This window comes from Camellia sinensis, chromosome 11 (assembly GCF_055761805.1).
Source record: "Camellia sinensis isolate YWXY chromosome 11, ASM5576180v1, whole genome shotgun sequence".
NCBI classification, from domain to species: Eukaryota; Viridiplantae; Streptophyta; class Magnoliopsida; order Ericales; family Theaceae; genus Camellia; species Camellia sinensis.
Window position 1 is genome coordinate 141,216,853 of NC_138971.1, and position 72,089 is coordinate 141,288,941.

Here is a 72,089-nt window from a genome sequence, read left to right on the forward strand (position 1 = left end):
CTTTTTATTTTGTTGTTTGTTCTTTGAAGTTCTTTTTAGATTGTTTGTTTGGACCTTTGAAGTCTTATTGTTTCTCATTTTCTTGATCTGTTTATTATTTGCTTTTATTTTAATATAATTACTTTATGTATTCTAAAAAAATACAAAATAATTAAATTTACATTATTAAATAAACGTAATATTCATACCTTATTTTTGTATTTAAAATTGAGAGAGTAATTTGTATAGCCAAATTGGGCCGAGCTAGGAAGCATTGTTTCTGAATATTGGGTCGCATTGTGGGCCAAGTTACGAGCTCGGGATAGCTTGGTGTGGGAACAATGGTTGATAGGTCGGTCGGTGAGCTCTAGTTGCAGTCAGTGGGCGAGCCGACGTGCTATGTTGGCCACATATAAGAAGCCGAGCTAGAAGTAGCCCGACGAGAGGATTCAAAGCAATTGGTGATCGTGCAGCCCGGTCAGGGTATTTGCGCCAGGTAGCTCGGCTAGGCGTAGCGAGCCAAGTAAAGTGATAACCATCTCACTAAGTTGGCAGTGAGTAGGGTGTTATCAGAATATGCATTATTCTTGGGAATGTAATTCCTAGGAGGACTCTACTAAGGAGAGTAGAGTCCTACTAAGATTGTGCAAACCATCTCACTTTGTTGGTAGTGAGTAGAGTGTTATTAGGATAGACACTCTTCATTGAGAGTGTGATTCCTAGGAGGACTCGTATAAAGAGAGTTGGAATCTTACTAGGATTGTGCCAGGCAGAATCTATAAAAGCTCATAGCATGACCTATGTACAGGTATCCCAATTTTTACTTTAGAATACACAGAGCTTATTATCTATTGTCTAATTACTGACTTAGGCGTCAGAGAGGTTTCCGACACACACCCGCCGATGAGCTCACGTTTGTGTTTTCAGGTGGCTAAGCGACGACGTTTGGAGGAGTGCAAACTTGATCATCAGGATTATACGAAAAGATTATTTCTATGCTCATACAATTGGCGCCGTCTGTGGGAATTGCAATCACAAAGAACGAACCTCTTGATTAAGTTCTCTTTCAACTGATTTCAATGGCACACAATGAAGAATTACCACACACTGCCATTGATGGGCAAACCCCGAATGGGGGGCTGAAGGCGTGAAGGCTTACATTTTATCCCGCTCATGGCAGATTTAGATCCCCAGCAACGGAACCCGCAGAGGGATACCCGTGAAAGACAGGGCTCCAGTCCTCGTTGCTCCCAAAGCCTTAAAAGGCAGAGGCGAAGGTTGGATCCTCAAGTTCTAGAAGATCGGGTAAGGGAGCAAGACAAATTGATACAGAGGATGGCGACAGACATGGAGACTATGAAGCACCAAACAAAGGGCAAAGGGGTGGCGGAAGAAGAGGTGGGCAAGAGCAGGGCGTACCTTTGTCACTCAAAAAATCATGACAGATAAGTTACACCATCACAAGCTGAAAGTAGAAGCCTCAGGTCAGGCGATACACAATCGAGGACTTCCAAGACTCATTACTCCAGGTCTGAGAGAAGAAGGACTGAAAGGTCTTACACAGAAGGAAGCAACTATCGGCCAATACATACACACCAAATGACATCTAGGCACACAGAGTTGCCTAGGTCGGTGGACCTGCGGACAGTGCTTGAAGAAATGGCTCAAAAGAAAGAAGACACTCAGGCTCGAGACCCCCGCAGAGTCTCCGCATTACAACAGTTGGCTCCTAGAACACATGGGAGCGTCAAGGTTGGAATGCCAAAGCCTCGTCTTGCCTATGAATCGGCAGATAAAGAGTTAGCAAGGTTGTAGAGCTCGCCGTTCATTCTGATGATAGAGAGCGCACCATTACCCTCCAGCTTCTACCACTCTAAATTCACTATTTATGAGGGAAAATTGGACCCCTACATGTACTTGAGCCACTTTTGCCAGGTTATGGCGGTGTATCGGCGAAACGAGGCTCTAATGTGTATCATATTTCCTTCCAGCCTTGGTGACCTGGGTCTAACATGGTTTGAAAGGTTGTCAAAAGGTAGCATAGCTTCATGGGCGCAACTAGCAGAGGCATTTGTGACTAGATTCAGAACAAACACCAAGACACCTGTAGAGATTGACCAGCTTCTCTCCATAGATATGGACGAGAAGGAAACATTGAGGTCTTACAATAACCGGTATTGGGAGACTTTTAATCAGATTGGAGATTACCCCATAAACCTAGCTATCGCACAGTACAAACGAGGTTTGCCGGCTGGCAATAAGTTGAGGGATTCAATGACAATGACACCACCCCCTTACTATAAAAGCCCTGATGAAGAGAGTGCACCAACACATCCGGGTAGAGGAAGATGGGGCTCACACCAAGGAAGAGTCCGGCATAACAGCGATACCAGACAAAAAGCCTTTGGCGAGAGTTAACACAGTTGACAAGTAGGACCAACCGCGCAAAGTCTTTGCCCAACTGGGGGCAAAGTGGGTTGGCAGGTTTGACCAACACTTTCTAACAAATCTTTGCCTAACTGAGGGGCAATTAAGAAGGTTGGCCGATTTGACCAACACTTTTTTCTTCCTCAAGCCGAGATAAGGATCTAGGCTTAGGAAGGTTGGCATGTTTGACCAACACTTTTCTTCCTCTAGCCAAGATACGGATCTAGGCTCAGGAAGGTTGGCAGGTTTGACCAACACATTTTTTTTCCTCAAGCCGAGATAAGGATCTAGGCTCAGGAAGGTTGGCAGGTTTGACCAACACATTTTTTCTTCCTCAAGCCGAGATAAGGATCTAGGCTCAGGAAGGTTGGCAAGTTTGACCAACACATTTTTCTTCCTCAAGTCGAGATAAGGATCTAGGCTCAAGAAGGTTGGCAGGTTTAACCAACACATTTTTTCATTCTGCAGCCGAGATAAGGATCTAGGCTCAAGAAGGTTGGCAGATTTAACTAACACTTTCCTTTCTTCAGTTGAGATAAGGATCTAGGCTCAAGACGATTTTTCTTCAGCCAAGATAAGGATCTAGACTCAAGAAGGTTAGCAGGTTTGACCAACAAAATTTTTGCACCCTTTAGCCAAGATAAGGATCTAGGCCAACGTTGGTTGGCAGGTTTGACAAACAAATTTTTGACACTCTTTAACCGGGATGACAATTACCTCGGCCAAAGCAGGTTGACAGGTTTGATCAACAAAATTTTTTGCACTCTTTGGCTGGGATAATAGTTACCTCAGCCAAAACAGGTTGGCAGGTTTGACCAACAAATTTTTGAACTCCTGGGTCGAGATGGTTATCTCAGCCAAGAAAGGTTGGCAGGGTTAGTAAACTGAGTTAGTTTGCTCGGCGAGACACAAAAAGAATGACTCGCCGTACAATTGCGAACTCGAAAGTTATACACATTGAAGGCAAAAATGCGGGGCTATTCAAATTTTTGGGAAGTACATGACGGTTGTAACAGGAGAACGGGGCTAATAGGGGCACGCCACGTGTCCTAGGAATGACGTCGTATCAAACATGCCAGATTAGTGAAAAGACGTGCTAAGCAACTGACAAGACTTGTTGGGACTGAACGAGTTGTAAAACCGAGCAACTTCTCTAGTTCGGCAGAGTTGAGCATTTTTGGCTCGGCTAAAAGAAAGTAATTCCAATCCTGCTTCGCAGATGGAATTAAGAAGCAATTGAGAGGGTAATTTGTATAGCCAAATTAGGCCGAACTAGGAAGCATTGTTTCTGAATATTGGGTCGCATTGTTGGCCAAGTTACGAGCTAAGGATAGCTCGGTATGCGAACAATAGTTGATAGGCCGGTCGGTGAGCTCCAGTTGTGGTCAGTAGGTGAGCTGAAGTGCTATGTCGGCCACATATAGGAAGCCAAGCTAGAGGTAGCCCGGCGAGAGGATTCAAAGCAATTGGTGATCGTGCGACCCGGTCAAGGTATTTGCGCCAAGTAGCTCGGCTAGGCGTAGTGAGCCAATCAAGGTGATAACCATCTCACTTAGTTGGCAGTGAGTAGGGTGTTATTAGAATATGCATTATCCTTGGGAATATAATTCCTAGGAGGACTCTGCTAAGGAGAGTAGAGTCCTACTAGGATTGTGTAAACCATCTCACTTGGTTGGTAGTGAGTAGAGTGTTATCATGATAGACACTCTTCATTGGGAGTGTGATTCCTACGAGGACTCTTATAAGGAGAGTTAGAATCCTACTAGGATTGTGCCAGGCAGAATCTATAAAAGCTCATAGCAGGACCTATGTACATGTATCCCAATTCTTACTCTAGAATACACAGAGCTTATTGTCTATTGTTTAGTTGCTGACTTAGGCATCGGAAGGGGTTTCCGGCACACACCTGCCGGTTAGTTCACGTTTGTGTTTTCAGGTGGCTAAGAGATGACATTTGGAGGAGTGCAAATTTGATCAACAAGATTATACAAGAAGATTATTTCTATACTCGTACAAAAATCAATTAAAAAACTCATTTATGTATAAAACTTTACGTCCAATAAATTAGCTCAACACACCTTCTTGATACATACAATACACATTTATAGAAATCGTTGAAGAGGACTTTTGGGTATGAGAATGAAGCTGTGTTTTTTCATAACATTTGGGAGTCCAATAAATGAATAAAAAGGCTACTATATGTCCATTTCACAAAAAAAATTGACTTTGGCACTGGTTTTCCTTCAAATTTGAAGAAAAATACAATAAATATTACAATTTTAACATAATTATATCTTCTTTCCTTGTAAATTTTTAAGGAATCGAATTAATACAAATAATGTGAAGACACAAAGATAAACAATATAGAATATAGGGTGAATTACACTAATAATCCCTATAGTTTGGTCCTTGACTTTTCAATTGTAACACATTTGATCATGAATTTTGAATCTTGTTTCAAATAAGGACAATTGAAGATAACATTGTTTAATTTCAATGGCAAAATTGTCAATTTAAAAAAATATAAACTAATTTGATAAAAATAAATGTCAAACAAATATTTTTGAATTTTTAAAAATTATTTCTACCCACTAAAAATAAAATTATGTAAAATTGATAAATCTTTTAGACAATTTTTTTTTTTACCAAATTAATTTTTATTATGTGTTTGGAAGATGACCATGTAAAAATAATTTTAAAAAATTAATCATGTAATTTTTATTAATTTTTATCAATTTTACATAATTTTATCATTACTGGATAAAAATAATTTTTAAAAAATTAAAAATATTTTTTTGACATTTATTTTTGTCAAATTAGTTTATATTTTATTAAATTGATAATTTTGTCCTTGAAATTAAATAATAGTATCTTCAATTGTCCTTATTTGAAACAAGATTCAAATTCATGGTCAACTGTGTCACAATTGAAAAGTTAGGAATCAAAGTGACAGGAGCCCCAAACTATAGGGACAATTTGTGTAATTTGTCCTAAAATATATATTTAACTATAAAAAAATGACAATATCATTTATCAATTCATATAACTTATGAATTACTGATGAAAAGAGAGTTAAGTATTAAGGGCTTGATTGGGATGACCTAAATAAGTGCACTGATGTGCAGAAAAGTAGAGAGATAATGTAATGAAAAAAAGATAAAAAGTATATACTTATTTAAGATAACCAAACTTGACCTAAGTGAATTAAAAATTTAAAAGAATCCAATGTGATTATACCGAAATTATGATACGTCAAAATTTTATTTGGAATTATATGGTATCTAGGTAAACTCAATATGTACCGGGTCAGGCCCAATAAACTAAAAAAAAACTTTTCCAACCCGGATATTTGACGGGCCAAACCTTTCCTGACCTCCGAGCAACAGATACAACAAAACCCTAGTATATCAAATCACAAGCAGGATCCGCCCTGAGATTTATTTGGCCTTAGACGAATTTCGAAAGTGGGGCTTTCTACATTTATTTTTTGTATAAAAATTTTATGATAAAATAATAATTATTAACAAATTTTTTGTTGGTTAATAGCAACAAAAAATTTCCCTACACATATAATCATTAAATAATAAATTAAATTTTATTTTCATATATTAAGATACGAAGAAATCATTACAAAGACTTAACAAATATAAAATATGGTCATGTTTTTTATTTTATTATATATAGTTTAACAATAATCAACACAAATAATATAATCCACTAATATTTGATAACAAAATGATTATGCTGTTATAATTTGATATCTAATAACACAATCATAATTCACATAAATCACAATCTATTGTCTATTTGATAGCAAAACACAAATTATTGGGGAAAAAAATTAAGAAAAAATCATTTAATTAAGTTATGATAAAGAGAAAGGGCAAAAAAATTAAGACAAAGTTATTTATTTTATTAAAATATTAACATTAGACTCTATTTGGATTCATTATAAAATATATTTCAATTTGTTTGGGCTATATAATTTTTTAATTAGGCCTAACAATGATTCTATATATATATTTTTTCAATTGGGTCAGGATTTTTTTTAGGCCTCTTATACTGTGATTCAAACAATAAAAAAAGATTGGGCTTGAAATTTTAATATAAGGGGAACTTATTAGGGGTACTTATATGTAGATCTTAATAAGTGGACTTATTATCTAATAGGTCATATGGAAAAAATTTGTCACAAAAAAGTCACTAATTGTCAATTTTTAACGACGAATGTTAAAAATTGTCACAAAAAAATAATTTTTAGCGACAATTTTACCAAGACTTATTTTCAATAGGACTTGATGGAAATTAAGTTTAACTATTAGGACCTATTAATAGTTTACCCAACTTATATTAATAAGTCTCATATACAAAGTTTAAAACCCATCTAATTTCAAAATAAAACATTTGCATCAATTAGTCCTATATATTTTTAATTGTTACTAAAAAATTTCATTTTTTTTTTTAATTTACAAATGCTGCTACATTTCACTACTGTCAAACTTTTGTTAGAACGTTACCGGAGACTTGCCAAAATGTTCAACGATACCGGGAAGTCGCCAGAGTTCACTGGAGTGTTTTGAACGCCAATGGAAGTCGCCGGAATGTTTAGAACGTTTGCTGGACGTTAAGAATATCGTAAGAGACTCACCGAAATGTCTAGAATATTGCCAAAAAAATAATAATAAATGGAGAAATTATAGTGAAAAAAACATATCAAAATGTGCTAAATATTTGATAAACTAAAAGGAAAAAAAAATGTAACGACAAAAAAATAACAACAATGGATAAAAACATATGTTATTTTTTAATTTTTGTAGGGTTTAAGCAAATAATCTTCAATATTGATTAAACTAAAAAGCAAGCTTTGAAACTGTAAAATGTTACAGTTTCAAAGCAAAAATCTATTAAACATTTATCCTTATTAATTAAACTGAAAAACATGTTATGAAACTCCAAAATTTTTCAATTTTTAACTATGATTCATTCTAGTACCAAAAAAAATTGAAACTGCAAAATTTTATAATTTTTACCACCGTAATTAAAACTCGAAAACAACTTGTTTAGAACTTGAAATTTTTCTCCATTAAAACAGGAAAAGTGAAGTGTATAACAAAGAAAATGTAGAAAAATTAAGAGATCAAAGGAGAGAGGCAGATATAGAGAGAGGATTGTACTCCGGCAACTATTTTTTGTTTAGATCTAGTCGATTCTGATGTAGATTTACTCAGATCTGATGTAAATCTACATAAGATTTGATATAGATCTACTCATCTTCTTCGTCAGAAACACATCTTCTTCACTGTCAGCGAGGGTGAAATAAAGAGTCATCAGTCGGTGGTTGCTGGTAAACCCCAATCAATGGTAGTCATTGGTCGCTGGTGGCTATATATCAGAAAGAAAAAGAGAAAAAGTAAGATGTGGCCCATCGACGATTGTCGAAAATCAGAAAGAGGAAGAGGTAGAGAAAAACGAAGGCTGAGAAGAAGAAAAACGTTATAAGACTTTTGAGTGTAAACAAAAGGTTGTGGGACTAAATAGGTTACACTTTTTTCAAAGAAGACTTCGTAGTAATTTGCTCTTAATATAATATAGAACTAACAAATTTTGGGAAATCTACCTATAGGTCTCATATACAAAGTTCAAAACATGTCTAGTCTCAAAAGAAAAACACTTGCACAATTCTTCTTATATATTTTTAATTGTTACTTAAAAATCCCTTTTTAAAATAAAAAAATAATTTAAAGGCGCTACTACATCCAACCATCACCGGACTTCTATCATACGATTACCGAAGGCTCGCTGGAATGTTCAACATCATCGAGAAGTCATCGAAGTATTATGAACATCACTGGAAGTTGCTGAAAACGTTCGTTGGTCAATAAGAATATCATCAGAGACTCACCGGAATGTCTAAAAAATTGCCTAAAAAAAAGAATAAATGGAGAAATTAGAGCGAAAAAATATAGCAAAATGTACTAAATATTGATAAACTGAAAGGAAAAAAAAAATGTAACAATAACAAACAACAACAATGGGAACAAAATATGTTATTTTTTTAAAAAAAAAAAATTGTAAGTTTTTAATCAAATAATCTCCCATATTAACAAAACTGAAAAAGTAAGCTTTGAAACTGTAAAATTGTTACAGTTTCAAAATATAATTCTATTAAGCATTTATTTTTATTAATCAAATTAAAAAACATATTATGAAACTGCAAAATTTTACAATTTTAAAGCATGATTCATTTCAGCAAAAAAAAAATTAAAATTGTAAAATTTTACAGTTTTCACCACATGTTACTAAAACTCGAACACAACTTATTCAGAATTTGAAATTTTTTTCCATTAAAATAGGAAAAGAGAAATGTGTAGCAAAGAAAAAATAGAAAAACTGAGAGATCAAAGGAGAGAGAAATATATAGAGAGAGGATTATATTTCGACAACTATTTATAGTTTAGATTTAATTAGATTTGATATAGATCTACTAAAATCTGATACAGATTTGAGTAGATATACATCAAATTTGAGTAGATCTACTAACCTTGTTCGTTGAAAACTCATCTCTTTCGTCGTTGGTGAGGGTGGAGCAAGTCGGTGGTCGCCAGTGAATCCTAATTGATAGTGGACACCGGTGACTGTATATCAGAAAGAGAAAGAGAAAAAGGTAGGTGTAGTCGCCGGTCACCGAAAATCAAGAAGAGAAAGAGAAAGAGAAGGAGAAGAATGAAGGCGTGGAGAAAGAGAAGAAGAAAAACGCGCACAGAATTTTTGAGTATAAACAAAAGGTTTTGGGATTAAATAGAGTACACAACTTTCAAATATGACTCGCATGTAATTTTCCCAATAAATTTTGGAGTCCTATTTTGGGCCAAAATTTAGGCGCTCATGGCACAAGCCTTACTTGCCTTAACCCAGAGCGGCCCTGATCACGGGAGCATTTCACCAAGAAAATCTCTCCAATTTACAATCCCACTATGTAGAACCATTTTTTTTTCATCTACACTCAAAACCTAGTTCGGCAATTCTGTTCATCTCACCTATTGCATCAGAACTATTGGATAATTTTTAAAAGTTAATTAGCATTTAATTTGAATTAGGGATATCACTATTAGCATAATGGCTGTTTAGGATGTCATTCCCAGTTCCAAAGACAAAAAGCAAAAAAATAACACTGCCTGCAGGCTTTCCAAACACTGAACAAAGGGAACACGGGAAACAAAATGTGCACCTTTGTTGCCAATTGATCTTCAAAATTCCGTAAAACTATATCTTCTAATCATCTGCTCTTGAATTTAAAACAAACTTGATAATTTCATACTAATATTTTTGTGAAAATTGACTTTAAATGGTTCATTTTCCAGTGAATTAAAAGACATTATTAATTTTATAAATAAATAAAAAAACTCAACATTTTCTTAATAGAGGTCTGGTTATAATTTTAACAGTATGTGAATGCATTCTAGTCACTGAAGTCGCACACACTATTCAAACCTGTTTTTTAACTAATCCTTCCTCACAGACAAATTGCATGTTCCAAAAATAAAAAATAAAAAAAATCATTTTGATAGTTTAATTTGTTATAAAAATGTTATATTTGATTAGGTCATTGCTTATGTACGTAATTAGTCTTCTTGCCGCTCCATCACATCAAAAATTTTATTATTAACAAATGTAAGTCCAATTAGTATATCTATTGTCGAACTACAGTGTTAAAACATTTTCAATACGATGACTAAAATATGTGCACTAAAATGTGTATTAACTGATAAAAAGTAATAAAAATGGAACTCAAATTTTTTTTTTTTAATCTAAAATTATGTACTATCAAATAGCTCATTGGAGATACTCAATGTAGCATCAATTTTAAAGTTTTCTTTTAAATTTGTAAGCTCGAATGTTAATTATTAAGCTAGTGTTAAACATGATTAAAATAGCAAGTTAATGGTAATAAACATAAAATTTTAAAAAAAATAAAAATTAAGGTAGTAATAACTAAGAAACGACAGCGATTTTGGTGAGATACTACATATGTGTAATTCGTAATTTGATCAGATATTAAAGTATTTAAAGCAGTTAAAATCTAAATAATTATCTTGTTTTACGGGCATTTTTTAGAGAAAAAAGCATGATTGTCACACCAAGAGAGGTGTTGGCTTTACAGATAATATAGATGTAGTGTTGTTGATTGTGATTAAAAAAAAATGATTTTAATTCAATTTTCAACTAGAAGATTTTTATTTTTTTAGATATTCCAACAAGAAGAAATTACTTGTGCTTGATCTCATACTCTTGGACACCAATTTCATTTTGTCCTTGGACAGGGCAATTATTTCAATCCTGTTAAAATATTTCTGGGTTCAATAATAATAATAATAATTATTATTATTATTATTTATTTTGCATTAAGTCAATGATTATGATTTGTTTTATTTTGATCATTATGATTCATCATTATCAGGGTCTTAGTCCCTTTCAAGTCATCAAGTTCCAACTAAGTTAAATTATACAAACGAATTTTATATTATTGAACCCATATTTATATTCAATGTCATTGTTCCCTTAATCACCTTTGGGTCAATATTAAATTATATTGTGAATTACATATACTTTTATATGGCTCAAAGAAAATTCAAATATTTTACTCCTTTTAATTAAACTATGAATTACATATACTTTGATAACCAATTTTAATTTACTTAAGCAATGATATTTTCTATTAAAAAAAAAAAGTAAGCAAATTATATCAAACAAAAGTATAAATGATTGGATTAAAAATTTATGAATTAAAATTCAGCGTTTTCCATCCTATCACATCATGGGAAATATATTTGGCAAGCAAATTTTTTTAACAGTGGCGATACAGACTCCCTCAGATTCTCCACCCCCACCACCCCCACACACACGTGGGGGTTGGTGAGTGGGGGAGAAGGAAAAAAAAAAAAAATTTTTTTTTTTGACCAATGAAAGGCAGAGGGGGTTGTGGGGGTTGCTTCCAAAGGGGGTCTAAGTCTTTTTTGTTTTTTTAATATTCAGTCAAAAGAAACTACGAGAAATGATACAACAGTAAAATTATATATGTTTTAACATGTGAGACTATAGAAAATGGTAAATCTTATATCCATAAGGTTTTTGATTCAATTGTTTATGCTTTTATTGATTAGAATTTGCTTTATACTTAAAAATTGGAAAAATGATTTTTAAATAAATAAAAAATGGTTATAAAAATGTGATTCATAGTTTAATGAGAATGAGTAAATTTGGAATATATCTCAATGATAATTTTTATAAAAAATACTTCCTAGCAATTTTCTAATTTAAAAAAAAAAAAGAAAAAAAAGAAAAAGTGATCATGGAATGTGGCTTTCATTGGTATCTATGATTTCAAAAGAAAATTATCATAATTGTAATTTCCAGTTGAATTTATAACTACTGTCGCAACTATTTCACATTTGATTGTTGTATTTTTCTCAATCCCTGTTTGGTAATAGCTCTGTCAATTTTATTATTATTATTATTTTTTTTTCTCTGTTTGATAATGGTTGATTTAGCTGACAAAAGAGAGGGGAAAAAATCACTAACAAAAATACAAAATTTTAACATTTAGCAAATTCATCATTTTTAAAATAGTTATTAACAAAAATCAGCTAAAAAGGCATTTCTCATACCCCTCCCCTTATGTAATCCTTACTATAAAACCGAGAAATAATTATGTAATAGGTTAGACATACTCTAAATTCACATGGTAACGCTCAAATGTGTATTTCTAGAGGCTACATTTAAATTTTAAAAAAAAATTAAAAGATGAATTATCAATTAGTCTCTTTAATTTTGATTTACTTTTCAAAATGACCCTCAAAAATTTTAATTTTTCCATTAAAGCCATCCAACATTGCTTTCATTTTAATGTTACCTTTAAACTTTATAGTGGAAAACCTCAAAAAAATTCTAATTTAATCCCTCTAACTTCCAGGAAAAAAAGAAAAGAAAAAAAAAAGTCAATGTAATCCAATTTATTATTAGATATGTCATTTAATATAAAATAGATTAGACTAGAATCACTTAATTATTAAAATTGAATGACTTAAATATAAAAATTAGAAATTTAAGAGTCATATTGAAAATTAGATTAAAATGAGTGGGATTAATTGATTATTTATTCAATCACAAGAAATGGAAACGGCAGTGGCATTAGGTCATTTTCACGAAAAATTATTGGTTGCTCCAGGATACCACGTGGCTATGTTCTGACCAATTAGAAATTATCATATCTCTTCATATTCTCGAATCATCCAACACAAAATCGTGAGTCTCACCCCCTCCACCAATCATAATGCACATGGAACACCATGTATCGCTGCCCCTGGACCAACCTCTCCATTTTCATGGCTTGTCATCCCATTGCCACCTTCCCAAATAAACCCACAACTTGTTCATATTTTAGTCCAAAATTTTTGGGTCTATTCCTAATTTCTCAAGTTGTTTAATCTAACATCTTCAATATGGGTATAAATACACTGATCTACTGACATATACATAGAAATTATATACTGTATATATGTACATATGTATGTAGCTATGTATGAATGAAGTAAAATGTGTATGAAATAGGATAATTCTCATTTTGACTTTCAACATTTGAAAGATTCAAATTACTGTCCACTAAATTTAAAAGGGTTAGTCGAGTGACAAATTGAGCCGTGATAAGCGTAAATCTTGAGTTTTGAATCTTATAAAGGGCTTGAGCCTTTTAAGCCACTGTACCTGTAATTACTTAGTATATGTGAAACGGGTTTTCATTTGACTGAGGAAAAAGACATGCATGGTCTTTGGAATCTAAAGAAAATTTAGTGTTATTTGATTCCCTGACTTGATTTTTGTAAATTATGCCCACCATCTGGTTGTTAATAATTCAAGAACAGAAAAAAGAAAAGAGAAAGAAAATACACACAACAGTGCTGTATAATCATTGTACACATCATTTCTCCTTTGTATTCATATTGTAGTTTGGTTTGAAGTTCATGTCTTCAAACTTTGCCTTGCTTGCTAGTCTGAGTTTTGTTTATGGTGCTTGTCTCTGTACACAATCACCAATTGGGTACCCAGCAAATAGCCATATATATACTGCTGATCAAACAAAGAAGCGTTGCAAGTTTTATTCATTGAATGCGAAGTTCTCTTTTTTAAAGGCGTAGACAGTGATCCGTAATACCCTTCTGTGATTATCCAAGATATACTCATTCTCAAGTCTTATATTTGTGTAGAGTTTGAATTGTAAACACATTTTTTGGTCAGAAGCAGTTTGCCTGATTCGCTGTTTTAGAAGGATTCTTGTTATAACTAAGGTTTGTGACAGTTATATGGTCATAATTTTTTATATAATTCAGTGGCATATTTCTTTTCTTTCATGTCATTCAATCTATTGTGAATGTTCTGATTCAAAGTGGATTATTGGGTAATATGGTAAATGGCAGAAACAAGGGAAGCTCAGCCGATGTTTCTTTTGTGAAGCCGGGGACCAGCAGGCGGAACTTGAGTTCATTCCAATCTCAGGCAGTTCGGAGTGAGGCCGGAAAGAATTTCACGGAGATGGGAGGAAGGGGTTCTTCAGATTTTTATAGGAACACAAGTGAAGAGTTGTTCTTGAAATCCTTGATGGAGAGCTCAATTGGAATGCCTGTGCCAACCATGGAAATGTTGGGTTTTAAGAATCTTTCCCAAAATATTCGTACAGATAGCGAAGAACTCTTCAAAACTTGGCTCACAAATGGAGAGGCAAGCCATTGTACTATCTTGTTTTGTTGACTTTGTTTCTTAATCCATGTTTATAACTTCTTTGCTCAATCAAAGTCATATGCACGCATAGTGCAAGCCGATGCCATATTGGAGAATCGAGTGAACAGTGGTTGATCATTGTAACGTTGTTAAGTATTAACATGATGGTAGCTTGTTTGATCAAGGAGCTACAAGCATACTTTGAAGTTTAATAACCTTTGCATTTACCTGATTTTGTTTTATTCTAGATTATTATCGTCTAATATCTCAATGAACTTTATTTAATCGGAGGTTTCCTGTTTGGAGTTGAAAATTTCTGTCTAGTTTAGGCATCAGAAGTTCTATAATTTGAAACTGAGAAACAGTCAGCATTAACATGTTTCTTTGATCATTTAGTCTCATAAGTTTGTGACTTGTGGATTTATCTTACTTTCTACTTTTGGGTTGGAACAGAGAATTCTTATATTCATCTTTTGTGATAGAATCCAAAAGCATGAACTAGCCACAGTTCAAAGTCATAACTTATAGAAGTTAAAATTAACAATCATCTAATTGCTTCACATTTTATAAATCCCAGGAGCCAGTCATGATATAGATTGTCATATCATTTTTTTTTAACTGTTAATTTTATGCATAGCTGGAAAAACATTTTAATTTGACTATAATATAAGCAATTTGTTAATGAAAATCAAATAATTGAACCTACGGTTGACAATTGTCTTGCGAACAGTCCCTTGCTTAACAGAATGAAATATGAATGCTTCTGGTAACTTTTACCAATTCAGAAATCAGTGGAAATGATTGAAATGCCTATATTTATGTTTTGTCCTAGTTGGTTCTTTTTCTTTTGTGATATTGTGTTAAATTGTCTGATTGTTCTTTGCTACCCCCTGCTCAAATTGTTGTTTTTCTCAGTTGATATATTTTTTGTTTTCCAGAACCATGGCTATAATTCAACAAGCATAGTACATTGTACTCGACACACATCACAAAGGTTAGATGGTCACAGTACTAAAATTTCACATTTGTTCATAGGGTCTACTGATCTATTACCCACTGTAATTATTTATAAGACTGCTTCAAGAATTACATTGTACTTCGTTGTATGGACCTCTACTCACTGTATTTGTGATGCAGAATAGTGGCTCTTCCCACCCCTTCTTTTGCAAGATCTTCATGGCTTTTGCATGCAAATATTTGTAGTTGTAATAGTAGTGTTAGTGGCAGTGGTAGTAATTGAAGGGACGATGATGAGGATGCTTGCCTTTCTAGTATGCATAGCAACAAAAGTGCTTCAATCTCCATAATCTCTCTCTCTCTCTCATTTTTCATATTAGTCTGTATGTACTCTCATATACGTGAGACGATACCTTTTTACTGTACAATAATGGCATGTCTCGGAACTCCTTTTTAAACGGACTGATTGGTGGATATTCTGGGAGGAGATGAATAGTTGATCCAATTAGCAAGAACCAGATTTTGTTATACCACCAACTTCTTTTCACAAGTAAACAACATGTTAAATGCAGGATGCCCACAGAATTAGCCGGCTCATCTGGTCAGCAACTTGGGGGTGTACTTCAGAGGAAACAAAGCAACGACAATTTATTCCCACAAAATACCACTTTGGTTGATGAACAGTCAAGTGATATGAATCAAAATTCAATTAGGTGACTCCTGTAACTTTTTATACATGTGATTCTGAATCACATGTTTCTAGATACTTTTAATTTTTAAATCACCAATGCTTTCTAAGTTTATTCAGTTTCAATATGGTCCTTTTCTGCATTGGTTGCAGAGTAAGCATTTATGTCATAGATGATGATTGAATTTGCCTCTTTTTTTTTTTTTTGGGTCCATCAGGAATGTGGTTGAAAGAGGGTTGCAAGCTAGTAATCTCTATTTGGCTAAGGTCTGTATATATTGAGATTGTTGCAGAAACACAGTTCAATATGACATTCCAAGACAATCTCATATTTTTTGCATGCAGGCATGGTTTCATAGTTCTCAACCAATGACAAGAAGTCGGTCCTCTGAATTACGGTAGCATTCTTTTTGTTGTTTACTAATGTTCATAAAAATTATATTCATGAGATTTTCAGTTAGTTGCTAGCAGTTGCACTTTGCCAAACAAGTCATACACTGCATGTCATAGTAAGACATCGGCATTTGGAGGATAGCTGTTATTATTTCAATCGTAGGCTGAGCTAAATACTTGCAAAATGAGAAATTTGGGGCTTCATTAATCGAAGTTTCTATGATTTAATTTCTTTACAACAGAGAAAAAGTCGTTTTCTTGGATTCATCCTAGTAAACACTTCCTTTGCAGGAGGAGGTATGTTTCCATGCAGAACTCTCAAACATCACTCGGTGTGGAAGTCATGCATAATGTATCTGGGCACGGTGTCAACAATTTGAAACAGGAATTTGCGAATCCAAATGGATTTGGTGATGTTTCAAGGTGTGAAATTCCCAACTACTTTAACGCATTTATGTCTCCATCCAATTCAGCTTCATCTACTTTCAACGCCCCTCATACCGATAACATAGACAAAGTTTCCTCTGTTGTGAGCATGTTGAAGGGGACATTACAACACAAGAAGCTTAATAATGAGACTGTTGAAGACAGCTCCTTGGAACTTTATGGTGCTCAAGAATTTCTAGGTGACATGAGTTTGAATCAAGGACAAGGAAATCGTATCCATGAAACATCGAGAACAATTCAAGATGTGTCATCTGTTCAAGTTAATGATCATGGGGTTTTAGAAGCTGTTGAAGGATCATTGGATGTGGATTTAGACGGTTTTGTAAATCCTACAAATCCAATGCAGATGAGCATGGTATCTCGAGAACCTTCACACAGTGAATCTTCTGCTGCTGCACCGGCAGTCTCAACTGGCTTTGATGTGTGTGATGAGACCACCAACTTGGGTCAAACTATGAGCATTGGTGAGAGCTCCAAGAAACAAGTTGGAAATGGAAGGAGTTCAGAAAATGGCACCAGAGCCAAAGGTATGTATTATATGTACAAGATGACTTCAGCATTTAAGTTCATATGCATAGAGTGGATTATGCCATCGAGTTATATGCTAATCATTATCTCTATTATCAGAATCTTACAATTCGTTATTTGGTTCACGATTCAATTCGCAATTCATGCATAATCGATACAAATCTATTGGTAAATCTATTTTGGAAATGAATCTATAGTGAATCACACTATTCATAATAAGAATTATTTTATAAAATGTGCAAAAATCAATTTATTTCATTTTTGTTCCTATATATGATTGTTTAACTTCATTTTTTTATAGTCTGTATTGAATCTTAATGATTCTTGATTCAATTCACGATTTGCCAAATTAGGATTTTGATTTACGATGTGATTCTCGATTTGGTAACTATGATCATTATTGTTTAGCAATGCCTTGTTTGAATTATTTTCAGTTCCTAAGATATTCAGAGGTAGAACAACCATGGTTTCTGTTCTCATCACTGTGTCTGACCACCTGAAGCTCTTTTTTTTCACTTGCTGTTTTCTTCCCAAAAAGCAACTATATCTTTCTTTAGAAATACAGCATCGATAAGATCAATCATATGGAATCACCGTCTTATTTTTATACTTTTGAAAGATACAAAGCGTGCATCATTGGAACTTTTCGCTCTGTAATCTCAACCATGAGACAATTTCTTTACATTATTAGTAGTACTTGAATGCAGAGAAAATAAATACAAAGGTTTATTCATTCATTAATGGAAGATATTTGGATGTTTTATGTGAATGATATTTTTACTATTGTTTTTTATCAAAAAAATGTTTTGTTTGGAATGTAGCCATTGCAAAAAATGGGAAATTATTCCAAATTTGTGTCATTTCCAAGCATCCCATCCCAATGCCTTTTCTTTCATCTTTTTTCCATTTTCCGGAAATTTGTGTTCACTAAGAATGAGAATACCCTTGTTGAACTACAGACATAAAGGAACGTATAGATGACAACTTAAAAGATGATCAAAAGGTATGCTCTACCCAATCCCAGTTCTTTGATAATGAACACAAACTATTGACACTACAGTTAAAAGGCTTGAAGTGAACCCCACTAAATTTCAAAATTTTCTTCCTTGTTTATTTGTCTTCAGCCGAGAAGATGTCTTGGTCGTTATGGGTCTGTGACATCAGCTGGTTCGGGTAATCAAATTTCGTAGAACTTCACTAGTATGAGGCTTTCCATTCCTGTTCTTGACTAATTTCACCCAAAAACTTATACTAAAAAAGAAACATTTTCTTCTTAGATACTTTGGGCTCGTTTGGTTTGATTTTCTGAAAAAAATTTGGGAAATTTTCTCTACAAATAAGTTTTCAAAAATAACCAAACCAAACAAATTTTTCCAAAAAAATTTCCCAAAACTTGTAAACCAAACAAGTTTTCCAAACAAATCTCTCTCTCACACACATCAAATCAATCACTTTTTCCAAAACTCTATCTCAAAATAATTTTCCAAAACATCTTTTAAAAAAAACCAAACCAAACATGTTTTCGTACTTTTTATCTCTAAAACACATCTCTCAAACACAAACCAAACATACCCTTTATATGCTTTAGATCGTGGTGCAAACACAATGTGATAGTACCAAAATGGAAATAAGTGCAAGTAGGCAGTATCTAGATTCAACACTGAATGGAAGAACATTCATATGGAAAAGTATAACTCTACAAATTTGAATATTGTTTGTTTATTTTATTCTTACTTCATAAATCCATGTATTTTTGTGTGCAGTTTCTCCATCTCTACCCTTATTTTGATATAAGCACTGTTAAACATTTATTTATACTACTACAGATTTGTACTGTAGCATTTATCAATATAACTTACTCTAACCAAAAGAAGTACTGCAGTGGAAAAAGGGGATCCTACAAAGAAGCGTAGGGTGGAGCGATCACGGAAGTACGTATTACTATCTTGACAACTTGGAGGAGAGTGGCCTCTTCCTTTATAAATTCTTAATTTCCTTAAAACTTTTATAATCTTACTTTTTATACAGCCTTCTGAGTCAATTAGTTTCAATTTTTAGCCATTTTTAATTTTGAAAATTCCTAGCTTTTTCCTTTCTTAGCATATCTTTGTGAGTCATACTTGAAAATGGATAAATTCTAGATTATTGATTCTAAATTCTAGATTTTGTAAATTTTATTTATTTAGACATGTTATTAGATCATTAGATGTCACTCAACATGATAAAAATATGTTTACACATTAATTGTTAATTAACTCAATGCTGTTTCATTTTGTCTCAAATATGACAGAACTGAAAGGCATGAAATTGATGTGTATATTTGGACCTAATGTAGGTAAAAAAATATATCTACTTTATTAGACATAGAAAGAATTAGAGAACAAAAATCCTTTAACCTTAAGCAAAATTCAAAAATGAAAATAGAAACCTAGTACACTAACTTAGAAAATATGAGGAAGAAGAACTCCGAAAATATGAGGAAGAAGGAATATATTTCTGTTATATTCAAAACTTCTTATCTTACAAGACCAAATGACACTCCTTATATAGGAGATATTACAAACATCATTATAACCCATTATATGCCACTTACATATTATATATTACCACTATCTACCACTATCATATTATATACATGCCACTATCTACCACCAGCACCACTATCATATTCTATACATGCCACTATCTGCCACCAACACCACTATCATATTATATACATGCCACTATCTTATTATATACATTAACACAAATTTCCAGCACTCCCCCTCAAGCTGGTTTGAAGATATCGTCCATAGCCAGCTTGCTAGTCAGCTTATCAAATTGCTTCTTGTGTAGTCCCTTCGTTAGCACATCAGCTAATTGTTCACCTGTTGGAAGGTAGGCCATACAGATTATGCCAGCATTGATTTTCTCCTTGATGAAATGTTTATCCACTTCTATATGTTTTGTGCGATCATGTAGAACTGGATTATGAGCTATAGATATAGCTGCTTTGTTGTCACAATAGACCTTCATAGGTGTCGGGTGAGAAAGCTTTAATTCTTCAAGAATTCTTTTAATCCACATTACTTCACAGATTCCATGGGCAACAGCTCTGAACTCTGCTTCTGCACTACTTCTAGTTACCACATTCTGTTTTTTACTCCGCCATGTAACTAGGTTCCCACCTACAAAGGAGTAGTATTCGGATGTTGATCTCCTGTCTGTAACACTTCCTGCCCAGTCTGCATCTGTGTATACTTCAACTTGAAGATGTCCATGTTTCTTGAACAGTAAGCCTCTCCCTGGAGTTCCTTTCAAATATCTTAAGATCTTATAAACGGCCTCAAAGTGCTCTGCCCCTGGTGAGTGCATGAACTGACTTACTATGCTGACTGCAAAGGCAATATCAGGCCGCGTATGAGACAAGTAAATCAATTTCCCTACAAGTCGCTGATATTGTTCCCTCTCTTTGACTTCTTCAGCCTTAGCAGCTTGTAACTTCAAGTTAGGCTCGATCGGAGTCTCCACCATCTTACAACCAAGCATACCTGTTTCTCTAAGGAGATCAAGAACATATTTTCTCTGATTAACGAATATACCTTCCTTGGATCTTGCAAATTCCATTCCGAGGAAATACTTGAGGGCTCCCAGATCCTTAATGTGAAATTCTTTTGCGAGTTTCTCTTTGAGGGCTGCTAACTCTGCTTTATCATTACCAGTTAAAATGATGTCATCAACATAAATAATCAAAATTGCAATTTTACTGTCTTTTGAATGTTTATAAAATATTGTGTGATCTGCTTGACTCTGCGAGAAGCCACAACTGATAACTGCCTTCCCAAAGCGTTCAAACCACGCTCTTGGTGATTGTTTGAGTCCGTATAATGACTTGTTCAATCTGCATACTCTGTCGCTTCCAAGTCTCTGCTCAAATCCCGGCGGTAGGCTCATGAACACCTCCTCTTCAAGATCACCATTAAGAAATGCATTTTTAATGTCAAGTTGATGTAGAGGCCAATCTGAATTTACTGCAAGAGATAACAGTACTCTGATGGAATTTATTTTAGCAACAGGAGCAAACGTCTCCTGATAGTCGATCCCATAAGTTTGAGTGAAGCCTTTAGCCACCAGTCTGGCCTTGTATCTCTCAACGCTTCCATCTGCGTTACATTTTATCGTAAACACCCATTTACACCCAACTGTTTTCTTGTCTTTGGGTAGATCAACTATCTCCCAAGTACCACTTCTCCTTAAAGAATTCATCTCCTCCATGACTGCTAATTTCTAATTCGGATCATCCAATGCTTCTTGTATATTCCTTAGAACAAACAAGTGTGAAATCCTAGATGTGAAAGCTCTATGGTTTTTAGACAGTCTTTGATAGGAGAGGTAATTTGCAATAGGATGTTTAATGCAATTTCGGACACCTTTCCTAATTGCTATAGGAACATCAAGGTCGAAAATAGAAGGAATAGGATTACCTAAAATTTCGATGCCAGAACTCAGGTGGACATTCAGGTCATTAGGATGGACATTCGGGTCATTATTCCTCAGATGAAATCGCTTCCTAGTATAAACCTGAAGCTCAGAATTTAGATAATTTTGTAGTACTTCTCCCCCTAAACAAGAATCTTCTTGACTAGGCACCATAGAACTTGGTTCTCCTAAGTGATCATTATCAGACAGATGTGGTTTTTGTGTAGGATAAATGACATTGGGGAGCGGGATAGAAATATCCTAAAAATGGTCTTCTACTCCACTTGTCTCCCCCTGAAGAGAAGTGTTGGGGAAATAGGATTTTGTTTCCACAAATGACACATCCATACTCACATGAAATTTCTTGGTTTGAGGATCGAAACACTTATACCCCTTTTTGTTTGAGGAATAACCCAAAAAAACACATTTTATAGCACGGGGGTCAAGTTTTGAACGAAATTGACTGGGAACATGAACATAGGCAGTACATCCAAAAACTTTGGCGGGTAAATCAGAAAACAACCTCGTATCAGGAAAAAAAGTTTTGAGACAATCAAAAGGTGTATTGTATGTTAACACCTTTGTAGGCATCCTGTTTATCAAATAAGAGGCTGTTAAAATTGCTTCACCCCATAAATATTTAGGAACATGCATGTAAAACATTATAGCACGTGCTACTTCAAGTAAATGTTTATTTTTTCGTTCTGCAATGCCATTTTGTTGAGGGGTATCTCGACATGTAGATTGATGAAAAATCCCATTTTTTTCCAAAAACTCACCCAACTGCTCATTGAAATATTCTGTTCCATTATCAGAATGTAAAATACCAATTTTGGTTTGAAATTGGTTTTCAATCATATTGTAAAAATTTGTGAATAAATTTTTCACGTCAGATTTTTTATTCATCAAATAAATCCAACATAAGCGGGTATGGTCATCAATAAATGTAACAAACCATCTTTTACCAGAAAGAGTAGTGATTTTAGAAGGGCCCCAAACATCACTATGAATCAAATAAAAAGGTTTGGAAGCCTAGTAAGGTTTTGGCAAATAAGTAGAGCGATGAAATTTTACAAAAATGCAACTTTCACAATGAAAAGAAGAACAATCAATCCCTTTAAATAATTATGGAAATAAATGTTTCAGATAAAGAAAACTAGGATGTCCTAGCCTGTAGTGCCATAGCATTATTTTTTTCTCGAACAGAGATTGAACTAGTATTATTAAAGCTCTGAGCTTTTTTATTACTAACAGGTACTTCATCAAAGTAGTAAAGACCTTCAAGCATCCTAGCGCGCCCAATCATCATCCCCGAGTTCTGGTCATGAAATTCACAATGGGATTCAAAAAATGTAACACGACAATTAGAATCCTTAGATAGTTTACTGACAGACAAAAGGTTACAGGCTAAGTTGGGGACGTGAAGAACAGCATTGAGATTAATTTTCTCAGTTAGTTTAATAAATCCTTTTCCTGCAATAGGTGAAAAACTACCATCGGCTATTCTGATTTTGTCATGACCAGAACAAGGGAAATAGGTACTAAATAAATGGGAAAAACTAGTCATGTGATCGGAGGCACCGGAATCTATGATCCACGGAGAGAAGTTTAGGCAAGAGAAGGCTTTAAGATTTCTACCTGTTTGTGCCAACAAAACACTAGGAGTACCGGATGAGGAGTTGGATTTTATCAGCTTTAAGAGTTGATCAATCTGCTCTTTGTTGAAGGGACCTGAATCGGCTTCATTAGCGGTAGGAAAACCACGATTCTTCTCTCCTTGTTTACTGCTTTTCCAGTTGACAGGTTTGCCATGGATCTTCCAACACGTTTCGCGTGTATGGCGAGGCTTGTTGCAAAAATCACACCAGACCCGTGGCTTATCATCAAACCTGCGCTGGTAATTTGCAGCCTTGTTGGCCGCATCATCGCTAATTAAAGCAGAAATTTCAATTGATTCACCAGTATCTTTTTTCTTAAGCATGACGCTTCTTCGGCTCTCTTCCCTTCTGACTTCGGCAAATACTTCGCCAATGGATGGGAGAGGAGGTCTGCCAATAATTCTTCCTCGCACTTCATCGAACTCAATGTTGAGGCCGGCAAGAAACTTGTAAATACGGCTGTCTTCCATAGTTTTCTTGTGGTGGTTGCAGTCGTCAACCGATTTCCATTCGTATGTGTTGAAGATGTCAAGATCCTGCCACAACCTTTTCAACGAATTGAAATATTTGGTGACGGAATCATCTCCTTGACGAATCTCTCCCAACTTCAAAGTTAATTCGAAAACTTGAGATTGATTTCCTAGGTCAGAATACATCTAACTAACATTATCCCACAATTCTTGTGCAGTAGTATAGCACATGTAATTAGAGCTTATATCCTCCTCCATGGAATTGACCAACCATGTCATAACCATGGAGTTTTCAGCGTCCCAACTGTCGAACAGCGGATCATTAACAGCAGGAGCCTTCTTGTCACCAGTGATGTAACCGATCTTTCCTTGCCCACGGATATACATCCGGACAGATTGTGACCAGCGGAGAAAATTATCACCATTTAGGCGGATGGTGGTGATTTGGATAGAGTGAGAGTTGGACGTTTTCACCGGAATGGCAGCGGCAGGGGTTGAAGTGGTTTCGGACGTGACTTCCGACATGGCTATGACGGTTTTAGGGCTGCTGTGTTTTTTGTTGCTCTGATACCAACTTAGAAAATATGAGGAAGAAGAACTCCGAAAATATGAGGAAGAATGAATATATTTCTGTTATATTCAAAACTTCTTATCTTACAAGACCAAATGACACTCCTTATATAGGAGATATTACAAACATCATTATAACCCATTATATGCCACTTACATATTATATATTACCACTATCTACCACTATCATATTATATACATGCCACTATCTGCCACCAACACCACTATCATATTCTATACATGCCACTATCTGCCACCAACACCACTATCATATTATATACATGTCACTATCTTATTATATACATTAACACAAAGTTCCAGCTCTGATTGAATGGCAAGAGACTAACCTCTCTGAATGATTGGTTCCTGATCCAAACGTGCCATTTGGTTTTCTCTTTGCTTCATTGATTTCTATTTTCTCTTGCTTCTGTAATTAGTTTCATGAAGATGAACATAATCGATCCACATCCTATATGCTTTTCAGTGGCTAGTCTGCACTTTTCAAACATTGAATTGATCCTTTTCTTCTACCACTCAATTGCTTTATACATTTTTTTATGAAGCTGAAGAGGCATTACTCTCTAGAGTTCTATAATTAAAAAACTTTGTAGTAATTTAAGACAAATACACTCTTTTAAGTATGCTACACGAAGATGAAAGCTATCTTCTAATGCTACTAATAACATTTATTAGCAACTTGCTTTATGTTGAATTTTCTGGTTGATGTAGAATGGCAGAGGCCAAGGAAAGGAATCTGACACCGCCAATTCCATCAGACATGCAGTCCATTTTGAAGCGGTGTGAAAATCTTGAAAAGGAAGTGCGATCGCTCAAACTTAACTTGTCTTTCATGAATAGGTACTGGCAGAATTTTTATTCTTTATTTTTTAATTTACTTACAATATGGGTATCATACACATTTAATTTTAAGTTTTCAATTTTGCTGGCCCTGTTTTCACTTATTAAGAAGGGTTATATACAGAAATAGTCCCAAAGGCGTGTCATTTTGGTTCCCGATGTTCAAATGTGTTAATTTGATCCCCAACCTGTTGATTTTGTCACTAAATTGTCCCTACCTCCATTTCCATCTACAATTGATAATGGAAGTAAGGATATTTTAAATCACATTTACACATCAAAAGAACAAGGGAAAAAACAGTCCCCAAAGTATGTGATTTGTTTAAATTTGGTTCCCGATGTTTCAATTGTGCAAATTTAAATGCCCGTACACCAATGATGATGCATTGGTTGGGTTCTGAATTTGGGTTACCCAAAAATCTATTATCATGGAATTAGTAGTACATCCCTAAGAACTTACAAGAAATATATTACAACACAATTTAGAATCATGATTGATGCTTTGGTACAGATTGGACCTCTGATCATGAGTATCTTTTTTTTTATCAGACCTACAACATAGGCATTTGGCTGCCATTAAGTAGTTTTCCTCTATAAAACGATCCAAAATTTTTCTTCTGCTGTTAACCCACTTGAGATGTCTTTTAAATTTTCAGGAAGGATTCCGAACAGACAAAGCAGATAGAAGAGCTTCAAAAACAGAATGAAGAGTTGACAGAAGACAAGGAGCATCTTCTAGAAGAGATTGAGAGGATTATTGCGGAGCCAGGAAAGATGTGAGACCTCCATCATTCTTTCCTTCCACCTTCACTATTCTATCCACCTCGAGCACAAGGATTCATTACCGCTACAAACCCTTCAAGAATCTAAGCCTTTGTAACAGCACCGGAAAAGTCCCCAAAATGTCAAAAATTCTAGTTGATGTTCTAGAGTGAACTTCAATCCCAAGCACAAAAATTAAAACCGTGTAAAAGCAATGGATTGCTAGTTTGCTAATGTTTTTAAAAATCCCATAAATCTCTTGTATCCATTACTGTGAATACAGGTGATTTAAAAAAAATTCTGTAAGAAGTTAGACCATTTGGATTTTTTATGGATTTGAACAGCCAAGATGAGCTTTGGAAGTGTTTTCGTTGCTGTGAATAACAGGTTTTCATTTCTTACTGGCAGGTGGTGAACTAGTTTGCCTGCTAAATCTGTGGAAATCAAAATTTTGCTTCACATTAGTGGAAAACATGTTTAATCTGAAAAACATACAGTCGCTTGTTTTAGGGTTGAAAAGCTTTTCTTTGCAGGTGAAGTGAAGGTTACATGTTCTTGCCCCCTGCATGGTCATGCAGAAAATAAGAGCACATATGGAGGCTTTTGAGAGCAATTCCACCAAATACATTTTTACTGTGTAGTTTTCATTTCTAATGTTTTTGATAATAGAAAACAGTTTTCAAGAATGATATCAAACAGTTGGTCATTACTTCTAACTTTGTGTTGCCGCTCCAAGCAGAGCTACGATTGCAAATGAACTGAATTGCTTATAATTTAACTATTATATATAAATGAATTCCAATTAAAATTTTAAACTCATTTAGTTTGAGCTAGAATATACTCAAGTTTTAAGCTCGGTTTGTACAGCTCAACTAGTTTATTATTTATTTAAATAATAAGATAAATATATTATTTACATATTAAGTAATGTAAAATGTGTTATATTTATGAAAAAAATAATATTTAATGAGAAATAATAAGATAAATATATTATTAATATATTAAGTAATATGAAATGTGTTATATTATGCATATTTATGAAAAAACTAATATATAATGAGCTGATTGAGCTTGATTATTGAGCTCAACTTTTACTTTCAAAACGAGTTTGAGCATAACAAGTATAACCGAGCTTGAGCATAACTAATATGAACGAGCCTAGTTGAGCTTGAATTAGAACTGAATTAATTTTTGAGCAAAGCTCGCGTTTGAATTTTGAGCTCAATAAATAAACAAGTCAAGCTTCAACCTTACAAAGTTTGGCTCGATTCGACTCGTTTATAGTCTTAAATGGAGACTAGGGCTTAAAGTAGCAGGTCTGCAGCCGAAGGTCCCAGAAAACAAATTGTGCAAAAACGCCACATGTCAACAGATTCCGAAGCATTTTCAAATCGAAGTGAGCCAAAAACAAGATCTTCGACATTATTCTATTTTCACACATACGCCAGCTAAAGTGCTGACAATGCATCTCAAGCCCAACATTCGCCAAACTGCAACAATTCTATTTCACAAGTTACCTTTACACAAACAGTTTTCCTACTTACTTGGCCAGATATATTACATGTATGATAAACTACAACAGGCCACAGCTACTCGGGAACACTCTGCACAAAATAAAGTTACATTTATTTCTCATTTGTAAAAAAAAGTTGCCGAAATGAGTGCTGTCTTGTATTAGATTACTCTGAAAATGTCTGGGAGGCCGAGCTTTCTCCCATATTGGATGGACAACCAACCCACAACTGAGAAGTATGCTATAAACAAACAAGCCCGCTTACAGATTTGAGGCAAACAAGACTTCACTTGTTGGAGAATTCTAAACATGGTAATGGAGATCAAGGAAGTCGAAAAACCAGTTATAAGACCGGCCATTGCTTCCCACTTCCAGTACCAGGCTCTACCTCGGTTGGTATACCAGGATTCTAATATCCTCAAGGACCTGTCAATAAGCGAGGAAAAAGTTACGGAAAGAGAAAAAACACAGCCATGTGCAGGTGTACATGGCCTCCTAAACCATTTCCGGAATATTTGATGCAATATGTCAATTATAAGAAGGGTTATTGATAACCAGATTTCAGATCAAAACTACAAACAATTCTTTCCAATTAAAAGGAGAGAACAACATGAGTTTTGTATCCATATTCTAGATGAGCATTGTTAATGAGTTTAACTAAAGGTATCGGGATACATATTGGTATCGGCTGATATCAGACAATATCGGTGAGTATATCATTCAATATTGATATCGAAAGTCCAAAATTCCAATACGTACGTATCAGTCGATATTTAAAACCTACCCAAATCCCACCTGTAATTATCGATACATGTGCACTACAGTCACACACTATGATTATGTGCTGTTTAATTGGGGAGGGGAAAAAAAAAACAGAAAAAAAAAAAGCCTGGTATAAAAACTTCACACTTGACTATTTGTCCCATAAATTCAATGAATTTTATTTTTTATTTTTTGTGGAACAATGTAGCTACCCTCAGACTTGACCCTTATCCTATGCATGTGCTTGAGCTTATGGTTACACCAAGCCATGACCCTTTTGTAAGCCAAAAAAATTGAAAGTTGCTAAAATGTCCTTTTTTGGGGGGGTTAAGTATTGCTAAAATCTTAACACTACATTATTCTAATACTAATATCGAGGTTCAGTTTAATCCAAATCATCTTTGATATGAGCTATTTGATTGAATCCATATTATATGAAATTGAATCCAAATGAGCAGACTGCAATTCGGTAGTCCTTCAAGCCCGAAGGCCAAAAAAATTCTCCCTTCGTCATCTTTTGTTTGTTTTCTTTTTTCCCTCCAAATACACTTCTCATAGCCCTTTTAAGGGATAAGCATTAAAATACATTGTTATTTGCGTCTATGGGAGGCTTCCCTCCAAATACTCTTCAGGGGTTTTTCACCCTTTCAATAAAGCTTATGAGTTACAAGTAGAGAGGAAAAAACAAGAAGCTTTAAGTGGAATCCTCTTGATTTTGAAGGATAAGATTTTTGACTATTGTCATCCAAACTATTCACAAGAAGCAATTGTGTCTATCCAACTATTCACAATTTTCTCTCCCAACCTTGTTTATGGAGATTGTAAAGGAGTTAAGAGCTAACAGTTTGTTACTTGCGAGTTTAATTTTAATTAGGATTTTGTTAAGAGTTTTCTTAATGTAGGATTTATTAATCTTTTATTTATTTCCTTTTTCAGGAAAAGAGGAATTTAATTCTAATTAAAATTTGATGATGAGCTTTCTTAATTTAGGATTTATTAATCTTTTTATTTAATTTTCATGACAATCCTATATACATGTAAGGGCTTGGGTGTATTCGATTATCAGGGTTCAGAGTTTTTCGCATAATTGAGAATTAAAAAAAAATTCATACCTCCTCTCTCAATATATGCTGTCTCTCACTCGATCCCTTCTTCTTCTTCATCTCCTTTCCCTTCTCTCTCTCACATTTCTTTACCTTCTCTCTTTTTCTAAACGAGTACTAACTTCTAATTTTGGCATTAAATTCTCACATTTCTTTACCTTTTCTCTCTCACATTTTTTGCCACATCTGAAATGCATTAAATAATAAGATGTAGAAAAAAACTTTATTATACTCACAGGATGAAATATCGTCTGAGCATCTCAATGGCAGATGGATCTTTAGCTTGGCAATTAAAGAAATTGTCGTGATAAATGTTTACTTTTGACAGACCAAATGTGTACCAGCAGTCGTAAGTTTCATTCACCTAAGAAATACCAGCACAAATGTAAGAACATCATAAACTCATAATCATTATCAAACTTAAAAAAGAATGAATCAGGAATGGTTTGGCTATAACCATGTTACAAATCCTAAAGCATCAACACTTATTTAGATCAATACTCGAGGTTTAGCGTTTAATTAACATGGTAGTTTAAGTTTGTTCCATGCTATGAAGCACGTGTATGGGTATTGGTCTGATGGAGTAAATTTTTTAAAAAGTAGGGTATATCATATATGCTCAAAAAAATATTTTTTTTTAATGCAAAAAATTAGTTAAATGATCTAGTCAGTTAAGATCCAACCATTATATTAAAAAAACTTACACAACAAAGCTTAATTTTAAAACCATGCTAAGCATTAAAAAAAATCCAATTAAACTAACTTTACCTTAGTACATAAGTTGAGGTACAACTTGGGTATAGGTAATTCTAGGGTACGGAAAAAATTGAGATAAAAAAATTTAGCTATGTGTTTCTTGTACCCGGTTTGTATGCAAAAGTATCATGCAAAGTACTAGTACCCGATCTGAGTACGGCATGTTTGTCAAAGTACCCATGCTTCATAGGTTCCGCATAATGTAACTACACAGTTTGCAACACCTACCTTGAACTTATTTTTGGTCAACCATGCAACACCAAAATTAGGCCTGCAATCAAGGGGAAGGGCCTCATTTGGAGCCTCTGCAAGTGCAAGCTGTGTCTGGCCCAAATGATCATTGTATTCAACCTGAAATTTGTGGGAAAAAATAATAATAATATTAAAATATAAACGATATGTAGCTAAATCCAACCAAATAACACTGATACAGTAAGAATGATTTAATTTCTTAATCCTGTTGGAATCATTTGTTAAAAAGATAAAATATGAATATGTTACTTGGCGCCACAGAAGAACAAGTATATCTTTACGTTGCATCAACAAGAAAAAGTGACATATGACAACAAGAACAACTCAAAAGACATGACTTTAACATGGTTCATCAGTCATTTTAGAAAATGAGATTACAAAAAACAATGACATTACAAAAAAAAGAAAAGAAAATGAGATTACAAAAAACAATAACATAGTTTAAGAAATAGTAACAATCACCTTGAATATAGAAGCCCAATAGTAATCATAACGACATCGAAATTTCTTTCTTTCAAAGGGGTAGAAGACATGCTTTGCTTTATAATTTAACAGCCCAAGCTCACAGACCTTAGATGACCTAAGATCCACACCTGCAGGCAAAAAAAAAAAATTGAGATCACCCAAATCATGCTTGACAATACACAATGAACCTATAAATAGATTTTGTTTTGGAATGAACAAACAAATAAATGCACACCCAATAAAAAAGCATATGTAAAACCCATAGATCAGACTGCATGCATTAAACTAAGTCAGAGTTCAATTTATTTTTCAGTTGCTCATTGATTATAGACATTTTATCATATTACATGAAATTCTTTTTGTGTGCCCTGGAAGTTAAGGTTCTTTAAAGCAAAGAATTCTAAAGTGTTAATGAAATTAATATCACAAAACAAAACGCTAACCAAGCCTATAAATCCTAAAGTATGCTTTCTATATTATTATTCAACAATAAGAGAAGTGGGCAAGAGGGGGAGGAATACTAGTCAGAAGTACAAAGTCATGTTGCAGGGGAATACATATAATCAAAAGAGAAACAATTTCTATGAAGCATTAACATTTTCTTAAGGGCTCAAACTAAATAGAGAAGATTGTTCCTAATATGTCAGTCTTGATGTAGAAAAGCTTTCATTCGACAAGCCACTTGATATAGAGAGAGAACCTTTATAGATAATTTCAAGGATGAAAACTTTCTTGGTTTCAATCAGTAGATGTTGCTCAAATAATCCAAAAGATGATATTACTCAGCCATTAGTGAGTCTAAAACTAAAAGCAAGCTGTGACTAGAGCTTAACCGATACTTGTGATTTATGGGGTGATTGCAGGTATCCAAAGTTTATTCAAAAAGAGTGGGTCCAAGGGTCTTGGGGAGGTTCCTCATCATTGAAAAGAAGCATCTAAGAGCCTTCCAAGTTATTTCAAAAATATTTCACATCTCCAAAATGAGGAATCACAGCTTCATTAGATTGATAAATTAGTAGAATACCTCTCTTATAAATCAGATGGGTTTCTTCACAAATATGCTCCCTTCACTAATTGTGAAAATGAGGTAAAAAAAGATTTAGGAGCACATAACTAAAGCTTTCAAATCAGCAACCAAGGTAGCAAATAAAGGTTGCAAATTGAGATGGCCATAAGAAGATGCCATCACTTGATAACCAAGGTTTCACAGTAAGACCGACTCTTTCTCTCCTCTCTCTCCAAAGGATTTTTTGTAGGTGATTTTATATTTTCAGAGGGTTAAAAAGTGTTAAAAGTTCACAAATTTTTATCGAATGATAACTATTTTCATAATAAAAAATTATGAATGTCTACAACATTTTTCATAGGCTCATTTTTGCAATTTAAGTGTAAAAACGTGTAAATGTTCTAACTTTCTGTTGAATGATTTAAAGATGTCATAGTGTTTTAGTGAGTTTATCGATTGAAAGTGAAGATTTTATACTTAACACCTTGTCTGTCACAATTTTAAGTGTGAATATTCACACAACCTAAAATTTACATTATTTTATTCATTAAAAGTATGAATATTCACACTTGCAATTTTCCACACACGTGTATGTATATACACAAATGTATTGAGGAGTCCCATTGGGCAAGTACTCCTAACTGTCATGATTGCTTTCCTAAAATATAGAGTTGGGTTTGAATAGGGACATTTGTGATTTTCTCCTAAAAAATAGGTTTCGCTACCATTTTTAGTGCTACATTTAAAATTTGGGTTTTTTTTGGTCTTTTGCATAGCTATAGGACCTTTCAGGTTTATAGAATATTTTTAAGACTTAATATGGTACGGGTTCTAGAAATAGCACTTTATGTTAAAAAGCCCCTCTCGTTAATACTTATAGACTTTATAATGTTATGTTGTGTTTCAAATTTGCAGGTTACAAATATTCAATAAATAAATGTTAATATCATTCTTATTATTTTATTAAAAACTAAAATAATATGATTCATATCTTCAAATTATACAAGTAACACAATATAAAACTTACAAATTAGAACTACGTATGAAAATTATGTTAAATATTTAATGTTGAGTGAATAAATAAAAACCAAAATTGAAAGAGGAGAAAATGAGCAAAAATTTGGTTTTCAAATGTAACAAACTCCACCACTGTTATGTAATGGCCGTAACGGTGGTGCCTGATACACCTACAAAATTCAATCACACCATTATAGTGGCTGTAACGGGTGGCAGTGACTAACCATATGGTCACGGTACAACATCATGTAATATGGTTGTGGCCCATTTTTGAAACCATGTTGATGACAAAAATCTCAACATTGTTACGGGAACAAAAAAAAATATTGACATTTTTATTTTTGGCATATCCTCGTTTTTACACAATATCCAAAAATCCTATTTCATGTTATGGGGAACGACAAAATGTCATTATTAGAAAGCAAGACGATAAAGCAAGGTATAGATACAACACCACAAAGACACCATTTATGAAAAAAAAAACTGAGACTACGAAGAAGGTGGGTCACTATTAATAGTGGAGCCAAATTGTGAAGGCCAACTTACCACTAGTGCCAAGGGCACATCATCGGGGACAAGTGACTAGCTTTGCCTAGCATAAGACCATGTTAGTGAGAACCTTTACTAGTAGTGAAGCTGAAATTCTCAGATGTCTCAAGTCGCAGAGGTAGTCAAATGTGCTCCTAAGTTAAAGGTTGTGGATTACAATGCACACCACATGCCTTTATTTTTGTTTGGAATTGTCTTCATTTGGAGGTCTCTCCTTCTAAGACCAGCTAAGCCACCGAGATAAAAGTCTCTCTAGGGAGAGTGATAAAAGCACCTTGAGGTTCTCAACTCTAGCTACAAAACCAAATGATGCCATAGATGCCACACATAGGTCCATGGTAGCACTTGGGTGCCCCATGACTGCAACACCAATTCACTCATTGCTCGTGACCTAGGCTAAGATGAGAGCATTAGGATGCCATTGAAGATTATAGACTACACAGCATACGAGGGACACACTTGAACAGAGAGCTGCTAGGGAAAACTAGAGAAGCTGCCAAGTGAAGGGAGGAAGGAGCTCTCAGATGGAGACTCATAAAACTGAATTGAGCAAGAAACCAAGAGCATCAAGGCAAGCATACCAAGGATGCTTCTTGAAGATTGTCCTTGAACGCCTTTCTAGGCTAAGGTACCTTGTACATAACCCTCAATTAGCGTGACTTTATCTTAAAAGGGAGCTACGAAGACACCACATATCACCTCATGAGACATATATAGAACCAAAGCACATGATAGGATGGTATGACATTGGTGTGGGAAGCCACATGGCATACGATAAACGGGGAAAACCCCTATAGAAAAATGGTATAGTTCTCCTCATGTTTGTTCACTACCGCCTAATTTTTCAAACTAGTACTGGCATTAGTCTACCCATTAACATTATGCTATTTTTTGTGCATTTCCCCCAATATTTAGGCTGATATCAATATTCAACAACGTGCAAGACTAAAGCATAGTCTCTTGCATTCTCAAGGGTCGTCACAATTACCATTTTCAACCTATCTGCAACCAAAAAAAACCTAACCCTAACAAATAAATTCCACCACTACATTCAAACGCAAAAAGACTTTGAACAAGTCAGAGAAAAAAACGAAAGATAACAAAATGCAAAGCATTTAAATGATTGAAATTAGGCTTAGTTAAGATTTACAGTTCTTTTCACTTTTGTCACATTTTCTCAGCAAATTTCAAAAACTTACTGCTGGAGACTATCTTGCACTGGGAGGGAACAGAGATCGGATCGGAAATTGATGAATTACCGACCAAAGCAGCGAAAACCCCTATCAAAAATGATATGACCAAGAGGGCGATGAGAGAGAAGAGAAGGGCAACAGAGCGACGCAACCACACGTTGCGATGAGCCTTTGTCTTCTTCTCGGTGGTCTTCGGGGAATCCATGCCTGTGAGTTTGCTAGGTTTTTATATTGAAAATGTTTTTTCCGTCACCGGGAATTTTTCCGGTGATCGGAGTTTGTATGAAAAGAGATAGAAACTAGGGTTTTATATATATGGTTCACTTTTCTAATGTGCCATGTGAGGACGAGTTCAGAAGACAGAGAGATATATACATGGATTCTGTCCACGTGGTTGTTCAATCTTTCCTTTTTCGCCACAGTTTCTCCCGTGTGCGAAATCGGATTAAACGGTGCTGTTAGATGGTGGTGGATCCGATTCTAGATAATTCAAATTATTTAATCAATAATGTTAGGCATACTTACAATCTTACTAACACTTATATTAACACACTCACAAGTAGGGGTGTTCGCGGATTGGTTTTGTGCTGTTTGCGGTTCGATTTTGACCCGCCCGCATCTATGCGGTTTAGGAAAAAGTCAACCCGCAACCGCCCGCAGTGCGGTTTGCGGTTTGTGCGGATAGGGTTTGTAAATGTGCGGGCGGTTGCGGGTGGTTTGCGGTTTACACTTTTTTCTTTAAAAATTAATTTTTAAGTTTTTTTTTTCCACCGAATTTAAGCATTAGATTCATTTTATATATTTGTGATCAATTGATAACAATTTTCTGATGAGTTTACAAATAAAAATTGAATATCACTAGTATTTTTGTCATAAAAAAATGTATATCAATGCATTAAAAGTTGTACTCAATTAGAATTGTCAATTCAGTAATCAATAATCAAACTAGAAGCTTCATCGATCACCAGAAGAAAATTTTTATTAGAAAAAAGTGGATGAGACATCAATGAAAATCATATAAGAAACCAAGTTTAGGACTTGATAATTCTACGACATTAAGAAAGTTGAGAAATACTTAAAAATAAGGATCCTAGTGTCATAGAGAATATAATGGTGCTCCTGTTAAAGTTACAAAGTTGGTATATAAAAAATAATATTAATAATACTAATTAAAGTGCTGGCGGTTTTTGCGGGTTGCGGTTTTAACCCGCGACCCGCCCGCAACCCGCAAATTTTTCATATTTCAAACCGCATCCGCCCGCATTATGTTTGCGAAATCACCCATTTATATGCGGGTTGGGCGGTTTGAGCGGTTCGGATAAACCGTTGCCCACCCCTACTCACAAGGTACACAAGTTTCGATAAGATCAATCACTTGTTATGAGACCCACATTAACTTATGAGTGTGCTAGTAAGATTGTAAGTATTCCTAACATTTTTCTTATTTAATATGTAAAGTTTGTTGAGTAAATTATTATTATAAAAAATTATGTTGATCAAATATTGATAATTATTTAATTAAATTATATTTGTTTTATCTTAATTATAATTTTAAAAATAAATTACAGACACAAATATAAATTAATTAAATAATTATTGATATTCAATTAATATAATTTATTTTTTTATAAAAATAATGTACTAGATGAACCCCACACAATAATTTGTGGAAGTAATGTTAAGTTGGGTGGGTTAGTTTGGTAATTTGATTATGTAATTATTACGTTGGATCATCCCTATCCTTACCTAAATAATTTGTTTAGTGTTTGTTATAAAATGAATCAGTAATGATTTAGACCTCTAAATATTGAGTTTTAAATCCACCACTAGTGAGGTAGAAATAAAAAATAAAAATACAGCACACACTGTGACAGTGAATGGGATCCACTACCACATCACTAATGACACCTCTAATTAGGAGTCTCAAGTTTTATTGAAGATGAATAGTATATAATTCTCCTTAAAACATTTCCTACTCTTAAATACATAGGACACTTCGAAAGAGTGTTCTGAAAATGGCACTTTAAAATAATAGAAAATTTTACGCAAACTCATTTTTTAGCTTTCTGTGCGGGGGTGATTTTCGCACTATGAAGAAGGGTTGAATTTCGTGGATGAACAGTGTGCTTTGAGAATTGAAGATCTGCGCAGAATAACAAATGGTGAGGCTGCCTGACCGGAGTTAGGTCGGAAACCCCTCCGATGGTAAACTCAGGGACTCAGGGAAAAAAAGAGAGAATACAAAGAGTGTATATATGTTAAGTGTGTGGATTTTCGAATCCCTTGAGAGTGAATAGTGTTCACCTTTTATAGGAGAATGTTGTTTGTCGTTCAAGTCCTTCTCTCTCCGCCATCTGTCCAATGTGTCTTATTCGTGGTCGTCTCCCATTGGAGGAGGGGCACTCCGCCTGACACTCGGGTGCAGGTCTGTTTTATTTGTCTCATTAGCGAACATCTCTTATTGGAGGAGGACGACCACTCCGCCTGTCATTCAGATGCAGGTCTGTCATATATGCACCTTGTCCCTCTGCACCTCCATGTCTCCACGTTCTGTTCATACAGAGGAAGAGGAGTAGAGTTGTTTGTCTCTTATGGGCCCAAGAAAGATCTTCAGTGAATTGACCTTCTTTGAGTTAGCCTACTCTAGAATGGTTGTTCAACCAGGAGGTCCAGCATGTTGCTCAGCCTACTTCGGAGTGGTTGTCTGTCCATCCAGGAGGTTCAACATGTTACTCAACCTACTTCGGAGGGGTTGGCTGCCCGTCTAGGAGGTCCACCATGTTGCTCGGCCCACTTTGGAGTGACATTCGTACATTGGGCCGAGCTCCTATGATTGTCTTGCTTCAGAGCAAGTGTTGGCCATAGAGCCGAGGTCCAACCTAGCTCAACCTCGGAGTGAGCATTGCATTGGGCCTAGCACTAAGATTTGATTAATTGTTACCCACTTCACTTTTCAATTATGGTCTAGCTTCTTTTCAGTCCGATTTAGTTCATAATCGAATTGGAAGATGTTATTGGGCCTGTTGGGGTTCACTACAAGTCCCATTTCGATAATCTGAATCGTTCAATGTGTAAAATTCGTTGAGTACTATATACTTGTAAAAAATCACGTTGATCGAATATCGATAGCTATCTCATCGAATAATATTTCTGTCAATCGTTTATTTTTTCACCGGTCATTTTTTTTTACAAAACTAATTTGATCATGTAACTATCGATATCCGATCAATGTAATTTTTCACAAATATATAATACTCGACGAGTTTTATACATTAACGGTTCGGATTATCGAAACGAAACTCGTGATGAGCCTCTATAAGTCTAACAACACCCTCCAATCCGATCACAAACTAGAGGGAAGCTAGACCCTTCCAATTGTCATCTTTGTTTCAATAATACTCCAATGCTTCTAATCTTTCTCGACTAGTTTCTTGGTTCTACACTGATGGCAAATCGCTAATTACTAAAAGGGATCAAAACCACGAAAACGATTCCACCTAATGAGACAATTTTTAATAGTATCTTGGCTCGAAAATCATTGATAGACCTATATCAATACCATAGTCCTTTTTTGAGTATTGAACTGATCAAGTCCTCTCTATGAACCTCTTCTTGTTTTGACTCGGAGAATTCCAACTTTCTTTCAAACAACTAATAATGGAAGATTTCAAAAACGATTTTTAAACTCTTGTTTAAAAATGCTTCTCTTTAGATTTTTCCATTCCATGTTATTGCATTTAGGCCATGTTTGTTTGGGTGGACATGAGCTTGGGATTGGACTAATAGTCCAATAAAATTATTAATCCGATGTTTGGTTAAACAATTGAAGTAGGGACTAATTATTTTAAACTTGATTATTAGTTAAGATAGAATACATAATCCAACGGATTCATAGTTCTAGGACTATTAGTCATGGAATGCTAATCCAGTCCGCCCAAACAAACATGGCCTTAGTGTATTAAAACAAATAAACAAATCAATTGTCAAATTCTTGGTTATGGTCCAAAATGTTGCCACTCTTTTGCTTTTGCATAAATGTGTTCGAATGTTTTATTTGTCAAGAAATTTGAAAAGAAAAATAATTTAAATAAAATAAAAACAAAAATAGCTTCTTCTTTTTTCTTCATAAATAAAAAATTTAAACAAAATCTAAAAGTATTTATATTTTTTGTACTAGAAATTTTATGATATAAATCCAATCTGCAGTTTTCAACTTCTAAAAACTTTTCTAAATAATTTTTCTGGATACTTAGCAGTGAGACCGCATAACCAAACAAAGGGAAAGATTAAAGCAACCTCTTCCTTCTATTTGGTTCATGATTATCTAACCAAACAAGAATATGGATACCTCCCCTTCTTTCCCTTCTTGATTCCCTTTCTCTTGTTCCAATCCCTTACTTTCAATCAAATTCTCTCCCCAATAATGCCCCTAAAGCATGACCATGAAACCACCATTCTTTGATATTCCTTGAATACACATGAGAAAGGAATACTGGTCATATGAAATAATCATATTTCAAAAGCAAAGCAATTCTCTAGATAGCATAATCCCAAATACTGGTGTTGAAAGAGTCTTTATAACACTATTATTTTGACACCAACAAACTAAGCACGGCCTTGAATTAGCTCTTCAATTTTGGGTTAAGGGCCTTAGCCCCCATTTGCCCCGGCTCAAACTCGGGATTTTTGTAAGATGCAGCAGTTCTCACCTGCAAACAGGAACCCAGGAGCAGAATATCCAATATTAATTGAGAGCATAATCACTTACCTGATCTTTGAAATGATGATAAAAATGAGACTCCCTGCTAACGCGAGAGACAAAATGTACTCAACCTTACTCCCATTTCAAGAGAGGTTTCTGTGATTCCATATGAAATGATGATATAGTGAAAAATAATGCAGAGTCTGCAAAGCTAAGACATCTATATTCCAACATTACATCTTGCTTTCAATTCAAGAGCTAAACTTCAGCAGAAAACTCATGCAACATGTTCTGCATAAAAAATTTTAGACACAGAAAAGTTTTTCCACTTGAGAAGTGTTTTCATTAACACCATTACCAAATGGCTGTATTACAGTTTTTGTCACAAAAAAAGTAAAAGAAACATAATTTGAAGTACTAAAGCTGAAAGTCTCAGTTTGTAATACCCCTAGGCATTATTCTTGCCATTCTTTTATTCTTACTAGTTCACAGACTCAGAAGCACACGTTGGCAGATGAAGATGTGGGCCCAGAAGCCTTAACTGGAAGTGGGTCCCACATCATTCCTTCCGTACCACAATGAGTAGCACCCGTAATGCCATCACCTGAGCCTGAACTAAACCCTGTAATGGCACCTGAATGAGTGGCCTTTTCTCTTTCAGCCACAGCTTTCAGACGGAATCTCTCAGCCCTAGAGCCAATGACCTGTCCAAGGATAGAAGCTCCGATTGTCAACACCATAGCATTCTTGGGCATCAATACAGACTTCCTAAGCATCGCTATGAAGGGCACGGAAGCGTGCACCGCTGTAAACCACGAAAGTGAGAATTTCCGAGTGTGTTCCCTCCATATGCCGAGAGGAATGTTAGCTGCCATGCCCAAGACTCCAATTATGAGGATTTTTTCAGGGAGAGGTTGGGGGCGAAGCGACTTGACGAGGGCAGTCCGGGCAAGGGCAGCTCGGGCAGCAACTACAGCAGGAGGACATTTAATCTTCATGCCAGGTGGCGGCTGAAGAGCTGTTGCAACAAGGGGAAGAACGTGGCTAACAGCTCTGTAAGACTTGGCAATCGGACAGTTCCCAGTTTCTAGCCACTCATTTCCCAGTGCCTCGTGTTTTGATGAATCTCCTCCCTGAAGGATTTACAACATGACGAAATGTAAGTTTTGTGAATATATAGTAAATACTTCCAATAATACTTTCTTTGATGGAACAGACATTATTCAAGGGGTAATTGGGAAGGTCTGAAGTAATTACTCACCTGATTGAAAAAATTACTAAACATGTAGCTCATGAGCAGGCTTATATGGTAGCAGGATCATAGCTTAATTACAAACGCTAACAACACACTGTAATTACTACTCTTCTTGTTATTCTTAAATCTGAACCCGTTCATGTTTATTATAAAAATAAAATAAAAAATCAATCACTGCCATTTTCAGAAACAAATTGTACATTCAGTTCAACACGTGTACCTGAGAAGATTGCTTTCTCTTTTTGGATGACTCAGATTTCTTTTTCTGATTATTCCAATTCTTGGAGAAGAAATCAAAGCCAAATGGGCCCCCAGATCCAAATCCCGACAAACTGATGGAAGCAGCTTTTGCAGCCAAAGGGTTAAACTGAGGCACAGGCTTTGTTTCCAAGCTTTTGTCATGAAAAAAAGGCCTCTCTGAGAGTGGGACTACTCCATCCTTCCCATGAAAAAGCTTAAAAGCTGTATCAAAATTGGGGCCATCTTCAAAGATTGGACCGTTGGCTCCCCTTACCTGAAGAAATGGAAGAAATAAGTCATCTTATAGCATTGTAGCAATATCAGTAGATGAAAGCTGTGGTAATCGGTAAGTAAATAAACAAATTTAACTATGACACTATCAAATATGGTTTAATATTACAAAAAATTAAGGGCGTTGGTTAAGAGTCAAAATACATACAAAAAATTTGAAACTTGAATCCACATTTCAGTTTTTCTTATATACTTTTTACAAATTCCAATACACTTTTTACACATTTTTCAACTTTAACCAACGACCTAACAGTGGTGGTTAGCATTCTCCAAGGATTAATATATAACTGCATTAATCTCGTAGGCAAAAGGCAACTTACGGGAGTTGGGATGTTCAGACAAGAGAAAGAGAAGCTGGTGGGCTTGCTAATGTTCCTCAAAAAAGGACATCTTTGGATGTCTTGCTCATTGAAGGGGCACTCAGATGTCTCATTCATTCCTTTGAAGAAAAAATCCATTGCTTCCTTTTTCCTGTGAAGTTTTACTACAAATAGAGAATTGAAGTGAACTTTTTAAATGGTGCATAAAACTAAATAGAAAATTTTAATGCTCCACAATAATCCCCACTCTATACATATTGACAATTTTTTCTTTAAAAGAGAAAAATAAAAAGAAAACATAAATTAAATTCTACCATCAGTTGAGCACGACATATAACATGACAGAAGTCATGTTACAGAAAAAGCAAAGGAAACACACAAACAACAACAACAACAATAATAATAAATTAATAAACAAATAAATGGAAAGTCTTCGCTAGACTTGTCAACTGCCTAAGCCTCCCATGTGTTTGCAGTTTGATTATCAAAGAAAGAAAACTACTATAGTGGGTCATTTCGCCATTACAGCAATAAATATTTTATCTTCACTAGCTTCTTGTTTTAGCTATTACTTTTAGTATTAAGGGAATGGTATCAGTATCCCCCAAAAATTGTGGCAACATGTGTGTTCAAATATATTTTATTGAAGAAATAATGAGAGAATTGAGTCAGTTCACTACAGAAATCCTATAGTTGTATAGAGATCAACCTTTCATTCCTTTGTGAAGCAAAGTCTCACACCGCTTGGCTACAAAAATAATATTATAAAAGCATATGGGCACCCTCACCTCTTGAGCTAGCTTTTGGGGTGAGTTCTATCCAAAACCGTGTAACATCCTTCTCAAGAATAAAGGGAAGTCACATGTACCTATTAAAAAGTATATCTTTATCTTCTTCTGCCAACATTGCTATAGATATTGCCGAAGCAGAATTAACTCTCAAGTATCATACAGTCTATTGAGAGATAGATTCTGTTATGTACATATTATTTGTACCTAGGTAACCTAATCCGCATGGGAAGGTAGCCGAACTGCGCCTAGCGCAAATTGGCAAATTAATTACTAATTCAGGTCAAATCACAGATTCAAACGGTCAAATCTGTGTATGCGGAAGGAATTTAGATATAACCAATACTTTGCGCCATGTGTACACGATAGTCAAGGTTGTTAAAATCGGGATCCTAGGTAGAATCGGTGAGAGGGTCTCATGGATCAGATCGAGGATCGTAAAATCTTACTTTCTATTAAAAAAAAAGATAAAAATACAAATTAGAATGATCCATATTAAAAATAAGGTGAAAAATCACAAAATCTACAGTCCTACTTACTATTCTACCTACGATCCTATTACGATCCTATACGATCCTATACAATCCTACATGATCCCGTACGATCCTACTTGCGACCCTGTTATAACATCGATCCTACAACGATCTAGATCGTTTTAGCAATGTAGGACGATCCTACAATTCAAATCGCGATTTTAATAACCATGACGTTAGTATAGGCTAAGTTACACTAGGTGTTTATCCCATGTAAAAAGTGCACGTTGGGGCATGAACACGAGACCAACCACATACTAGTACTACACTTTGACCACTAACCACCATGGCAGTCTATGTTACATGGACTCTTCAAAATAAATCAAATACCCGTGTCGGACACCCGACACTCGGACAAGAGTATGAGATATGTGTCGGATACTTTTCAACGGATACTTCTTATATAATTGTATATAACACTATTATTATATGTACATATTGTTATATAATTGCTATAAATGTCATTTTGACACTATAAGTTAAATATAATACCATTTTATCTCACACATTAGATTAAAAATATAAAAATATGACATTTTTTTGCCGAGTCCGCGTATCCTTAAATTTATGATTTGATGAGTCCGACCTCTAGATACATACCCGCACCCGACACCCGTACCCGAGTCCATGTAACATAGATGGCAGTTGTTATTAATATGGTAAATAAATATATATATATATATATATATATATATAATTTATTAAAAAGCATGTATTTTCCTTACAAAATCAAGATTATTTATTACAAGAAATCTATGCATAAAAATAGAAACAATTTACAAATAGAGATATTAATGTAATTATATATTATAAATATATATATGGTATTTTCACAAAAGGTGCTCTTGCACTCTTGCTCTTGCTCCTGCTAGTCGCGTTTAGCAAATTGGCTACTTAGATTTGTACATATTTATTTTGTAACATACTGATTCCAGTTCTTTAAAAACATTGTTCCTGACACAATGATGGTATATTACTATTGGCTACGATTACGACTTGCAATAACATGCCCTTGAATTGCAATAAGGAGCTATAGAACTCTAGATAGAAGATCCACAACCACAAGGTCCTGTGCAATGAAAACAGGTGCTTAAGCTTTTAAAAGGCGATCTGTTATTGTAAGAAATAATGTATAGAGAAAGAGAGAGAGAATAAATTGTATGTATTATTGATTGATTGTATTTTTGTAGATATTACAATTACAAGGATTCCTATTATATAGGAGTGTGTTTGGGAGTAGGTGGAGAGTAGGTGAAGTGGAGGTGGTAGTGGTGTAGTGGGTTAGGTTTAGTGGAGTAGGTGAGGTGGTAGTGGTGTAGTGGGTTAGGTTTAGTGGAGTAGGTGAGGTGGTAGTGGTGGTAGGTTTATGGTAAATTCTAACAGCCCCCCGCAAACTCAAGGAGGATAGAAACTAACCAACTTGAGTTTGAAGAGAGGAACAAAACAAGAAAATACATAAAAATAAAAAAAGATAGGAGACACTGTATGGTCGTGTCAGACCGTTGTAGCAGACAGTTTATGGGGTCATGTCGGACCGTTGTAGCAGACAGTTTACAGGGTCATGTCGGACCGTTGTAGCAGACACTGTGTGGTTGTGTCAGACCGATGTAGAAGACAGTTTATGGGGTCATGTCGGACCGTTGTAGAAGACAGTTTATGGGGTCATGTCGGACCGTTGTAAAAGACAGTTTACGGAGTCTTGTCGGACCCTTGTAGAAACTAACCGGAATCTATGTCGGGACAGTTTACAGAGTCTTGTCGGACCCATAAAGGAGCTAACCGGAATCAATGTCGGGACAGTTTACAGAGTCTTGTCGGACCTATAAGGGAGCTAACCGGAATCAATGTCGGGACAGTTTACAGAGTCTTGTCGGACCCTTGATGGAGCTAACCGGAATCAATGTCGGGACAGTTTACAGAGTCTTGTCGGACCCTTGTAGAAACTAACCGGAATCTATGTCGGGACAGTTTACAGAGTCTTGTCGGACCCATAAAGGAGCTAACTGGAATCAATGTCGGGACAGTTTACAGAGTCTTGTCGGACCCTTAAAAAGTCGCACCCTCAAAAGGTGTGCCCAATTTTTCAAAAGGCGTGCCATCAAAAGGCGTGCCCAATTCATCAAAAGGCGTGTCCACTTTATCAAAAGATGTGCCATGAAAAGGCGTGCCAGTTTGTCGGGCGTCTTGGCTTGCGCGCCCGTTTTGTCGTCTGGTGGCAAGAAGCGCGCGATGCGCGTGGCTACCTCGGCTATTAAACCAAGACGGAGGCTGAGGCTTGAAAGCATAACTAACCAGTGGAAACCTCTTCGTTCTCTGAGAGAGATTTCTGAGAGAGATACTCTGTAATACTCTGGTGTCTCTGTTTTCTGAGAGAGATTTCTGAGAGAGATACGCTGTAACACTCTGTTTTCTGAGAGAGATTTCTGAGAGAGACACTCTGTAACACTCTGTTGCCTAGAAAATGGCTTCATCGTCTTCCCGCGGGCTGCTCACCCTCTTTCCCGACCTCAACGAGTCAACGAGAGAGAGAACTGGTGCGGCGGCACTGGAAACTCAACCAAGCGCCCCGGAGTTTGCTCCGTTGAACTTTCCGATGCGGTCGGTGGAGCAAAGAATGGCAGTGCAGTCGGATGTGGAGGCCAATCAGTATACTTTGAAGGCATGTGTGGAAAGCATGACGGCGGTCACAAACCTGTCGAACCGGCTGCAGAGTAGGACAAATGAAGTGCAACAGTTAAACTCTCAGCTGGCTCTGCTCCAACGCATGTATAAGGATGCGCGAGCAGAGATAAGCGTGCTAAAGACGGAAAACAAGGAGCTGAAGCGAAAGGCCACCGTGATGTTCCGTTTTGGAGGTCCACCATATGCTGCAGTGGAGGAGTATGGGGGAGTGAACGTACTCGGTGGACAAGGAAACACGGAGGCAACACCGGCAAGGGCCGTCCAAGACGGAGGCAAGAAGAAGAGACCGGCGGAATAGGCGAGAAGAAAAATCCCACTGTTCCGATTTGTGTTGGTTGTGTTTTGTTTTGTTGTGTGTTTTTTTATTTTTATTTTATTTTTATTTTATTTTTTTTTTATAGTGTAAAATGCTGATCGGGGTTGATCCCCGGCATGAAGAAATGACAAGTTTGTAAAATGTTGTTTTTTTTTGTTTTTGTTTTTGTTTTGGGAGTGTTTTGTTGAAAAAATAAAAATAAAATGAAAGAAAACAAGGGAGAAAGAAAATAGATAAAAAATATTTATAGATGGATTATATGAAAAACATCAGTGCGATTGTTTCAAAATAAAGTGGGGTATTTAAAAAAGAGGAAAAGTGATTTGGAAAAAAATAAATAAAAATAAGTGATTTTTGAAATCAAATGGAGGAGAGAGAGGGACAAACCCATGTGATAAAGTGGAGAGAGAGTCGGTGAGTGGGGTGCAAAAGGTGAAGGAGAAATGATGGATTGAAAATGGTTTGGGTCAAAAGTGGACACTGTTAGTGGGGAACATAAGTGCATTGATTATTTGATATAATAATAATAATAATAAAAATAAAAAGTTAGAACAGTTGGAGAGAATGAGTGGAGTATGGTAAGGGTTTCATCCAAAGCCAAAATTCCTGCAGCGAATCACTTCGCAAATCCTAGCATGAGCTTTTTCTCTTTCCAGACTTATTCATGAATTTCCTGGTGATTTCAAGAGCCTCTGGTGGCATTGTGGCAGAGAACACCCCAACCTGGATTTTGGGTGGCAGCAACTGAGAACACCCCAACCTGGATTTTGGGTGGCAGCAACTGGAAAATATCATAGATCTGATTTTTAAAAACCTCGTGACAGCATTTCATCAGCTTCATCCAAGACAAACATTTTGATGCAAACAGGGCGAAGTGATTGTCTCCGCAACATGTCAAACACACGACCAGGAGTACCAACAACAACATGAACCCCACTGGAGAGAATGCGCTGATCTTCGCGCACACTAGTCCCTCCAACACAAGCATGAACCTTCACACTTTGCTGGGCAAGTTCAAGAGTGGGTGGAAGAACCAAAGCTTGGCACTTAACCAAGCTATAATCTAGCTGCTGCAGAATTCTAGAGCAGAATGTTGCAGTGTTTCCAGTTCCAGACTGTCTCGTCATATGAGGTGAAGAATTCTTCTCCATCAGCCTCACACATGACTACAGTTGCACAAATCTTTGTTGATTTTATTAGCGGAATAGGTTGAGGTCCGGCGGGCGGCTAAGGTGAGGTTGCCGCCCGCCGGGGAAGCGAAAATACTAGGTTTTAAACCAGCTCTGATACCATGTAAGAAATAATGTATAGAGAAAGAGAGAGAGAATAAATTGTATGTATTATTGATTGATTGTATTTTTGTAGATATTACAATTACAAGGATTCCTATTATATAGGAGTGTGTTTGGGAGTAGGTGGAGAGTAGGTGAAGTGGAGGTGGTAGTGGTGTAGTGGGTTAGGTTTAGTGGAGTAGGTGAGGTGGTAGTGGTGTAGTGGGTTAGGTTTAGTGGAGTAGGTGAGGTGGTAGTGGTGGTAGGTTTATGGTAAATTCTAACAGTTATTATAGGCAGGACATAAGAATTTTTGTAGGTCACAATCAATTGTTTATCACTCTTTTAAATAAGACCTTACACATGAGAATTTAAACCCATGCTCCAAATATACTTAGAAACAATGCTAGAAAGTGAAATCAAGCAAGGCAATGGCTCTAATTGCACAGAGAGAGAGAGAGAGAGAGAGAGAGAGAGAGAACAAAAAACTGAAAGGGATCAAGGGGGAAAGAAAAAACACAACGCAAAGTTTGGAGAAACAATTAATGTATGATGATAAACCTTTTAGAAAAATGATTTATGGCTTGTCTGGTGGATTAAAAAAAAACTCTTTTAACTTACAAGCTAATCTTAAAACCAATTTAAAAACTGGGAAACTCACATATTGATCTAAAACCCAGCCATACACCCCTAAGCAGATTTAAAATTCATCATAGCTACAATTTGTTCCTCAGCATTCTGTGCACAAGTAACAAGATATAAAGATCACATATAATGGGAAAAAGATTTCATGAATGTAGTGCTATTTTAGAATGAAAAATTAAATAGATGATGAGACATTTCAAATGTATTACTATTAAATAGGCTATGTAATTACCAAATAAGCACAGTGAAGTTGAACACTATTTGTCAGTGTTCAAAATTTCAGTTGAGATAGCCAAGAAAATTGAAAATTTGATGAGAGACTGACTTTGGGAAGGATGGAGTGAAGGGAGAAAACATCGCTGGGTGAATTGGGAAACTGTTTCTCTCCCTAGAGATAAAAGGGGCCTTGCCATTGGATACATAGTGGCAAGGAATATTGCATTGCGAGGGAAGTGGTTATGAAGATTTCCCTTGGACGGTAATTCATAATGGCACTCCATCATTAAGAGTAAATGTGGGATTCAAGCCAATGGTGGCGATCTTTCTGTGGTTAATAGGGATAACTATCAACTACATAATATGGACTCTTCAAAATAAATCAAACACCCATGTCGGACACTCGACACTTGGACAAGGATGTGGGATACGTGTCCGATACTTTTCATCGGACCCTTATATGTTTGTATTTAACATTATCATTAGATGTATATATTGTTGTAGAATTTCTATAAAATGAGTAAAATACCTTTTTGACATTGTACATTACATATAACACCATTTCATCTAACATAATAGATTTTATTTGACACCATTTTTTAAGACAAATTCGAGAATATTGAGTCATTATAGGATAGAATAGAAGCTTCTTTTGGGGCTTCCATTTCCTCTCCGTTTAAAGTGACTCCTTTCTTTTTGATTTATTCATATTAGAGAACAATGTGTGAGTAGTTTCGAGGTTTTGTTTTCCTTTGTTCTTGTGGTTTGTATTGACTCCTTGTCCTCTTGATTGTACCTTTTTTGTCCTTTTAAAAATTTCCTTTTCATTGTCGATCTAAAAAAAAGGAGGAAGGGAAGAAGAACACAATGGCCACAGTCGTAATCACAACCACCACAACCTAAACACAATATACTATTAGTCCCAAAGCTAAATAATATAAAGTAAAACCCTAATATTTATAGGTAAAAGCCTAATTCAAAATAGGAACTAAATCTTAATATTATTTTGGAAACTAAAATCCTTAAAAATAAGAAACCAAATACAAATAAGATCCTCCTAATTCAATTATAATAGAAATAAAAATATTAATGACATCAAATTATACAATTGTAGATAAAATATTCATGCCAAAATCTGTGCCCATACGTTCCGCATCATTTGCCTTGACTGAAAAAAGAACTCATCCTTAAGTTCTTGTTGAAATATTGAACTCATCCATGCCAACAAATCAAGTATTTTGAATATGCTAGTTACTTGATCTTTTTTTTCATTCTAACTTATTCTTTCTGGTCAGCCTGTTGACGAGATCCACCAAATATGGTTTGAACATGCAAATGAGATCTTCTTCAGCTCATAAAATCAACCATTTCGAACTTGATTAAGTAATCTGTTCATGACGGATCAATAGGAAACTCTTGCCTTCCAAATACCATTTCTTGGATTTTGAATCAATTTTCTCATGCTTTGGAATCTCTTGATCAACAATTTCCACGAGATCATCACAGTACTTTTGGCAATTTTAAAGTACATCATAAAACACAAGTCAACAATTTGTCCAAAATTGCTTTGATCTAAATCATCTGTTCTAGCATCCACTCTTGACGTTTGTGCATTTCTTGTTGGCCTTGAGAAAAAACTTTCAAACTGTAAACACAACTCTTGCTGGTCTTGAGAAAATGCGTCAAGCCTTGAATATAACTTTAAATTGGCTACCATTGGTAATATATATATATATATATATATATATTTATGGGAAAGAGCAAAAAAAAATTTGTTCAGATCAAATCTTCAAGGTTGTATGGAGGCAACCACGATGATCTGCTCCAGGTGACAGTGATGACGGTTCAAAGCAACGAAGGCGTGGCAAGAAGGCAACCATGTTGATCAAACAAAAGAGGTGGTTTTTGGCTCTATACCAAATTGATGTAGAACATTGCAGGGAAAGAAAAGAGAGATGAAATGGAATGGAAGAGCACAAGGCCCAAAGGGCTAATCACAGTAGCCAGAGTCTTAATACTCAATATTATTAGTACTGTAAAAATTTATGTATTATTGATTGATGTTTTTTTTGATAGATTACAAGATGCATTAATTACAATTCCTATACAATCTATATATAGAAGAAAATGTGGTAGTAGGTGTAGTGGAGGTGATAGTGGGTTAGGTGAAGTGGAGTGTGTAGTGGAGTAGAGGTAGGTGAAGTGGAGTGTGTAGTGGAGTAGGTGAAGGTAAAGATGGGAAATTCTAACAGCCCCCCGCAAACTCAAGGAGGAGAGAAACTAACCAACTTGAGTTTGGAGAGAGTAACAAAACAAGAAAATACATAAAAATAAAAAAGGATAGGAGACACTGTATGGTCGTGTCAGACCGTTGGTGAAGACACTGTATGGGGTGTCATAACGTTGTAGAGGACACTGTATGGTGGTGTCAGACCGATGTAGAAGACAGTTTATGGGGTCATGTCGGACCGTTGTAGAAGACAATGTTGTGACAGTTTACGGAGTCTTGCTGGACCCTTGTAGAAACTAACCGGAATCAATGTCGGGACAGTTTACAGAGTCTTGTCGGACCCATAAAGGAGCTAACCGGAATCAATGTCGGGACAGTTTACAGAGTCTTGTCGGACCCATAAAGGAGCTAACCGGAATCAATGTCGGGACAGTTTACAGAGTCTTGTCGGACACTTGTAAAAACTAACCGGAATCAATGTCGGGACAGTTTACAGAGTCTTGTCGGACTCTTAAAAAGTTGCACCCTCAAAAGGTGTGCCCAATTTTGTCAAAAGGCGTGCCATCAAAAGGCGTGCCCAATTCATCAAAAGGCGTGCCATCAAAAGGCGTGTCCACTTTGTCAAAAGATGTGCCATGAAAAGGCGTGCCAGTTTGTCGGGCGGCAAGAGGCGCGCGATACGCGTGGCTGCCTCGGCTATTTAACCAAGACGAAGGCTGAGGCTGAGGCATACCATTCTGAAACCTCTGAAACCAACCCTTCGCTGAAAAAACTCTGCCTCTGCGGAGAGAGAAACTGTGGAACACTTTGTTGCCATTCTGTCACCAACCCTTCCGAACATTACCAGTCTGAAATTGCTATTTCGCTGAAACACTTAGCAACCCAAAAACATGGCCTCTTCTTCCCGTCCAGCTACCCAGAACCTGCTCACGCTCTTTCCAGAACTGAACGAGCCCACAAGAGAAATAACTGGTGCGGTTGCCAGTGAACCTCAACCAAACACCTCTGGTTTTGCTCCATTGAACTTTCCTATGCGGTCGGTGGAGCAAAGAATGGCAGTGCAGTCGGATGTGGAGGCCAATCAGTATACATTGAAGTCATGTGTGGAAACCATGACTGCGGTTACAAATTTGTCGAACCGGCTGCAGAGTAGGACAAATGAGGTGCAGCAGTTAAACGCCCAACTGGCTCTGCTCCAACGCATGTATAAGGATGCGCGAGCAGAGATAAGTGTGCTAAAGGCGGAAAACAAGGAGCTGAAACGGAAGGCCACCGTGATGTTCCGATTTGGAGGGACGCCATATGCTGCAGTGGAGGAGCAGGGAGGAGGCAACTTGCTTGGTGGTCTAGGAAGCACGGAGGCAACACCGGCAAGGACCACCCAGGACGGAGGCAAGAAGAAAAGACCGGCGGCTGAGTAGAGAAGAAAAATCCCACTGTGGGTGTGGTAGTTTTGTTTTTGTTTGTGTGGGTTTTTTTTTTTTTTTTTTTTTGATGTAAAAGTGTGATCGGGGTTGATCCCCTGATATGAATAAAATGACAAGGTTGTGGAATGTTGTTGGTGTTATTTTGTGGTGTTGTTTTGTTTAATAAGAAAAATAAAATAAAAGAAAATAATGGATAAAGAAAATAGAGAAAAATATTTGTTGATGAAATAAATTAAGAGAAATGAGAGATATGATTAAAGTGGGTTTGAAAGTGGGAAAAGATGAGAGAGAGGGAGATAGAGTGGGTGCATGATGATGATGTTGGGTCCATGGAGAGAGAGAGAGAGGGATGTCCAAGAAGCTTGTGCTTTTGATAGTTACGCATTACCCAAGCTGTATGTGAAGATGCATGTTACTGTCTTACACTTCTGCAGGCTTGGTATTCTTTGTGGGGCACTTGCAACACGTGACATTGAAAATTGTATTCGAAAATGATGACATCTCCAACATGAAACGTCTTGGAAGCAGCCCAGGCCTTGTAATCAATATTCCCAATGATGGTTCAACCAGCGGAGTCCCCAACCTTGTACACTGCTGCCATTGAAACCTTCAAGCCAGCAAACATGGCTACCAACAACAGAGCCACAGCTCTACACCCCACACCCAAATCCATGGCTACGAGAGAGAGAGCAAATCGGGAAAAAAAACAGCAGTGACAAGCAGAAAAGCAGCGCCAGAAACGCCAACGACGACGACGAGTAAGAGTACAACCACGGATATGTGAGAGGCGAGGTAAACGACGATAGAGGCTAGACAATGATGCGGGTGCCGCCGCCGACATAGCGGAGGAGGGGTGTAAGAAAATGTTGAAGAAGTCAAGGTATGTGTAGAAAATAAGCGGAATAGGTTGAGGTCCGGCGGGCGGCCAAGGCGAGGTTGCCGCCCGCCGGTGAAGCGAGAAATACTAAGGTCTTAACCTTGCTCTGATACCATGTAAAAATTTATGTATTATTGATTGATGTTTTTTTTGATAGATTACAAGATGCATTAATTACAATTCCTATACAATCTATATATAGAAGAAAATGTGGTAGTAGGTGTAGTGGAGGTGATAGTGGGTTAGGTGAAGTGGAGTGTGTAGTGGAGTAGAGGTAGGTGAAGTGGAGTGTGTAGTGGAGTAGGTGAAGGTAAAGATGGGAAATTCTAACAAGTACCAAAGTTAATAAAATACAAAGTAAAACTATATTTATCTGCTAAAAAACCCTATTCAAAATAAAGAACTAAATCCTAATATTATTTGGAAACTAGAATCCCTAAAACTAAGAAATCAAAATATTATAAGATCCTCCAAATCAAATTATAATTAAAATTAAAAAAATATTAAAGAGAAAATTATACAACTGTGAATAAAATTTCCATGCCAAATTGGTGCTTGCACATTCCGCATCACACAGTCAATACTATGCTCTAGATGCAAAGTTTAACTCCGATCAATACTCCACTTAAACCTATGCTTTGGGTTACTTGAACTAAAGGTGAGCTCAGCCATCGCTACAATGAGAGTTGATAGAAAAGCCATACTCAACAACAAAAACTAATGTTCAAGCATAAGCATGTCCCTTTAGTTATCTAAAATACACAATGCACATATCACTGTATATAGATAGCAAACCAATTATGAATAGCATATACTATAAAGATTTAGTACATATAAAATCCAAAAGACAATTAGGTGAGTTATTAATGTTTTTGCGGTGGTTGACTTGTCAATTCGAGTACTTAGTGGTAAATCCTTTAAACACCCACAATTGAATCTATTCAAACCCATACACAAATGTATAGGAACAAATACAAAGTTCTGAACATGGATTAGATTGTGATGATACAAGTTTGTGCACATGTAGATGTAGGATATCAAACAGATAAACAACAGCTAAAATTGTTTTCATAAAGAACATATGAATTCCGCAAGCAGTCAAATTCAAAGAGAACCACCATAGGGCCAACCAATAACCTGAAGGGAAAAGAAAAAAAAAAACCAATTGAAACCTAGAAATTAAACCCAAAAACTTGTGTATCTGGATTATCAATTTGAATCAAGAGATAAACCAATGTGCAACATAGGGGTCAAACAATAACCCCAATTTCGACCAGTAAACTAAAACAAAAACTTAGGCATTTTGAATATCAATTTGAATCAAGAGATAAACGAATACATCAATTTTATAAAGCAGAAAAACGCAGTCGATTTGCATTCACATACGACTGGAACAGCATAACCAATTAAAACCCAGAAACGAAACCCAAAAAAAAACTTAAAAATTTCGAGCATCAACAGAAAACCCAGATGTTAATTTCACACAACAAACCAAGAACACCATTGGGTTGAAAAATTGAAATAGTATAATTCAAACAAACAAGCGACCCACAACGAATTTAAAATCAAAAAGCACATATAACAAATCAAGCAATGAAAACAAACACATGAAAGCACAAATATATGTGAAATTAGCAAAGAGAAATGAGAAATTGAAGGCATTTGGGGGAAGAAAAAGACGTACATCGGAGAGAGTATGGAGTATTCGCCGGAGATACCAAAGATTGGAGGAGTAAGAGGAGGAGGAGGAGGAGGAGCTCTGATGAACGTGTGGAGGACACAGACAGAGCCCGGCGTTATATGGGTGACCTGCTCAGCCGGTTATAATGTCCAGGTGCCGGTCGGATTGCGTTTGTTGAACCGTTCCACGTGACGTCACGTATAACGCAATAGCCATGCATGTTTGGTTAGAAAATAAATAAATAATCAAAATGGTATCCCAAAATAGAAATTTTTATTTTTATTTTTGTTTTTTCAAAAAAGGAAATAATTCATGGGTAATAATGGGCGTGTGTTTGTGTGTCTGTATCCCAGTGGCATGAATAATAAAGAGAAAAATATTTATAAGTCTTATTAGGGAGATTTATGTTACATATAGTCTTATTAAAAAATTTATATTATCATAAGTCTTGTGGGAAGTTTGTTAACATATTTACCCTCAATATTAGTTGTTAATATAATAAATAATAGTAAAACCATATATAAGAAATTGAATATTTGTTAACACCATAAATCTGCAATTTTTATTATTATTTATTATTTATATAATTGCAGGACACGTGGCATCCTCTTATTCATTTGGAAGTTAAAAGAAGTTATAGAGATAATGGAGAAAATGAAGGACAAAGTGGATGAGTGGGAGGACAAAGTGGATGAGTGGAAGGACACATGGCAAGACAAGAATGAAGATGGAAGAAATGGGTAGTTACTAAGTAGTTATTGCTGTATTTTTTCTTCTATAAATAGCCATTAATGGCTACATTGTAAAAGATCCAGAACTTAAATCAAAGACACTTGATTTCAATATTTCTTGTTATTTTCCTTATCTTAGGAGTAGTTTAACATAGATTTATATTTCGAAGCATTTATTTTCAGCATTTCCATTTCGAAGCATTTTATGCACTTTCTTTTCGAAGCATAGGAGTAGAGGTAAGTAATTATTACTTTGATTGTTCACTCAATCATCTTTCTCCGTTCCCCATTCTTCTTTTAAATTTTCTTTTCTTTACACTTGGCAATCTTGAAGTCCTCTTCGTTGAGGCAAAAGAACCGTCAACACAATCGCTTGATAATTGGCTTGAATTTAATCTGTAAGGATTTTTCAATCCTTGCTGGCACGCTCGCATTTATGATATTTTCCTTCGTAGGAAAAATAAGCCAACATTTTAGCCAACATTTTTTGGCACGCCCGGTGGGACGTCAAGTGTAATAAATGGAAAATGAATTGGATTTGTCCATTTCAAATAGTCTGGATGAAATTTATTGGCGTAAACAAGAAATTTTGGATCTTCAAGAAGAGATTCATTTTCTTGATGAAATAAATTTTCATCCCTTACAATATTATTTGGTGGAAGAACAAAGACACCATTTAATTAGAGAAATTCATCAACTTGATATGGAAATTCGCCAATGGAATGATGAGTTATCAACTCTCACTACCAAGTCTTTAACTGAGGCCTTAATGGCCGGAATTGGTGAATTTTTTCAGAATTTTTCCATGGTTAAAAATAGCAAAAGCAAAGAGTTGATTTCATCAATGGCTCGGGGGGTTCAAGAATCCGTTTTTAAAGAGCCAAATTATGAAATTAACACAACGAAAGAGCATGTTCTTGAACCAAATTTGGCTAAGAATGATGTTCCATGTATGACTCGGGGGGTCCAAAAACCAAATTTTAGAGAGTCAAGTCATGAAAATAATATATCTATGGGTGATTTTCATAAGCCATTAATGGCTAACATGGAAAAACAACCCATTTTGCCAAATAATTATGAAAACCTATTCGGCAAAAGTCATGTTTTTAAAACAAACATGGTCAAGAACAATGAACAAGCCACTGTTCATGAATTCAAAATTTTTGACATTTTTCAAAATGTCAAAAAGTATAAATTTTCATGGTCACACTATACCATGACTTTTGGTGTTCAAAATCCTTTTTGGATTTGTGGTTCACATCAAAATATAATTATGATGATGTGGTTAATAAAATTAACAAATTGTTCTTATGAGTTCGAAGCACTAAGAACAAGGGATGGCCATTTAAAATGCATGAACTTGGCTAGAAAAAGCCTGTGCATTTAAATAAATGGCTGAGAATGGCTTATCTTTTCAAATTGATGGCCAATTGTTTGTATGTACACAATCAAAGCATCGAAGATACATTCGAAGCATCAAGAGTTGTTTCGAAGGTTGATTACTTCACATTCGAAGCTGTATAAAGCTTTGAAGATACATTCGAAACATCAAGAGTTGTTTCGAAGGTTGATTACTTCACCTTCGAAACTGTATAAAACTTTGAAAACTTTCGAAATGTGTACATTTCTTCAAATATATGTAAAATGACAATTAATTAGTTGTCGAATAATGCCTGTTTTTGGCATCATAAGTTGGCTCGAAGAACAACAGTTTTGGTGTCTTCGAAGAATTAATAATTGGTTCAAAGCACAAAATTAATATTTTCATTAATTATGTGTGAACCAGAACATACAAGTTTTGAATAACCACAATGTTGGCCAAAAACAGCTTCGAAAGCCGTTTTGCCATAAGTTGCTTCGAAAGCCGTTTTGCCATAATTTTGTAAGCTTCGAAGCACTCTATCTTGCATCAACAACAGCTTCGAAGAAATAATAATGGTGGTTGTGAACCTTCGAAACTTTGTCGAGTATTTTTGAGGATGTAATTCGTCTTTGGTCGGTTCCATCGACCTTCGAAGAATGATTTTGGTCCTTTATATCACTTTCGAAGCTTGTTACTAGTAATAATTCGAGTCATCTTGTCATAATTTCATACTCATTCGAAGCACTTTATTGGTGTTGTTACATCATTCGAAGCACTTTGCTGCTTAGGTTAGTCATGTGCTTGGTTCGGCCCTTCAAAAATTCAAATAAACATCATTTTTAAGGGCCGCGGGGGGTAATGTTAACACCATAAATCTGCAATTTTTATTATTATTTATTATTTATATAATTGCAGGACACGTGGCATCCTCTTATTCATTTGGAAGTTAAAAGAAGTTATAGAGATAATGGAGAAAATGAAGGACAAAGTGGATGAGTGGGAGGACAAAGTGGATGAGTGGAAGGACACATGGCAAGACAAGAATGAAGATGGAAGAAATGGGTAGTTACTAAGTAGTTATTGCTGTATTTTTTCTTCTATAAATAGCCATTAATGGCTACATTGTAAAAGATCCAGAACTTAAATCAAAGACACTTGATTTCAATATTTCTTGTTATTTTCCTTATCTTAGGAGTAGTTTAACATAGATTTATATTTCGAAGCATTTATTTTCAGCATTTCCATTTCGAAGCATTTTATGCACTTTCTTTTCGAAGCATAGGAGTAGAGGTAAGTAATTATTACTTTGATTGTTCACTCAATCATCTTTCTCCGTTCCCCATTCTTCTTTTAAATTTTCTTTTCTTTACACTTGGCAATCTTGAAGTCCTCTTCGTTGAGGCAAAAGAACCGTCAACACAATCGCTTGATAATTGGCTTGAATTTAATCTGTAAGGATTTTTCAATCCTTGCTGGCACGCTCGCATTTATGATATTTTCCTTCGTAGGAAAAATAAGCCAACATTTTAGCCAACAATATTACCATATATCATATCTATATAAACGTAACGTAATATAACATAAACGTAACGTGATACCTATGATCTATAATAATATGTAATTTCTTAAGAAATTGCATGTAACCATAGATCATTTTTACATAAACGTAACGTAACGTGACACCTATGATCTATGGCAACATTCAATTTCCTATATAGGAAATTGAATGTTGCCATAGATCATATTTATATGAAGGAAATTGAATGTTGCCATAGATCATATTTATATGAAGCGTAACGTGATATCAACATAAACAAACAATATTTTCACATTCAATTTTAAAAAATAAAAACTCATTAAGTTTGCGAAACGTAACGTGACACGTTACGTTACATTTATGTAGGTGTCACGTTACGTTTATGTAGGTGTCACGTTACGTTAGGTTTATATAGGTGTCGCGTTACGTTACATTTATGTAGGTGTCACGTGACGTTATGTTTATGTAGGATCTTGTGGAATACATTCCTATCTAAATAGGACTTGAGATTCTATAAGAAATTATATAGGACTTAGCCTACCATAAGTGTCTGAAAAATGACTTATAAATAAATCTTCCATAATAAAAATAAACAAATCTTTTTTTTTTAATTTTCTTTTGTTTTCTTTATATAGAATTTAGCTATATACTTGTGTTTTCACATACCAAAAATAATATTTATAATGATAATCTGAAATTGTAAGAAAAAACAAACAAATATTTGATGTACCAATATAAAAAAATAGTATATTAATCAGTACGGTATTAATAGTCATGACTCATGCCAATAGGATATATATATATATATATATTTATTTATTCATGATACTTGGTGGTAGAGGGAGTTATTTATTTATTTTACCAAACTTAAATTATTTGGAAACAAAAAGTTTCAAACTCAAATTATTTTCTAAACTTTAGTTAGTTTTTTTTTTTTTTTTAAGATTTAGATAGAGAGATTTTTTTAAACAACAATGCTACAGATCACTAAATTTTTATCACTAACATCACCACTAATGATGTGGCAAGTGAAAAAAAATAAAAACTAAGACACAAAACACATGTGGCAAACTCACTGCCACATCCCTAGTGCAACCACTAATTAGTGGTCTGCATCATTTTTCTTTTTCAAAAGATTTAGATGGAGAGATGGGAGAGAGAGAGAAACAACAACCTAAAGACAGAGTTAAACTTGAGTTGTTTGGAAAGTCGGGTTCTCAAATCATGATTTGTAAATTTAAAATAATATTCTCAAATTTAAAAAAATATATTCAATTCATGAAATACAAAAAATACGACTTTATGATGTCATTCAATGAAACTCATGGCTACATGATAATTATCTTTTTTCAAGATGCCGAATTTCTTTCTTTTTATGATGTCATTACATCCAGATCATTTCTTTCTTTCTTTTTTTCTTCTTCTTAAACATACTGTTGTTTGTGTGAAAAAGACCCAATTGACTATATGATATATGTATTTTTTTTTTCTTTTTTTTGATAAAAAATAATATCAAGAATTTTTATCATTTATGAAACTTTTTAAAGATATTTTTGTAAGAAGATCATATTCATTGCATCATGTAACAAGCCACACACTTAATTATATCATCCAATATTGTGAATCGTGTATAAATTTATGCATACTTTATCTATAAATGATGTGGATGTAATGTGCCGCATTTTTTTCTTAACAAGTTTGCTTATATATTACTATAGCAGTCGACAAAAAAAGAAAAAATAAATTAAAAAAAAAAAGAAAAGGAAGGGATTAATGAAAAAGAAAAAGAGGGAGGGATTTTAGTATCTCTTTTTTGGATCATAGTTGTCTTGCTTTTAGGCCTTATTTGGTTTGATTTTGGAAAAAAAAAATTGGAAATATACTCTGCAAACACTTTTTTAAGAATAATCAAATCAAATAGAATTTTCTAAAAAAATTCTCAGAAATGTGTTTGGTTATCCAATTTTCAGGATTACTTTTGAAACATATTTGTAAAAAAAACAAACCAAATAAGTTTTTGTACTTTTATCTCAAAAATTACTCTACAAAAAAGTAAACCAAACAAGTTTTTTGTACTTTTTATTTCAAAAACTACTCTACAAAAAGGTAAACTAAATAAGTTTTTGTATTTTTTTTATCTCAAAAACTACTCTACAAAAAAAACCAAAGTTATTTTAGAGAGAATATTTAGAAAAATGCAAACCAAACAAGTTTTTGTACTTTTTTATCTCAAAAACTACTCTACAAATACAAACCAAACACAACTGTTTGGAGAAAAAAAAAAAATTAAATAAAGTTGTTATGATTTGAACAAAAAGTTGGACAAGAAGGTTACTTGACCAAATATTAGGTTTGAACAAAAAGTTGGACAAGAAGGATACTTGACCAAATATTGTTTCATGTCTCATGTGTTAAATGTCACAAATAAATTTAGATCAATTATTCATAATAAATTTATTTGTGACATGATCATGTCACTATCAGATATAACAGTGAATAATTACTCATTATTTGGCAACTTATTTATCTAACATATTAAAATTTTCACACCTTTAACAAAAAGCTCCATCAAACATTTTTTTTACAATTTGTTTAAACATTTAAGTTAGTAATCTAAAAAGTCTAAATTTTCCAAAAGAAGACCAATTTGAACGAGATTCGAATTTTAACACCTCTTTCCACTTTAGCAGCAAAAGTGGACCATGGTTTCGTTTGGAAGTGGGTTGATTTTTTAATTTTTTGGTTTTTTTAATTATTTTAACCTGGGTTAAAAAGTTTAGTTTGAGAAGAATTTTTTAGTTTTTTTGGCTTTTTTTGTGAGAGAAGAGTGTAATGATTATGGGTTGGATGTGATGTTTTATTTGTTATAGTTAAAATAGTTTATTTTATCTTTTATGACTAAAATAATCAAAAAAATTCATAAACTAACTTGCCAAACGGAGGCATAATTTGATAGGGTGCGTGGCTGGCAACAGTGTCATTGCTTCTAGAACACAGTTCAAATAATTGTATCTTGGTATTGGTTTTTTAGTTTTATTTTATATTTTTTTTTAGTATATCTTGGTAGTGGTTGGACCAAACTTTTTCACAATTTGTGTGCATCAACACAAGAAAACTTAACTAATATAGTGTTGGTTTGGGAAGTTTAGTTTTGGATTTTTTTTTGTTAAAATAATTATAAAAAATAAAATAAGTTTTTTAATTTAATAAGATAAAATATTACATCCAACTTATAATCATTACATTTTTTCTCTCACAAAAAAATCAAATAAGCCAAAAAAAATCAAAAAAATTTTCCAAACAAAATTTTTTAGCCTTATGCTAAAATAGCTAAAAAAGTCAAAATATCAAAAAGTCAACCCACTTTCCAAACGAACCCATATTATGCCTGATTGGATAGAATTCTCACATTTCACTAGAAATTAATGATCTAAATCTCCCCATTTACAAATGAGTTTTATTTCATGTGTATTTATTGGGACTTTTATGTCTCAGTTTCTTTGTGTAAATTGTATATTACATTTGATTTTCGTTATTATGATTGTAATTCATTAAATTTTATTAGCATACCATATACAAACCAAATTTAAAAAAAAAAAAAAAAAAAAAAGCACAGGAAAAATTGGGTCTGACTGTCATAAACAATTTTATTATATTAACAAAAAATAAGCATGTTGCATGTAAAGGGCTTTTTCATTCTGTTCCCCATTCATGTCATGGGTTTAACGTTCATTGCTCACTAAAAACTTCATCTTTGTTTTTTGTTTTTATTTATGTAATCTGGGCGGTCAGGATTATCTATTTTTAAATTTTCTATTCATTTATTTTTAATACATTTTCAATCGTACGACATGACGAAAATTTAAAAATACTAGAAAAGATGTTTGATAAAGTCGTTTATAATCAATTTTTTTTTTTTATAGATATACACATACATATAAAATATATATAATAACAAAAAAATAAAATTGTAGGATCAAAATGGTATGCGATTCTATAATTTATATAATTTTATGAATTCATACAAATGTAATTATTTTCAAATCATATTAAATGTAAAATTCTAGTGTCATTCGGATCATTTACTCAATATCCTCGGATTGAGATTATGACAAGCATGGCTGCATCAGCATTCGAAGTTGAGATTGTGGGTAGGCCAGAGTTGGCAAAGGGCCGACCATGGGAAGATATGGTAGTAAAGGGAACAAAATTCGCAAGGGAAACGATGTAACCGACGATTAATTGTGGTGCAAATGCATTGGGGTTTTTTGTGTTTTTTTTTTTTTAATGGTTAGTTTGGGTTTCGGCTATCCATTGCCTCGCTCGAGGGCTGTGCCATCAAAACAGATGGAAACACGCTTTGAAGACACCGACGTATAGCTGAGATTGACTTGTAGTAATAGATAAACAGGGGCATTTCTGTCATTCCAAGTGTTAGGTCGCGATATATATAGGAAAAGATTGTGTAGTTTATAATTACAGAAGAAAATCACATAATTTTATATTTTTTAAGTCATAATTTAAAAAGATAAAAAAACAATTTTTAAAAAAAAGTTATAACTAGGGGTGCAACTCGGACGGGATCAACCCGAGCAATCCGTGTCCATCCCGAGTTTTTTTAGGGCTTGGTCAACAATATATTGTAATCTGGGCAGGCTTGGGCAAATTTTTGATACCCGAATTGCAATTTGGGCCAGGCCTAGGCAGAGGCTGTGTGTAACCCGAGTAACTCGAACCCGAGTTGCATTTTTATATATTATAAAATTATATAATATATGTATAAATAGGTGACCCTTAGATTTTATTTTATTTTATTTTTTTGCTGGGTTTTGGCCCTTATATTAGAATCTTGTATTTGGACTATTAGATTAAAAGTAAAGACTAAACCCTATTTGTTCTTTTCTTCCCTCTGTGTCTCAGACTCTCACTTTCATTTCTTCCTCAAAGAGTCTAAGAACGATGGAGAGAGGAACAAGGATCACGAAGTTTAATTAAGGAAGGATCCCATCTATGTAGATGTTCCTGCTCTTAAGGATTCTAAGTAAGCAATCCAATTATACTCTTGTATCTTGATTAATATTTTACTAGTCTAGCTTGTACACTGATAGCAAAATGTTTATTCTAGCCTTTAGCCATGAATTGTAATAGTTTAATCATGAAGATGCTGATCATTTTGGGCTATGGTTCAGATCCACTGAAATACACCATTGCCAGTCCTCTATTTCAGATTTAGATGCGTTCTGCTACTACATTTGTGAAAGTTCAAATAATGATGAAATTAACTGCTTATTGAATTGTAGTGGTTAATGCTTAATTAGGGTATGCATCTCTACAGATCATGTTTAACTTACGTTTTTTTCTAACCCAAGTTTAGATTATGAAGCTCGATCCGGGCTTGGGCTGCCAAGCTCGGGTTGATGGTCGGGCTTGGGTGGGCTTGGGTATTGCCATACACAATTCGGACTGGACCTGGGCAACCTTACAACCCGAGCGAACCTGCCCGAGTTGTACCCCTAGTCTTAACCAAACACAAAAAAATTATAACTAAAACCTCAAAGTAATGTCATAATTAAATATAAAAATTAATCATAACTAAAGAAAAAAAATGTCGTAACAAAATGTATATATGGTGTGAGGTATGCATAATAAAATTTTTCATATATATATTGAATACAAAAAAAATATATATATATATATATATACACACGAGAGGTTGAGGCATCTCTCAAGTCATCATTGGAGAAATGTAACGCTGAGAGGCAGGGTCGAATTAGGGCTCAGCAGGTATTGATCATATGCGTTGTTGATGCGTTTGAATCATAACTTTTGAGCAGTTTATTGAATTATGATTGAATTTCAATACAGTTTTTACTAAATATGAAGTATCAGTTGTTACTAATTTTGTGGGTATTTTTGGAATTCAAAAAAGTGTGATAAAACTTGTCAACTTAATTATTTAATCTTATGCAATTCAAATAAAAATAATTAAAACAAAATATTAATCAATCATATATTATTATGTATTACTCAAGTGGTATGAGTGGTTTTATGTTCAAATCTCACTCCTTTTTTTATCTAAATAATTTTTTATTTTGAATTGAGAAATTGACACTTGGTACAAGGAGAGTGAAAGGTTTTATGACACTAATAAATCCGTTCACTTTATATAATAGTATAGATAAGAATCTCAACTTATAATTGTACGACTAATGGTGTGTTCGGGTGAGAGATTTGGAAAAGAGAAGAGAAAAGGTGTGTGAAACTAGGTGAAATGTAAGTATATTTTATTCACATTTCACCTAACTTTTCTTTTTCTCTTTCCAAATTCCTTCTCAAATTCCCCAACTAAACATTGCGTAAAAGTACATTGGGATAAGGATCTAAAGATTTTATGGACGAAGTGTCCTGGGCCATCATTTCTATTTCTCTCTCTTTCACCTAATTTTTTTTTACCAATAGAGGAAAAATAAAAATAAAAATAAAGAAAAGAAAAGAAAATGTTCAAATTATCTTGTTTTATTTATTTATTTAGCGTCCAGAAGTATATCTAGTTTTATGAATACTAGCCAATCCTCAACGACAAAAGGAATGGGCTTCGATGGGTCAGGTAGAAGAATCAAAGTGGGCCTTGATAGGAAAGCCCACTGGGTAGTCGGCTAATTCAAACCAAAAATCAAAAAGTCATGAAGCCCATTTCCCTTCCAGCAGCCCAATTTGCTCTATTCGAGAATTGGGCTGTTTGAAAACTTCCAAATAAAGTCACATTTTGTTTTGAACTTTTTTGTCAAATTTTTTTATAAATTATATCAAAATTTTTTTTTTTTTTTTTGGGGGTCTTATGTAGATGAATAAAAAGTACAATTTATATCTCAACACAACCAAATAGCTTGTCATGTTTGTGTTCCCCACTGACACACCTGAGGTTATCTATGGCTACCCTCTCAAAGATATGTTTGGTAGGTGTGGGGATATATTTTCTGAGTACTAACACGTGGTAAGGTGACGCCGACGTGTTAGCCAAGGTGCCACGTGTCCTGGTCGTGACGCCGAGGTGATCTCGGCAAGGCTGAGGTTATCTCCGAAGATATCGGAATCCGAGATAAGTGAATAAGGGGACAAGAGTCCTAGAATGAAAAGGGAACTCAACCTGGATGAGGGACAAGAGTCCTAGAATGAGAGAAGTCTTCAGTTTGTATTAAGATAAGACTCTTAGAGAGTTTATCCTAATCTTACTGGGAGTGTAAAATTAGCAGTAATCCTGAGTCCATAGAAGTTAGTGTTGGCTATAAAAGAGAGGCACCCCCATGGGTCTAAGGTATGCCTTTGATACTCAAGCTTGTGAGTTTAGCACTTGATTTATCTTTGAGAGATATACTGACTTGATCGTCGGAGTACCCCCGGGTGGACAAACCACCGCCGGAATCTTCTCTTTCTGTTGCAGGTCAGCCAGGTGCCATCTATTCTGCCGATGCTCTCCAGCTGGTTACTAAGCGGGCAGTGTGGTCAGAAAATCACTCACACAATTTGGCGCCGTCTGTGGGAAAGAAAGAAGAATAGATGGCCAATAAAAGAAAGAAGAATAGATGGCCAATGACGGACAGAAGGATCAGACTAGAGACAACGCTCCTGCTAGGAATGGGAGATCTATCAACGTTGACGTTGAAGGGGACAACCGCAATACAGAAACTCGTGACCAGAGTCACGGAGTGAAAGACGCCGGCCAAGAATGTGACACACCAAAGACAACAGATCGAAGCGGATACTACAACGAAGATGACCTCCAGGTATGATAGATACCTGCGGAGGAACGAAGACCCTTCCAGAAGGGATGCAAAGAAAGTGGGCATGAGCACTCCCAAGGAGATAACATTCAAGTATAGAAGAACTCATCCTGAGTGAGCAGATCCCGAATTTCAGATCCTGGATCCGGGATCCGAGAAGACATGATCTCAGCCTAGACAAGTAGGCCCGAGAAGACGAGAGCTCAACCTAAGTGAGCAAATCCCGGATTCCAGATCCCGGATCCTAGAAGACATGATCTCGGCCTAGATGAGTAGGTCTGAGAAGAGAAGAGCTCAACCTTAGTGAGCAGATCCAAAATTCTAGCAGACAAGATCTCGGCACTTAAGTCCGGAAAGAGAAGAGCTCAGTGAGCAAATCTCAGATCCCAGAAGATAAAAAAGAAAACACACAAGGTTGGACTGCAGTTAGCCAGGTTGAAGACCTTTTATAAGGTTCGCAAAAGAGTATGTGGAGGCCATGCAGGGGGCAGAGAGAAGAAGATGATGTTTACCACTTGTTGAAATTTGTAGCAATTTACAAGTTGGTTAAACCGAGATGATGTTTACCACTTGTTGAAATTTGTAGCAATTTACAAGTTGGTTAAACCGAGGTCATATTTAACACTTGTTGAAATTCTGTGTGAATTTACAAGTTGAAGTTAAACCGATGTGATATTTAACACTTGTTGAAATTCTGTGTGAATTTACAAGTTGAAGTTAAACCGAGATGATGTTTAACACTTGTTGAAATTCTGTGTGAATTTACAAGTTGAAATTAAACCGAGATGATGTTTAACACTTGTTGAAATTCTGTGTGAATTTACAAGTTGAAGTTAAACCGAGGTCGTATCGGAAGAAGATTGGTTTAAACACTTGTTGAAATTCTGTGTGAATTTACAAGTTATAGTTAAACCGAGGTTATGATAAAGGAAGATGGTTTAACACTTGTTGAAATTTTGAGAAAAAATTACAAGTTGAAGTTAAGCTGAGGTTATGATAAAGGATGATGGTTTAACACTTGTTGAAATTTTGAGAAAAATTTACAAGCTGAAGTTAAGCCGAGGTTATGATAAAGGATGATGGTTAAACACTTATTGAAATTTTTGAGAAAAATTTACAAGTTAAAGTCAAGTTCAAGCAATATCTGCGTACTTGCCGAGACTACCAGGTTGTCAAAACTTGAAATATGGAAAACTGGAGTCTTGATAGAAGACATTGAGAAAGTGACAAGTCCTAAGCAACACTTGTGAAAATATTTGTTACAATATTTTCAAGTGTTAGGACAAGGCCGATATGAGCAAGATTAGAAGTTGTGACAGAGGTATTTTATCCGAAGAGATTGCACAGTCAAGGTGTACTTTGAAGACATGCAAATTATTCTAAGTATAGAATCATACAAGAGCAGAAAAAAGAATACATACATTCAAAGAAGAAATCAGAGAAATGCATTTAAAGAAGAAAGAAGGCACTTCGACCTAAATATTGAAAAATAAATTATTCAGATTACAAAAGTGGCACGTCGGCTGGATTAAAAGCATACAAAGACGGACAAAGTACAAGGTATAAGGTACAATGAGTAAAAGAAGGAAACAAAACTACTCGGCATCAATGGCAGGATATAGAAGAAAGTTGGGAAGACTTCTCAGTAGCCTTCTCGGCCTCGAGCTCAGCATCAATCTCCCGAAGAGTTTGATCAAGGCTCTTCTCGGCGATTGGCACCTCGGAGTTTGAAGGCAAGGATTGAAAGCAAGAATTTTGAAAAAGACATAGAAAATAGAAACAAGAATGTAATTCGTAATCAAGAATGGTGATGAAGCTATCAGGAAATCAAGACAAAAAGATTGCACAAGTGTGTCAAGCTAAGAACAGTGGCAGAAATCAACAGATGTGTGAACAGTGTGTATTCAAGAAGATGATTTGGAAACAACGGGTAAAACAACAATGGTGATTAACAATGAAGCAGAGCTTCTTGGAAAGCAACAAGAAATAAAATCAGGAGGAACAGTGGCTTACCAGAAAGAGGGAAGCTGGAATGAGAATTGCCGAAGTCTGAAGACAATGACAGAATGATGTAAGCTTCACCGGAGGAGAGGAACAAAGACAGTTGCAGAAGCTTGAAAGCTCAGAACAGTGACGGATTTAAGCAAAAGAGCTAGAAAGAGAAAAAGTCAGAGGATTGAATGAAAAAAGAAAAAAATAGTCAAGAAGACGACAAAGTTCAAGAATAAAGCCAAGTGCACAGGCACTAAGTAAGTATGTGAAGAACAAGAAAGTAATGACCCAGACACGATGCTAGCTACAGAAAGCGGATATGACAAGAACAGTGCCAGGCATTCAAACAATTCAAAACTTGAAGACAGACGAAAATAGAAGGCAACAGATAGCAAGTAAACAGATTCAGAAAAGTTATGAAATATTGAGCTTAATAGCAAATAAAGAGTTTATGAACCTACCAAATGAAATGAACGCCGATATGAAAATCGCCGGAGTCAAATAGATGACTGGAAATCGGGAACTCACCAGAGAGTGTGAGTGGAGCAGTTGCAAAGCTCTTGGAGTTTACGAATTAATGAAACTAGAACCTCGGCTAGGAGGTGCGATTTCAAGCAGCTTGGACAGCATGAAATTTGATTCTTGACACCAGTGGATAGTAAAGTCCAGGGAACTTTGAGGTCGGCGAGTTTGATCTCAAACAGAGGGGCACAGATGAACGAACAGTGTAGGTCCCATCACCTCAGAATGCCGAGGTAATAGAACCTAGGGAGCAGTTGTGGGAATATGTTTTCTGAGTACCAACACGTGGCAAGGTGACGCCGACGTGTCAGCCGAGGTGCCACGTGTCCTGGTCGTGACGCCGAGGTGATCTCGGCAAGGCCGAGGTTATCTCCGAAGATATCGAAATCCGAGATAAGTGGATAAGGGACAAGAGTCCTAGAATGAAAAGGGAACTCAACCTGGATGAGGGACAAAAGTCCTAGAATGAGAGAAGACTTCAGTTTGTATTAAGATAAGACTTTTAGAGAGTTTATGCTAATCTTACTAGGAGTGCAAGATTAGCAGTAATTCTGAGTCCATAGAAGTTAGGCTTCTATTGGGACTAGGTTTATGTTGGCTATAAAAGAGAGGCACCCTCATGGGTGTAAGGTATGCTTTTGATACTCAAGCTTGTGAGTTTAGCACTTGATTTATCTTTGAGAGATATACTGACTTGATTGTCGGAATACCCCCGGGTGGACGAACCACCGCCGGAATCTTCTCTTTCTGTTGTAGGTCAGCCAAGTGCCATCTATTCTGCCGGTGCTCTCCAGCTGGTTACTAAGCGGGCAGTGTGGTCAGAAAATCACTCACACAGTAGGAGAGAAAAAATGAAAAAAAAAACAAAGCAAAATAAAACAAAAGTGTGTTTTCTTTTTCAGTTGGAGAAGAGGAAGTGGAGACGAATTTAAGAGAGAAAATCTTGGATTTATGCACACGATTTTATTTTAAAAAATAATGTATTGTGGCTCAAATTTTTTCTTCAAAAATATGTTATGCCATTTTTATTATTTGATTGAATAAAAAGCAGGTAAAACATTTTTGTATGAAAAAAAAAATTCCATTATAGTCCCAAAAATGACTTATTAGTAAAAATTTGGTAAGTCAATTTTTGTAAAGGTTACACCCAGTAGCATATTTGACTTTTTAAAATAGATATCTTAGCTTACTAATTGTTTAATAAAAAGCCATAATAAAGATTTTATTGAACTAGAATTCTAATTATAAACAATAGGAAATATGTAAAGTGTCATCTTTTGATACAAAATTAATTTGCATAAAAAAAATATTAATTGGTATAAAATATTTTACATTTTAGAGTCAATTCTTATATGATAAAACACACGTTTTATATGAATCAGCATCATATATTAAATATTGTTATATATGTAATATTGCTCCAATTGCCAATATGTTAAGGTGTAGCGAATAATTTTTTGTTTTTTGTTTTTTTGTTTTTTTTGATTAGTGAGATGTAAGAGAAGGGGAGAGAGTCACATGGGAAAGCACATGCTAAATGGAATTATTGGGGGGGTGTTTAGTCAAATAACAAAAATAACAATAGCAATATAACAGTAGGATAACAAAGTGTTGTCGCATTATTAAATACGCGTTCAATGTCATGCAAGTGGTTTGGCACGACTTCATCTCAATTTGTCCCCTAAGAGAAGATCTAACATTTGGCTACATTCCACCACTTCGAGACTCACCTCACCTAACCATGTGGACTCATTTGATTTCCCCCTCTATCTCTCTCATCATCCTTTGACTTATTAATCCACCTCTCTCTCTCTCTCTCTCTCTCTCTCTCTCTCTCTCTCTCTCTCTCTCTCATCCTTTGACCTCATCTCTCCTTCTCAATATCCTTGATTTTAATACCCAATTGGATCGGATGATTTGAAGAAAAAATAAAAAAATGGGCTCAGTTTGTTTCCATTTAATTGTGGATTGAATTGTTTTTTTTAGATCTTTGAGATTCGCTATGAATTATATTTTAATTATTTGATCTATTCATTTTTTAGATTATAAAGTGTAAATAATTTAAGAAAAAAATCAAATTGTTTCAATAACTGTAACGATGTTAGTACATGATAGGGGCGTTTTGGCAAGTTAGTGAAAAGTCAACTTTTTATCTTTTTAATTTTTTTTGATCACATCACTTCTCTATTTTTTTACACCAAAAAATTCAAAAATCTACACACAAAAAAAAGGGCCAAAAAATCAACCTTTTACCATCTTCTCAAAACACCATTTATTTGCAAAAAAATTTAATGCTAAATATTATTTAAAAATTAAACCAAAATTTTTTGAGAAACAAACGTAAAAAAAACTAACGTGATTATGATTATAAATACAATTTTTTCATAGATAATTATCTATTATAATCTAAAAAATCAACAATTTGGATTATCAAAAGGAGATTCTTAATGGTTTTCACAGGCCCAAACAACTAAGACAAGCTAATGGTTGTTTTTGGAATTTAATAACTTTTTGACTAAAATATGAACTGAAAAATTAAAATAATTTTTTAATTTTTTATGAAAAAATGTGCAAATTTTTTTTTTTAAAAAAAATAATATAATTCTTTAACCTTTTAACTTTTATTGACTTCTTTTTTTTTTTTTTTTTTGAGACTATTATCCAAGTTTCACTTGTCCATCATAAAAATATATATATATATATATATATATATATATTTTTTTTCTTAATTAGGTGGCGTCTTAAATTAAATAGACGACACATGATTATGCGTGTAGAGTTTGCAATAAGTAGCTAACAAGGCACTCAGTTACAACTGATGATTATACCTTAAATTAGTCATAAAAATAAAAATAAAAATAAAAACAAGTTGCGTATTACATGAAATTAAATTGTGTGCCCAATTCCCACCCAAAAAAATTGTGTGCCCAAGTCCTGGGATTAATATCTTCACAAACAAGGTGCACACATGTTATTGTTATTATTATTATTATTTAATAAATGACAATGATGCAATGCTTCAGATTAAAGTAAATTTTATTTAAAAAAATTTGTTCTTTATAAAAAATAAAACCCCCAACTTTGAAGTTAGAGGGACAATCATATGGTTTTATTATACAAGTGCTTCAAATTGCTTTTAGGCTGGAACAATTACTTGATGAATGGGTATCCTATCCTCTGCATGATGATTCCTTGCTTCCATTGTAAAATTTTTAATTAATGACATGTCCACACAATAGAGATTTAAAAAACTTTATTTATTCTCACTAGTCCCCATGCCTACCCTAGTCACTTATCCAAAAAAGCCCTAGTCAATTGTCCTAAAAGAAAACTGTATCCTCAAAAAAAAAAAAAAAAAAAAAGAAAACTGCCAAAGTTCAAAGGTAGATGAGCTTCCACTATGTGGTAGTTTAGGAATTGACTTTTTGGAAAATAACATATCAGTGGTAGTTCAAAAATAAATTATAAATTAGTGAAAAATTTTATTAATATTAATAATAAAATTCTTAAATTTTTTTGTGTATTTGTAATATTTTTTTATAATACCACTGGATCCTAATTCGCCCATTGATTTTTTAGTTTTCTTTATAAAGCCAGAAAATAATAATAATAATAATAATGTGTTCAAAAATGATATTTTTTAGTTGTATGGAAAAATATGAATAACCGGTATATATGATTTATTTTTAATAATTTTTTGACAAATTTTTTTTTATAACTTTTTTAACCAAAAACTCACGTTGGCAAATGATTATTTCTATTTTTATCTAAATTCAAGCAATCAGCTACATCTTATGAGTCCAAAGTTCAAAAAAGATAATGAGAGTGAGCATACAACAAATTAGAAGTTCTGTCATAAATAATTTGTTGAAATGGCGTGGGTGTTTATAAATACTAAACACTAATTACTTGACTCAACTTTTGACTAGATTGTAAAATAAGGATATTTTTGATATTTTTATCCTTGTGACATGTTGTCATTATTTTTAAATATTTATTGAAAGGTGATGACTATTTCTATAATATCTTATAACCTTTTTTTTATCATAGTAAAATTTACAGAAGTACATAATTAAAGTTGTGTGGTGAATCACATAAATCTTATG

At 34.9% G+C, this 72,089-nt stretch overlaps 3 protein-coding genes across 4 annotated transcripts; 1 reads left to right on the forward strand and 2 right to left on the reverse strand.

Annotated features, from left to right (window-relative positions):
• Positions 1–13,863: 13,863 nt before the first annotated feature.
• Positions 13,864–26,329, forward strand: LOC114318191 (protein CYCLOPS). Of its 2 annotated transcripts, XM_082895750.1 has the most exons (11): positions 13,864–14,178; positions 15,117–15,172; positions 15,708–15,848; positions 16,042–16,090; positions 16,169–16,221; positions 16,508–17,190; positions 18,151–18,194; positions 18,316–18,364; positions 19,074–19,122; positions 25,077–25,205; positions 25,862–26,329. In XM_082895750.1, the coding sequence occupies exons 1-11, from the start codon at positions 13,864–13,866 to the stop codon at positions 25,983–25,985; spliced, it is 1,692 nt and encodes a 563-aa protein (XP_082751876.1). In that variant the 3' UTR covers positions 25,986–26,329. The 2 variants fall into 2 exon arrangements, with proteins under 2 accessions (XP_082751876.1, XP_082751875.1); XM_082895749.1 differs by lacking the exons at positions 13,864–14,178; positions 18,151–18,194; positions 18,316–18,364 and having other exon boundaries at positions 14,842–15,172.
• Positions 26,330–27,448: 1,119 nt separating this feature from the next.
• On the reverse strand, positions 27,449–35,112 carry LOC114318192 (exopolysaccharide production negative regulator). Its single transcript, XM_028265053.2, has 5 exons — positions 34,590–35,112; positions 30,816–30,946; positions 30,330–30,452; positions 29,582–29,709; positions 27,449–27,906 (listed from the first exon to the last, which is right to left on the reverse strand). Exons 1-5 carry the CDS (start codon positions 34,786–34,788, stop codon positions 27,642–27,644), a joined length of 846 nt encoding a protein of 281 aa, XP_028120854.1. The 5' UTR covers positions 34,789–35,112; the 3' UTR covers positions 27,449–27,641.
• A 4,476-nt stretch (positions 35,113–39,588) lies between these two features.
• LOC114318193 (uncharacterized) lies at positions 39,589–54,291 on the reverse strand. The gene is made up of 4 exons (XM_028265054.2): positions 54,061–54,291; positions 41,392–41,555; positions 40,761–41,054; positions 39,589–40,418 (listed from the first exon to the last, which is right to left on the reverse strand). Exons 2-4 carry the CDS (start codon positions 41,527–41,529, stop codon positions 39,780–39,782), a joined length of 1,071 nt encoding a protein of 356 aa, XP_028120855.1. The 5' UTR covers positions 41,530–41,555; positions 54,061–54,291; the 3' UTR covers positions 39,589–39,779.
• Positions 54,292–72,089: the final 17,798 nt, after the last annotated feature.

Bases quoted from the DNA above. Each gene is read 5' to 3' on its own strand.
- LOC114318192 (XM_028265053.2), bottom strand. From the start codon at position 34,788: ATGGATTCCCCGAAGACCACCGAGAAGAAGACAAAGGCTCATCGCAAC. The intron at 30,947-34,589 runs GTAAGTTTTTGA...TTTTGCCTGCAG, and splicing joins GTGCAAGATAGTCTCCAGCA to GTGTGGATCTTAGGTCATCT. The intron at 27,907-29,581 runs GTGAGTATAATA...GCTTATTGACAG, and splicing joins CTCAGACGATATTTCATCCT to GTCCTTGAGGATATTAGAAT.
- LOC114318193 (XM_028265054.2), bottom strand. From the start codon at position 41,529: ATGGATTTTTTCTTCAAAGGAATGAATGAGACATCTGAGTGCCCCTTC. The intron at 41,055-41,391 runs GTAAGTTGCCTT...CCATTTCTTCAG, and splicing joins GTCTGAACATCCCAACTCCC to GTAAGGGGAGCCAACGGTCC. The intron at 40,419-40,760 runs GTACACGTGTTG...TAAATCCTTCAG, and splicing joins AGAGAAAGCAATCTTCTCAG to GGAGGAGATTCATCAAAACA.
- LOC114318191 (XM_082895750.1), top strand. From the start codon at position 13,864: ATGGTAAATGGCAGAAACAAGGGAAGCTCAGCCGATGTTTCTTTTGTG. The intron at 16,222-16,507 runs GTAGCATTCTTT...CTTCCTTTGCAG, and splicing joins AGTCGGTCCTCTGAATTACG to GAGGAGGTATGTTTCCATGC. The intron at 18,365-19,073 runs GTAATCAAATTT...GAAGTACTGCAG, and splicing joins TGTGACATCAGCTGGTTCGG to TGGAAAAAGGGGATCCTACA.